The sequence below is a fragment of the Silene latifolia genome, chromosome 6 (assembly GCF_048544455.1).
Source record: "Silene latifolia isolate original U9 population chromosome 6, ASM4854445v1, whole genome shotgun sequence".
Taxonomy (NCBI): Eukaryota; Viridiplantae; Streptophyta; class Magnoliopsida; order Caryophyllales; family Caryophyllaceae; genus Silene; species Silene latifolia.
The window spans coordinates 114,920,760-114,992,848 of record NC_133531.1 but is presented as its reverse complement, the minus strand read 5'-3'; the positions used below and the strand labels follow the sequence as shown (position 1 = coordinate 114,992,848).

The following is a 72,089-nucleotide window of genomic DNA, read 5'->3' as shown; positions in this document are numbered from 1 at the left end:
TAGCTACACTTATAGCGACTAATATGTTGGTAGCTAAATTAGAGTCAGGCAACTTAGTAGCTAAATTAGAGTCAAACTACTTAGTAGCTAAATGCTTTCACGTTAGATATTTTTTTTTAGTAGCTAAATAAGTGTCACAAGGTACAGTAGTCAAATAAACGTGATCAAGAAATTAGATACTGCTTTACCTATTGCAAAATCATGTGCAACATTGACCAAACTATTCGGTTTCTACTATATAGACCAAGATAATATGCTAAATAAAAAGAAAATATTTCATAAATGTGTGGTTAATATAAAAATATTTCTGTATAATATCTAAACAACATAAGGAAATACATAATGTGAATGAAAACGTATTACAATGTCTGTAATTCTCTATAACGTATTACAATGTCTACTCTTATCTTCCATTCTCTATAATTCCGCATCATTCTTTAATTTAAAGTTCTGATCTATTCATTCCTCCTCCTCTTGTACTCTTCAATTCTTGTAGTGTTGCCTTGAGCTCTGGAGTCTTGTGCTCTTCTAAATGTATTAGAATGTCTATAAGAGGTACACCAAATTAGCCATACCATTCATTATATACACATACACATAGACCTGTCAAACGGGTCGGGCGGGTCGGGTCCCGGGTCGGGTCATACGGGTCGGGTCAGAATACGGGTCGGGTCAAATACGGGTCGGGTCAGATACGGGTCGGGTCATACGGGTCACGGGTCGGGTTAGGGTCAGAATACGGGTCCAGCAATAATTTTTAACGCCTTTTTTAAACGATTTTTTTAATTTAAAAAATATTTTTTTAAAAATTAAAATATGTTTAAAATTATTATTTTAGTCATATTCATCATATACAATAATTATATTGATATAATTATTAAAATAAAGTTTTTTTAATAATTATTTTATTATTAAATATTATAAAAGTTATATAAAATTGACTTTTTAGTTGAATTTTTAATTTTAAGTAATAAAAAAATAATTTTTTAACTATATTTTCAAATATAATATATAAATAATAATATTTTTAATAAAATTCATGATTTTCCCTTGACCCAACGGGTCGACCCGTTCGGGTCGGGTCTCGACCCTAAAATAACGGGTCATTTCGGGTTCGGGTCAAACGGGTCGCGGGTCAAAAAAACCGGGTTTGTAACCCTAAGAAAACGGGTCGGGTCGGGTTTTCGGGTCGGGTCGAGTTTTGACAGGTCTACATACACATGATCTTAAATCTACAAGGTTGTCTATTCTACAATGTGTTTTTATAGCTTAATACATAGCATTAGGAAAACAACTTATATACATCATCTAACAAATTCTCACATAGACATTTCAACAAACACCGTCCATACAAACTATATTTAAAATGTCGTTCAGCAATTAAATGGACTAAAAGCGTAAGAACTACTTATTTAAAATGTGAAGCAACTCACCCATCACCAATGTCGCACCCACTCCAATGTCCCCGGAGATTGAAATGGTGTAGACGACCCGAGTGTAAGCAAGTTCTATTATTTCACAGGCCCGTGCAACTCGAGCATATTCCACGATATGAGGCTGTAACAAGATCATTAAGACCATAAACATGACATTGTAAGCAAAGAGAAAAGTTTAAAAACACAAGAAGCAAGAAAACCTCCGACATATTTATGAAACATTCATAAATATTGCAACATTCATTTCAGAAAAAACATAAGCATAAAGACTTTATGAAACTCCAGCCAATAATCATCCAATGCTGTCGTAAAATCAGGCCGGTGACGATGGAGGATGAAGGCAATTTTGCAATTGAAGATAACTCGCAGGAATGTACTTGATTACATACGAGGATGAAGGCGGAGGCAAGTACAACTATGGCAGTTATAGGCAAGAAAGATTGAATGAAAGGAAGGAGCGTGATTCAGTCGAATTGAAGAAATGAATATGCGGCAGTTTGTTTATACGCAATTAGGGTGGGGGAACATGGGTTTAGTCTAGGTTATTTACCACTATTATATACTATTATTATATTATTAAGTATATTAAGTAAGTCTATATTCACAAATAAGATCCTACAACCTGTTGTACAGTAGCATTGTACAACAGGCTCATATATATATTAAATATTAAATTATTTAGGCCCAATAAAAGTAAAAATTCTATCAACTCCTTTTTCCCTAATTCTAATTTCTCTCCAGTCGACAAACCCTCCTCTTTCTTTTCTCTAAATTTCTCTGAAACGACAGTCGACAAACCTCTCTTTTCCGTAATTCTGATTCTAATATGATGAAAGGGAAGCAATTAGCATCATAACCAAAGAGGAAAAACGCATCTAACAATATTTTGGTGAACGAGAAGCAATTTACATTATCATCATCAAGAAGGAAAAATGGATCTAACAATACTTTGAGGTAAATTTCTACATCAATCATACGAACAATTATTAGAAGAATACAAGCTAAAAAATACGAGAACATAAGAATACGAGCTATTAAGATAAGAATACGAGCTAATGTAACAAGAATACGAGCTTAAAAGAATCAAGAACTTAAAAATACGAGCACATAAGGATATGAGCTATTAAGATAAGAATACGAGCTAATGTAAAAAGAATACGAGCTTAAAAGGATCAAGAGCTTTAAAATGAATATGAGCTATTTTAAGATAAGAATACGAGCTAATGTAAAAAGAATACGAGCTTAAAAGGATCAAGAGTTTTAAAAATACGAGCACATAAGAATACGAGCTATAAAGATAAGAATACGAGCTAATGTAAAAATAATACGAGTTTCAACTATTTTCATGCATTATAAATTTTGGATAAAAAAATTTCTTTCTCACGAGTCATGTCATATGATTTGTTCCGCATAGTCAGTTAATTATAATAATTTAAGGGAGAATATGATTCATTAACTGAATGATAGAAGAAGAGGGAGAGGAGTTAGCAGAAAAATATGGAAGCAGTCAGAGGAGAGAATGGGGGATTGGATTGAAATTTGGATTACGTTATTTTTTTATTTTTTTTTGTAAAAGTATTTGAAAAAAGACTAATATACCCTTGGATGTACAATGCTATTGTACATCCAGTTGTATAGTGATGTGAACATTATATGCGCACATTCAGTCCCCTAATTGAGTATTTTGCATACTATTATAACATTCTTTGGCCATTTTATCCGTCAAAACCTTCCTATTTGTTTTTCTATCGCATTCTATATGTTTTGTAGGAAAGGAGAGAATAAGGCGGAAATTCCCGTCTTTCGTGCATATTCGGAAGCTATTTGACGATATTTGATGGATTAGCATGAGGAGGAAGCAAGAACTAAAGACCAAGCCTACAAGAATAAAATGGAAGTGAAGGGAAGGGAAGAATAGAAGAGAAAACGAAAACTGAAGTCCAACCCGAGCGGATTCTCTGGAATCCGGCCGTCCACAATGCACGAAATCTGTGCGTCTTCACCCCAATCCGCCCATTTTCCTCTTCACCAATCCGCCCGAATTCTCCCAAAGACACTCGGATTCCAGCCCAGCACATTTTCGTCTTCTTCGAAGCTTCAAAGAAAGAAGCCCTTCCTTCAAAAGATACTGGCTCCTCCCTGCCCCATTTAAAAAGTGTAATTACTAGTTTATCCTTTAGTTAACCCTAATGCATCCACCTAATTTCTACTATAAATACCCCATTTGTAAATAATCAAGGGGGTCCTCTTTCTTATCAAGTTTTTAGAGTAGACAATCCTTCTTTAGATTAGATTAGGAGTAGATTCGAATAGATTACTCTTTAATCTTTCCACAAATCTCACATTAATCTCTCCTTAATTATTGTTCAAGTTTATTATTCAAGTTTATTATTGGGTAATTGAAGATTATTGGGTTATTATTGGGAGATTGACAACCTCCCATAAATCATCAAAGTTTCTTCTATTATTCTTTGCATTATTGTTTTGGAATCTCTATAGGTATAATCCTCTTAATCCTTGTTTTAATTATTGTTAATCTTTCTTACTTGTTCATCATGTTTTACCTTGTTAATATGATTGACAACCTTGTTAACATGCTAAACTTGATAATAAGTGAGTAGTCTCTTAGTTAGGATTAGTGGGTAATTAAGGGAAACCAACATGGGATTGATTCATGCTTAATTTAATATGTTCACATGATTAAATTGCTTGCTTGTTGTGAAGTCAACTTTATGCACATGTCATGTTTGATGAAATGCTAAGCCTATGAATCCTTGCATTTGCGACCATCTCTTATCTACTCAACTTGACTTGTAAGATATAAACCAACTCGAGTGTTGTTAGACCATGCATAGAAGTTGAATAGGAGGAAAGTAAGTCGACTTGTAGGTGTTGTACAATCTAATCGATTCGGCTCCGGGACCCAACTCTTCCTATGAACCGTAAGACATAAACCAACTCGGTTCCTCCACAACATTAATAGCTTGCTTATAATTGTAAACATGTTTGTATGATCAACACCATGAATCCCCTATAACCCCATGATATCCTAGCACTTTTAATCATTTGTTTACATCTTTCATTTTATTGTTTGTTTTACTATATTGCTTGCATTAGTCTAGACACAACTACAAACCCAAACAAATTGTGACACTAGCATAAATTGAGATAGATAGACTTAGAACCCAAAGCACACCGTCCCAAGGATCGACCTCGACTTACCGCTAACTAGTAGTTCGTTGAGTATTATAAATGTGTTTGATTGGATGAGTGACGATCGCGACCACATCAAAATGGCGCCGTTGCCGGGGACGGTGCTATGTGATTAAGTTCTTACTTGTTTGTCTATTTTAATTTGTGCTTTCACCTTGAGGAACTTGTTCCTCAAGGATTGTTCTTACCGTTTTTGTGTAGTTTCTATGCTTGTAGTTGTTTCCTTGTCTTAGCTATGCTGGCTCAAGACTTGACATATGGAGTATATGTTGGATATTTTGAGTATGACTATGGGTATGGGGAATTTGAGGAGCAAGTCAACACAAACCTACCTTATTATTCGTACAATGAAAATCCTAACTACTACCCCAAATTTTCCCACCAAAATCACCACATCCAATATCCACAACAACCACCCACCCAATACCCACTTCATGATGAGCTTCAATTACCACAATACAACCACTTTCACACTTACCCACAACAGGAAGATGAACCCATTCAAAATGTGATTCTCCAAATGATGGGAGACCAACAAAACTTCTTCAAACAAATGCTAGAAGAGAGCCAAAGAAGGGATAATGTTCTCCAAGGCATTGTTGCCCAAAGAGAGGAATTGGAGATTCAAATTGCCCAATTAAAAGAATCTCAAGCAATCACTCCCCACCATTCTTTGGACATTGAGCACGAATGCGAATTTGAAGTAGTAACCTTTGATATGGAGAATGAGAAATGGTAAGAGCCAATCTCCTTGGGCTCTTGTGACTATGAAAGTGTTGTGTTCGATGAGGAAGACATGAGGTTGAGCAAGCCAAATACTCTTAACCTTTGTGAGTATGAGGGTGTGTCCTTTGAAGTGAATATTGGGTTGTTGGAGAAAAAGTTGCATGAAGCCCCCATCTATGATTCATGTGAAGATAGCAACAATAATGATGAACCTAACGGATGGACTCATAATATCACCTTGCTTGAGGAGCCTATCCTTGAGACATTTGAGATACCCTATCATGAAGAAGAACATCCTTCCTTTATTCCTCATGAAGACCACTTGACACCTATCATGGAGCCAATGATCATTAAAGAGGATATGATAGACCTTCTTCAAAAGGCCAAAGTTTCATACAAGAGCTACTTGGTGAAAAAGCTCAAAGAGAAAATTGCTCGTGAGGCTACTTGTGAAGATTTGGCACCTACAGTCTCAACTCCTAAGGTATCCGATCATCAATGTTGTGAGAATTCTCCTTCTACCTTGGAAGGATTGAAAAATCAAAATGCTATCATCATCACCGAAATTGAAGAAGAAGTTGGTAAGTGGAAGTCTTCGGATGAAAATGGACCACACTTCATGCTTAGTATTGACAAGAATCATGGGCTTATTTATTTAAAGCATCGGAAAAGCTCTAATGCTAAGGACAAAGCAAGGAAAAAGACATTCTACAAGCTTCCTTGGACAAATTTCATATTCAAATTGAGCAACCCATACTTGTGCTTATTTGGAGCTTGTTCACAAGCTTTTGATCTTTTATTGAGAGCCTTGAGCTCTATGGATAAGAATTTCTACAATTTGAATTAGTTTGGTGGAGTCCTATCTCAAACCACCATTTGTAAGATATTTCTTGGACCCTTTATTTTGTATAATATTGTACTTTATTGCATTTACACTTAATTTCTTGCATGAGAGTGGAGAGAGAGAGAGAGTCATCTTACATGTTTAATGAGCCAATTTCAGAAAAAGATAAGGAAAAAGAGAAAATCGTTGAAAAGGGGTATGTTATTACACGAAAAAGAAAGAAAAAGAAGGAAAGGAGCTGAAGACGCCCGGATTTAGAGGAAGACGCCCGTTCAGGGCCCACGTCAGAAAAATGATTGGCGCTGTAGAGGAAGACGTGCGGATTCTAGCAAAACCGCCCGTCCTGGACAATACGTCCGTTTTCTTCACGGGACGCCCGTCCCGTATGTCACCCAGAAACAAAGTTTTGTGCTACGCCAGAAGACGTGCGAATTTAGCTCAAGACGCCCGTCCCGATCAAGTCGCACGTCCCAGACACAAGACGCCCGTTTTTTTCCCACCTCTCAGCCAAGAAAAATTGCTGTGTTAGAACCCGTGCGGATTCAAGCAAAGACGCCCGTCTTCTTCTCCCACAATCCGCCCGTCCCGACGGAAATCCGCTCGGATTGCCCTGTTCTTTCGGATAAAACGGGTTTGACCCATCCTTATCCGTTCGGATTCCCTCTTTCTTCTATATAATCACCCCCTTTCTTCCTCATTTCCTCACCTTATCAAACCCTAAAACACTCATCTGAATCCTCAAAATCACCCTTCCATCCTCAAAAACACTCCCATCATCCACATCAAAATGACACCATTGATGAACACCAAGGGAAAGGCTAAGAAATTGGTTGAATCAATCGGGAAGAAGCGCAAGGGATCAACCTCTTCAATGCCACGGGAGATAGTACTACCAAGGAGCTCCCAACCCTTAATGAGGGGAGGAATTGAACAACTCGACCACTTCCAAGAGGTGCTCTTTGAATCCGATGACCACCGCACAAACTTTGTCAAGCTACTAGGTAAGAACTACGAACCCACTCAATTCGTAGATACTAGGGTGTTGGAAATCCTTAAGATAAGGTACCCTACAGAGATGTTCTTTAATGGCCTTGGCATTGGGAAACTTTTCCATGCCCATGAGGAGACTTACCTTAGTCTCACACTTGAATTCTTGAGTAGCCTTCGCATTGTGACGAATACCCACACCGATGTGGGCATGGAGTTTAGGTTATGCAACCTAGACCATTGTCTTTCGCTTGAGGAATTTGCCTATGTTTTCGGTCTTGAAGTGCCCACCAACTATACCGAAAAACCCGATAATTTCGGTGTGGATCTTCTTTGGAAGGCTATCTCCGGGAGAAATTTTATCCACCCAAAGCATTGCCACACCTTCGCCATCCAACATCCGGTGATTCGATTCACCGAGCGCTTTGTGGCGGTACCATCAATGGGAGGTACGAACAAGATAGGTGTACTCTCATCGACTTAACCTTTCTTGAATCCTATTTGAATGTTCGAGCGGTGAGGCGTTATAACTTCAATACGCCACTTGAGATACTTACTAGATTCCATGATTTTGCTCAAGGGACCACCCAACTCAAGACCTTCGTGATGGGAGGTCTAATTACCATTTTGGCCCACCACCTTTGTCACGGGTTCAATGCCCGAGGAACCTATATTCCTCTTGAGGGGAGGACTTTGATTGATGAGCACACCATCTTCAACAGTCACCGATGGTGTAACTACACTCGGGAAGGGAGTGTAGAGTGGCACACCAAGGGATGCACTTCAATGATCCTTGAAGGATGGAAGATACCGGGCATTGACCCAAGATTGAGTCCTTACTCGCCTCCACCAAGCTACCTCCTTGATATCCAAATTCTTGACAATCCCCCTCCAAGGGAAGAGCCGCACCACCAAATACCTCGTGGAGCACCGGGAAGGCCTATTCGCCCACCCTCCTACGTGCCTATCCCACCATACCCTACTCCCTATACCCAATTTGAGCCGGAAATCCCCAACACCCCGGGTATTAATGATTTGATGGCACTCATGAATAGAGTGGACCTCGGGGTACATGAAGGGAGGGTCGACAACTACTTGGCCCTTTATCCCCAATATTATAACATGGCTCAACAAGGTATGTTGACCCTAATGGCCCTTTGCCTACATGGGCACAACCGGAGCTCTTGTTTCCTAACCAAAGGAGCCAAGCTTGGGGTCGCGGCGACGGAGGGCATTCTAGCAAAGGTGGAGGGTACTCGAGTCAAGGGCGAGAATTTGACCAAGGAGGGTATTGGGGTCAAGCAAGAGGGTATGATCAAGCCGGGAGCTCTCATCATTATGGCTATGATCAAGATGACGAGGACGAGTGAAAGAGGCCTACCTCACCACCTCCATTTGTATGATACCCATCTCTCCCTCTCTCTTTTGTATATACATTGCATTTAGTGTAGTTTTTACATGCATTTGTATTATATTCTATATTGCATTTGCATTAGTTAGTCCATATAATATAATTTGCATTGTAATATAATTCATATAGTATAGTTAAATATAGATTAGAATTCATGCATAGTTACTAATGGCCAAACCTATTCATTTCTACACTAGAAATAGTGTTTAAATCGGTTTGGGGAGGTTTGATCATAGGTGACTTAAGCATCTAGCATGCATCATATAATATAGTTTAGATTGCATTCATTTGTTATATATCTCATATAGAATTGCATTTAGTTAAAGCATGCATTCATTCATAACATTGCATTTGTTCTTTATTTCAAAAAAATCAAAAAAATCCAAAAACATGTTTTTCTTTTTATTCCTACTCCTACATGTACATTGAGGACAATGTCCAAAATAAAGTGGGGGATGGGAATTTATATTCCAAAAATGATAAAAATTGAAAAATTTTGAAAAAATCCCAAAAATATGTCTTTTAATTTCATAAAAACAAAACCCATAAAAATTTGAAAAATTTAAAAATCCAAAAACAAGTTCATTCCCTTTATAGTGTAGAATTGTATATATTGTGTTTGTTCATCCTTGCTCACATTGAACAACTATGTCACATCCGAGACATGAGGATAATGAAGACCGCATGGTATGATCTTTCCAATCCCCTTTTTCCTCTTTATGTTAATGACTATGTGGCTTTATTTTGATTGATGCGGTATAACAATGAGAACTTAGGACTTGCATTTATATTATATGGCATATTAGTTGGTAGAATCATATGCATTAGGATGTTTATATGCTAGTTTCATCATGGCATGTAGTTGCATGTTAGAAAAATTTTGCGAATCCGTCTACTTGGGAAGCTTGACAAGTGTATATAGGCCCTAGTAGATGCTTTTTCTTCTTAAGACTCTGCTTGTTAGAATACTTGTAAAATACCCTAGGATGTGTCATGCTAGTATCCTTTGACCCATGGATTAAGGCCTAGTCAAGAGTACCTTGTGGTCTGATAACTCCTTGGCTACCGTTTATTCCAAGGTGACCCTTGAAACCATGCATCCATCATCCATGTTCTACCACATCTTTTGTCATCAAAAAGGGAATGGGCACAAAAAGAAGTCAATTTGAGTTCAATGAAATGAAAAGTGAAAGAAAGATTGCAAAAATGCATCAAATGAAAAGAGGAGCAAAAATAGAACTCCTATGCTTCAAATATAAGCCACCCTCACTACATATGGGGTGACTTTGAAAATGTTCAAAAGAAATGCAAAGAAAAGTTGAAAGTTGTCAAGTATTGAATTGCCAAAAATCAAAAAAGAAATGGCAAAAGAAAGTGTTCTCAAATGTTATATGCCACATGAAATTGGGGGGAAAAACAAAAATGAAAGCAAACTCCCAAAGTGAAACTCAAATACTTTTGATCCCTTTATCCATCGTATCCATTTTTGTGCATGGTAGAGAGGGGACGACCCTTCCTCTTGTCTAGGCAAGAGGGGGAATTCCGCGATGCTCCAGTGTTTCTAACACCATAGGGAGTCTACTCTTGACAAAAGAATTTAACGATTGAGGACAAAGGTACTCTAGCTTGACACGATTTGGAGGTGATTTATTGGTATCCTTCTAGGCTTAGTAGTTTGAAGAAATTGTATCTATGAAGGAGTGTGTACCCTTGAATTGCTTCCCTTGTAGATAATTTTCGCCACTTAGATGAGAAAAGTGGCTATTTTTTTGTAGATGCATCCATTACTCGATTTTATATGCCTTAATGTTTGGATGTGTCGCCATTTTGGCAAGACCCACCTTGCCTTGCAAGAAGGCATCCTACCTCATGGTTGTCTTGTTGTGAGTTGAAGGGGCGGAGTGAGACCCGCTAATTGTCTCATATCGGCTATATCATTAGGTTAGTTTAAATAAAGGTCTAGTTTTAGTCACCTCTTTACTCGGGACGAGTAAAGGTTCGGTTTGGGGTTATTTGATGTGAACATTATATGCGCACATTCAGTACCCTAATTGAGTCTATTTTGCATACTATTATAACATTCTTTGGCCATTTTATCCGTCAAAACCTTCCTATTTGCTTTTCTATCGCATTCTATATGTTTTGTAGGAAAGGAGAGAATAAGGCGGAAATTCCCGTCTTTCGTGCATATTCGGAAGCTATTTGATGATATTTGATGGATTAGCATGAGGAGGAAGCAAGAACTAAAGACCAAGCCTACAAGAATAAAATGGAAGTGAAGGGAAGGGAAGAATAGAAGAGAAAACGAAAACTGAAGTCCAACCCGAGCGGATTCTCTGGAATCCGGCCGTCCACAATGCACGAAATCCGTGCGTCTTCACCCCAATCCGCCCGTTTTCCTCTTCACCAATCCGCTCGGATTCTCCCAAAGACGCTCGGATTCCAGCCCAGCACATTTTCGTCTTCTTCAAAGCTTCAAAGAAAGAAGCCCTTCCTTCAAAAGATACCGGCTCCTCCCTGCTCCATTTAAAAAGTGTAATTACTAGTTTATCCCCTAGTTAACCCTAATGCATCCACCTAATTTCTACTATAAATACCCCATTTGTAAATAATCAAGGGGGTCCTCTTTCTTATCAAGTTTTTAGAGTAGAAAATCCTTCTTTAGATTAGATTAGGAGTAGATTAGAATAGATTACTCTTTAATCTTTCCACAAATCTCACATTAATCTCTCCTTAATTATTGTTGAAGTTCATTATTCAAGTTTATTATTGGGTAATTGAAGATTATTGGGTTATTATTGGGAGATTGACAACCTCCCATAAATCATCAAAGTTTCTTCTATTATTCTTTGCATTATTGTTTTGGAATCTCCATAGGTATAATCCTCTTAATCCTTGTTTTAATTATTGTTAATCTTTCTTACTTATTCATCCTGTTTTACCTTGTTAATATGATTGACAACCTTCTTAACATGCTAAACTTGATAATAAGTGAGTAGTCTCTTAGCTAGGACTAGTGGGTAATTAAGGGAAACCAACATGGGATTGATTCATGCTTAATTTAATATGTTCACATGATTAAATTGCTTGCTTGTTGTGAAGTCAACTTTATGCACATGTCATGTTTGATGAAATGCTAAGCCTATGAATCCTTGCATTTGCGACCATCTCTTATCTACTCAACTTGACTTGTAAGATATAAATCAACTCGAGTGTTGTTAGACCATGCATAGAAGTTGAATAGGAGGAAAGTAAGTCGACTTGTAGGTGTTGTACAATCTAATCGATTCGGCTCCGGGACCCAACTCTTCCTATGAACCGTAAGACATAAACCAACTCGGTTCCTCCACAACATTAATAGCTTGCTTATAATTGTAAACATGTTTGTATGATCAACACCATGAATCCCCTATAACCTCATGATATCCTAGCACTTTTAATCATTTGTTTACATCTTTCATTTTATTGTTTGTTTTACTATATTGCTTGCATTAGTCTAGACACAACTACAAACCCAAACAAATTGTGACACTAGCATAAATTGAGATAGATAGACTTAGAACCCAAAGTACGCCGTCCCATGGATCGACCTCGACTTACCGCTAACTAGTAGTTCGTTGAGTATTATAAATGTGTTTGATTGGATGAGTGACGACCTCGACCACATCATATAGTCTTGGAACTGGTCTATATTAGTTGCGATATTATAAAACTAGCTACCGCATTATCAGAGGTAGCTAAAATAGCGACATATTTTGCTACAGAATTACTTTGGTAGTCGCTTTAGATACCGAAATGGACGCAAGTCTCTAGTTTAGTCGCAAAATCTTATAATTCGCTACGAGATTATAGGTAGTAGCTAAGTTAGAGACAACGTTAGCTACTTGTTTAATTTTGTATCCAAATTAGAGACCGTTTAAATCGTTAGTCCCTAAATTAGTGGCTAAATTATATAATTAGCTACTACCTAATCACTAATAGCTAAATTAGTAGCTAATTCACTCTTCTCTTGTAGTCATGAAAGAGTCATGTATTTAATGTTGTTTCTTCCATTTATCATGTATGATTGTGAATTTGTTGTGTTTGGAGTCTTTGGTGGTGGTACTTGATTGTTGAGGAGACGTAAGACGGTTGGAAAACCGTCTTGCGCACGGGTTGCCCCTTGGAGCTTCCCACTTCAAGGGGGATGTGCACATTAATGGCTTGAGTCACGGAGAGACTCGTGTGGTTGAGGCACGACGTCTGGAAGAGGATCCGGTTTGTTTCTGGACCCAGTACGTCTGGGCGTGTCCTGGTACCTATGTGTGAGGTGTGGTGTCTTGGGCGTGTCCCTGGCACCGGTGGTTGTTGGTACGCATGGGCGTGTCCCGGTACCGGTATGGTAATTGAATAGTCGAGTTTCATTCACATAATTATGTCGTGTCTACACTTATCGAGTCATGTTTTATGTTTGTGTATTGAAAATGACGTTTGTTGTGTCCGTGTAAATGTCACCTATTTTCGGGGTAGCCTGTGTCGATCCATATGATATTTCCGATTATATGGGGGGGCACTTGTTCACAGGTTAGCTTTGGTAACATGCGGGAGAAGGGGACGAGCCGTGATGACATTCGATTTAAGCATAGTTGATTAGATTAGTTTAGTAGTCACGAGTTGTATTATTCATTTCATTTATTCATTTATGTCTATGCAATCCACTAAATATTTATTTATGCTAATTGTTTCTCAATTACGACTCCGATTTCACTACCTCGGGAAACCGAGAAGGTAACATCTCCCAATTACCTTGGCCGGGTAAGAAGGAGGTATTACAAAGTGGTATCAGAGCTTCGATTTTGGAACCTAAACAAATGAACCAAATTGAACCTAGGTGTGTCTAATAAAATGAACCCGACACGAGTACAATAGGAGATCGGTTTTTGGTGAGTGGGTGCCCTCATATCAAAACTAGTACCTATTGTTTCGGTTGGTCACCACGTGGGTGGTCATGTGTATGGGCAACACTATTTGGAAAATATATGGTTGTATGGTTATGTGGTAGCGTTAAGTTTCTTGCGTGACGTAATGATTGCCAATGATGTGGGAATGTGTATGGAAGTTGAATGCTTAGATTAGTGTGAGTAGCGTGTTTGGGAAATGATTAATACGGATAATGGTTTCAATCTTTGTATCACATTGTGTGTTAATTGAATGCTTATTAGTATCATTAATTATGTATGATTAGTAATGGATGCTAGTGGAGTAGCCACTAGTGCTACGGTAGTGCACCATAAATGGTGAGTAGAATGACGTATGAAGTAACTCGGGACGAGTCACCAATAGACGGCGGACTCCCGAACCTTGTATTGTCTTGCAGGGAAATCCATCGATAAGATTCTATTGAAAATTTAAGCCCAACGGAATCACTAGATCTAGTGCGAGTACCAACTCGGCCGAGCAAGCAAGCACTCGACCGAGTGGACCCTCGACTCGATCGAGTAGACCTTGTTCCAGGAAGTAATACATTCTGGAAAAACCCGTTACTCGACCGAGTGGGTTATCCACTCGACCGAGTAGAGTTGTACTCGACCGAGTACACTCGGCACTCGTCCGTGTGAGTTACACGGGTTGGACTACTCGGCTAAGCGCTCTTATTTCCTCTAATTTTTCATTCTTATCTTCATCTCCTTCTTCACTAAAATTCCTCCAAAAACCTCCATTGTTGTTCTATTTTGCTTGGAATTCATCCTATTACTTCACTTTTCTCATCTAATCCAACTAATTGGTCAAGGTAAGTTTATTCATCTTCTTCCATCCTTTTCCCCAATTTGATTTTTCTTTAGATCTACTCTTAAATCCTTTGAGTTTTGCTAATTAGTTGTTCATTTTGCTTAATTCATGATACTAGTAAGCTTTTTACACCATTATTGTTGATAAAAGTCAGATTTTTGTGATGAAATTTTCTCATTCACATTATTGCAATAATCGAAAAATGTGAATGAGAAAGAAATCATAGTTTAGTTTATGAAAGTTGTGTTTTAAAGATACGTGATTTTGACTATTCTTTAACTTTTTTTTTTTGAAATAAAATAAAAATGAATTTAAGGGTAAGATGTGGATCTTGACCATATGATCCATATTCGGATCCGTTTCTATACATATGTATGTATCAATCCATATCCATATCCACTAGACCTTAAATATTGCAATCCAGACCCGATCCGTTGGATTTAGGTCCCAGCGTCTAGACAAGATCCCTGATCAATTGATATCCCTAGGGCTGGTCAAAGGTGCGGGTCAGCTGGGTCCGAACCGGGTTAGAGGGCGGGCCGGGCTTGGCTCGGGAGACTTGGAACCGGCCCGAGATTGAGGGCGATTCGGGATGCTCTGGGTGGGTAAAAGGTGGCATGTGAAGCGGGTTTTATGGCGGGTTTTAGGGCGGGCCTAAGGCGGGTCCAAGTTGGGGTAGGGGGTCGAGCTTGACATTAGGGACCCGAAACCGGCCCAGATTCTCCTAATCTTCAATAATTCTTTATCATTTTCTCCTCCATATTTTTCTTACGAAGTAATATTTTACTTTATTTATAACTTATAGTTTTATTACTTTCGTAATGTCTTAACTTTTCAACCCATTTTAGTATGCACCATCTCACATCTATTTATACTAAAAAATTACAACATATGGCGTACACATCACTCGAGTGCATCGTCACTGAAACAGCTAAAATGGTTATATAATAAAAAATAGGTTGTCTAATTTCTATATATTATGAGTTGTCCTCATTATAGAATTTGCCAAACGAAACCAAAACTATTTAAAATTCTAAACAAAGAAATTTAGAAAAAAAAGGATTCAAAGTTTATTTACGCGAAATATATAGGCCAATTTGACCCCATATAAAAATAGAGGAGTTTATCTTTAACTATACGTGATAAAAAGTGTCATGTCAAATTTGGTAATTGTTCATATAGGAATTGGCCATGTCTCTCAAGACACACCTTTATCGTCCCTAAAACCTTAATTTTGATTTTCGCCATTGTCATTTTCTCTCTCCGTTAAATATGTCTGTAAGTAATCTTCTCTCAATTTTTTTTGTAATTTGGTTAATTGTATTTACATTCAATGGCGATTATGTTTTTTTTTTAATTTTTTATTTAACGAAACGCGCACCTAGTCGTATTACGATTATGTGCTATAATGTGGATGATGTTGACAGTGATGTTGCAATTTTAACATAATGCGTGATTTTGATCCATAGGATACTCTTCATTTTCCGTCTCTATTACATAATAAATCTCCGGAGGTCGAACTTAGCCAAATATACTCTTTCTCCGTTTCTTTTCTCCATCACCTAACTTATTAAAGACCATTACGACATCTTTTCTAAATAATTTTAATTTGTGCTTGTCTTATTCTTTTCACTAAATATGTTTGTAACTTGACAGTAATTGGTTTTAGGTAAATGGATCAATTGATGATTTAACCGTTGTATTTCGTTCTATTGATTAATTGATATACTGTGATTTCCTGGTTTATTTGTTTGCGTAGCTTGTCTCGAATTGTTCATATCAAATGTTTGAAGTATAATTTTATTGTTGCGATATCCATTTGTTTATATGTTAGCCATCTTTAACAAAAAAAAAGATTATTCTCGCCTAAAATTTGATTGTATAGTATTGATATTCGTTTGAAAAATCAGTGCGCCTCGTGTCCAAAAAGCAAAGCGCGGCGTGCCTTTGCCTCACACCTTTGGCCTCGTCCCCTTGGGACCCTATCAAAATAAGATAGCTGCATAGGTGTGGTGCTTTCACAGATGTTTTTATTTGCTTGTATGATGTTTTTTTTTTTTTTTTTGCATTCTGATGGAGCATGAATTTTGATTTTCTTCATGTTTCGCATATTCTAGGTAAAAACAGTTAAAGTCAACAATGTTTCTCGTCACGCTTCTGAGCAAGATCTTAAGGAGTTATTTTCTTTTTCTGGTGACATTGTATACGCGGAGACAAAGAGGTTAGTTAATCTCTGCAAGCTGAATTTCGGTCATCAAAATTGAAGATCATATGTTTCATTTAACTCTGCAGTGAAGATGAGGAGACTCTAACTGCATATGTTACATTCAAGGATTCACAAGGAGCAGATACTGCTGTTTTGTTAACGGTAATCTTTGTTAATTGTATCGAGGAATAGGTGCTAGTATCTTACATGTTTGATGCAGTTGTAAACTTGTAATGACATGATATCTATATATTAGTAATATAATATATGTTCACAGTTTGTATATAAAGCTAACATTTAAACCCAACTGATATTTTCCTTCGTTCAAGATGTTTCTCTAGCGTGCTGGGATATACGGAGTAGGTTTTATTAGTATTGCAAATTCTTAAAACCTTTGATGCAACCTAAAGTACTCATATGGTATTTTGTGATGTGTGCGTGATTGAATATAATGTTTTACTATTGATTTATATAATTTTGTGCTCGACATTTCTGTTTATGCATTGCATCAGGTTATTAATTTTGTATTTACATCCCTACAATATATAAGTTATACTTGAAAACTTTTCTCGCCGATCCTTGTATTTTTTTTTTATCAAGTGTTACCTTATCATTCAGTGGTATTGATCAAAACACGAGTTTTATGGATATTTTAGTATCTCTTACCTTTAAATTTTTGTGATCTTCAAATTTCACATGCTTATTCGACCTCATTTAACATAAATGAAATATGAAATGACCATCTGTGTCATCTTCCTTTTTTTTGCCTATATTCCTTCCGTTTTTCTTTTTGTGTGGTATATGGTATCTGCTGACAGTTGTATATATGCATGTACCAGGGAGCGACGATAGCTGATAAGACAGTCACAATAAGTTTGGATCCCAACTATGAATTGCCACCTGCTGCTTTGGCTAGAATAGCAGTAAGAAAAATGATTTCATTTTGACATTATACTTTTCTATACTCTCATCACTAGGATATAGTAGGACACGTACGTGACAGTCTCATCATAAAGTTACACGAGATTTACAGAAATTATACGAATTTTATTCACCGAATTTAGTTTTTAGCGGGTTAATGGGTATACGGGTGAATAATTTATTCTAAATGGGTTTATATATTTACATGAGACAATCTCTTATAGACCAGTTAATTATATATGTGGATGAAATCTAAGTCCATGAAAGATGTGGAGTCATAAACAATGATAACCCCAAATAACATACAATCTCGAATAAAGAAGTTTATGCATAGCCACCCAAAATAGAATTAACTAAGGACTAATTTAGAGGCTTAACCAACAAGTACCAAATTTCCACAGGAAGGCGAAAATCCTGAGTCTTCACTACACAAAGCAGAGGATGTAGTTAGCACCGTTTTAGCCAAGGGCTTTATATTAGGGAAAGGCGCTGTTGGAAAGGCAAAGTCCTTCGATGAGAAGCACCAGTTGACTTCAACAGCCTCTCTTAAAATCGCGTCCCTCGATCGAAGACGGGTTTTTCTTGAAAAAGTCAACATGGGTACTTCAGGTCAACAATAAAGTCATGGAGTATGATCGAAATTCCGGTCTCGAAAAGACTAAAACGGCCTTCGCCATGGCCGAGGAAAAGGTTAATTATGCTAGTTCTACCGTAATGAAGAACCGGTATGTGCTCATTGGTGCAACATGGGTGACCGGAGCCTTCAACAAGGTGGCTAAAGTAGCCATTGATATCGGTCAAAAGACGAAAGAGAAAGTCGGGATGGTGGAAGATGAGCAGAAGAGAAAATTTGTGGAAGACTTTGCTCATGATCATTTATCTGATATCGACTCTCCGAAGGATTCAGTCCAAAACGAGCAGCATTCTGCAAAGCCTGATCCTGTAAAAGTCTAATCCCTTGATATTGTCTGGTATATATTGTATATATTTTTGGCATTATAATTTTTCTTTTCCTTTCTATGGGTCATGGCTATTGCTTCATCCCTTGGAACTTACACTGTAAACGAGGTTCTTAAAGTAAATATATTAATTTATTAATATTGTATACTGATGGTGATATTTAGTTATATTTTAGACAGGAGAATGAATATGCAGATAGACAGAAGATATAAAGTGATAAATAATGGTAGATGGAGAAAATGTATTAGATGGTTAAAGTGATAAATAAGGAGGGAGAACATGAAGGAAAACTGAAATGCAGGGATGATAGAGATAAATTAGATGTCGTTAAATATACTAATTACCCTATCAAATTAACAATTTAAATTCTAACTAGACTTTACTAACTTCTAATAACAAGGTAGTAAAATGGTAAGTTAGGGTTGAACTCAAAAGGAAGGACCTTTAGCCAAGACTCGATTTTTAAACTAATAACCAACTATTAATTAAACACTAAAGGCAAATTAAGACTCAATAAGCAAAACTAAATACAAACTATGAGCATTCACAATGAACAAACAAAGGTTGACATAGAAACGAGGTTTTCATGTAAGAAATTGGTAACAAACAACTAAAAATTTAAACTTTAACAAGAAGGCAAATCAACAAACAAATAGAGTGCAAGAATTCAATATGAGAGGGAGACTTGATATAATCTCTTCTTAGCAATCAACAAATAGTAAAGCTTGAGTCTTTTACTCTCTCAATGTTATATACCCACAACCACAATATCAAGATACTAGCACACACAAATTAAGCCATCGATATGCACCCTTCAAGTTTAATCAACAACTCATTAAACCATGAGGGACAACTAAATATGAGCATTAAGATTTTTACCAAGATATATTCAAGCTAGGACCACTTCTTACTAGATTAAACCATGTTAGTAAGAAAAGATACACATTTTCCTACCTATTATGTGAATCCTTTAAACAAATTCACCACACAACAAGCTTGCTTCAAACAAATTCAAGTTAAATTAAACCACTTCTCTAGAATTTGCAATAGTTGAACAAACAATAAGCATGGATGGCCAACCCAAACATAAATTCATTCAACATATGAAGATTAAGCACAAGAAAAGAGTATTACGTAACTTAAAAGAGATTAAAGAGTCTTAGAATAACAAAGTTGGAAGCTTTGAATAAAATTACACCAAGAAAAGAGATTTAGCCAAACCATAATTTTATTACAACTCTCTAATTGAAGAAAGATTGACATATTTTAAGGATGGATTACGTTTAATTATTACAAGATTAGTTCACAAGTCAAAGATGGTTCTAAATCTTAAACATGTTGGCTATTTATAGGGCTGCACTATTTCCTAGGTCAAACCGAAACTTGGGCTTTAAGTTGCGCAAAAGACGGGCCTTAATTAGGTGACCTATACAGAAACCGCAGGATGCGGCTGACACGTAGGATTCGGTAACCACCGCAAAATGCAGTTTTGGCCTGATCTTCGGCCTTAGAAGCTTGTCTTTGTCATACTCTCCCTCAACCTTGACTTTGTGGCTTGGGGCTCCAAGTGACCTAGCTATCACATTCCTTTGAGCTTGGGTCGCGAGTTAGGCAGCTTGACCCGACATTGGTGGTGTTGACTGGCCGAAGTTGACTTTGGTTGACTTGAGTTGACTTTGAGTTAACCTTAAATCTTTGCACAAAATTGGTTACAACCGACTAACACAAGCATAGCAAGGAAATGCAACAAACAAGGCTTAATTCATTAGAATTGCAACCTCCATTCATAACCCAAAAATCGATGAATTTCTTACTAGACCATTTACTTTGGCTACTTTATTTAACTAAGAACACCTAATTGACTCAACTCTATTTGACACTATCAAGGGAAGATAATGGAGAAATTTATTTATATTTGCAAACTCATGTAACCCGAACAATTAAGGATGAAAATTGTTTTTTTATAGGGTAACTATTAGTATATGGGAATGTCAAACAAAGATGGTTAACTAGTAGGCACTGTTTCGAAAAAAAATATAAGTAATACGTTTAGGTAATTCTTCACAAATGACGATAAATGTCACGTAAGGACTTAGACTTAGCAAATAGGTTGATTGTACGTTCCGTCTGGTTTGTTGAGGTCAATCATTTCAATTCAAGTATGTCATATATTTAAGTCAAATTGAGCCCGGCCATGTCATTTCGGATTTCGGCCCTGCTTGGGGTGTGGGTTGATATTGGTCATTTAGCCATTTACGATCGGGTATTTTGTGCCTTGGCCATTTCCGGCATGAGTCGCTTAGAATCACGGTATTTTCGAGTCAGACATGAAGATTGATTTTACAAGTATTTTTTTAAAAGTGTTTTGTATAATTAATTATACACCCTCTTTTCTCGTCCTATTCCATTTTGGGATGCCTCAATTAATTGTTGTCCTTTCATTTTAAGAATGAACTTGATGAGGAATTTTATCATTGATACAGAATTTGGTCCACTTGTCATTTAGTAATTGACCCATTGCTCTTTTCTTAGTCTTGTGGCAAAATCAAACTAAAGGACAACAATTGACTGAGACGAAGGAATATATATTATAAGGAAGTACGGACTCTTTTACCAATGATCTTTTCAATTAATATAGATAATAGTAAATGTAATTTCAAAGTAGATATATTCTTGTCATTTCATATAAAATCACTTTCGTAGCATGCAAGTGGTATTGTCGGGTCATTTTTGGGTCTAACAAAGCTCCGGTCAAGTGGATCGAGCGGGGTTAATTCAGATTTCGCGACATATTTAAGTTTTTTAATTTGATCTCGGGTAAAGTATTCGGGATCTGGTCATCCGACTGGGATAGTATTGCGAGGTCTAGCTAGGCTAGGCATGGTGACAAAAAACTCAAATCTTTTGAGACAAAGAAGCACAATATTGTGTGTAGTCGCATCACTGTACCACACCTGCAAGGAATCTACGTAGGTTATTGTAGTTCTTTAGACTACAGTATGGATATGATGTAAAGAGTTTGAAGGACAAGAATCTTCAGAGAATCATAATCATTTACCAACAGAAGACGCTAACTCTTGTTGCACAGAAGTGTCAAGGCTATGCATATCTTCTATAAAATGCCGTAATCTCACTCATTCTCCAAGCAGAAAAGTTGAATCACACACTAAATGTATGTTTAGCCAATTATTCCTTCTCTTTACTGCAAGTTAATCTTGTTTCTAAGTCTAGTTTTGCTTATCCAATTCCAGTGAATGATCAATGGAAACTCAAGTGAAAAAGAATTTAGATGATTGGCAATTGCCAAAGATCCCAGTTCACAAGTTGTACAAGAAAAAACCCTTTTGGAAATTTCCTAGCTACACCATTAAAGACTTTGAACAAACCTTTGTATGTGATTCCGCGGAAAAATGTATATCTTGTGACTTACTATCTGTCTGCAGGCCAGAAGGCTTCGTCAAGAAGAAACACAGTTTTGTTCACTTGGGTTTAGTCCAAGCAGGGGTGTCTAACACCCCGTGCAACCACGGGCGAAGGAACTGGGCCTCCGGTTTTAAACACCGAATTTAGAAGCCTTATTAATTAAATTCAATACAAAAATCGAAGTGTAGTACCGTTGTACATTCATATTTGGGGCCTCATTTTTTCTCAGTGCACCGGGCCTCCATTTGTTTTAAGACGCCCCTGAATCCAAGTAGCCATTAAGCCACTTGTACGAGACGGCGTAAATGCTCCTGTAATTGTATGCCTAAGAGACTCTAGGCACCTTGACTTCAAAACCTCTTTGCTTGCACTTGTAACATCAAATTTGTCTCGAGGCCCATTGTTTTTTAATTGTTTCCCTAGTTTCACGGTCTCTAGGAAGGACGCGTTTTTTAATCTCTTTTCCTATTCCGACCCCCTTCAATTGTTCATGAAGACTACTGGAATTCCTTTGGTGCTTACAGTTAGAATCGTTTGCAAGGCAATGGTGGATTTAAGGGCAGAGTACTTGGAGGAGCCTGTGTTAGGGAAGACCATTTACTTTCATGCAAATTCAGGTACGCCGTTAACCATTCAATGGGATGAAGTGGTTCAGGATAATGAATCAACGCAGTGTCCACAAGACCGATTGATGCTAACTGTTAGGGCCAAAATTACCGTATTTTGCCTAGGCTACGTGGCACGAGATAAGTGGTTAATTAATGAGCAATGGACCCATTACATACATGGGGAGTCGGGCCCATGGACCGAGCCAGGGAGGCAGGTCTGGAAGCAGGATAATCCGGGGAAGGACAGTAGGTGAAGAAGAGTTCGACTTGGACTAAGATATTAATAAGATCGCGGGTAAGATAAGGAAATCCTAATTATTGTCATATTCTGAATAAGGAAAGTCCAAACTCTACCTTGAGGAACAAGGCAATTAAGTGGGAAACCTAATAAACCCACTAGGGTTTATTCACTATAAATACAAGGAAGACAAACAAGAGAAGGGATCCATATATTGACACACACAAGAACATACAAAACGGCGTACAACAAAGGGATAGCTAACAACCAAGCAGCAGCATCTAACCTACGTACAAACCCCAAACCCCAAAACTATCCCATGAATACCATGAACACAATCTAATGATTATCTCCATCTTTAGATAATGATTACTCTAATCATTATCACCATCTTACCACAAGAAAATTACTACAACCAAAATCCCACGTATTAATCCGTCGAATGGCCACTGACATCCGATTAATATTTCGTCTGTCTCGCTTACGCACAAGACGGGTTAATTGTCATCAGATCCGAACCGTTTTATATTGTACTTGTGCTCCGATTATCATATAGTGGAATATTGGCGGGATTCCGACTCCCCCCGCCGTTGTTTCCCACATCGAGTTTTCCGCGTCACCAAAATCTCTTGTGTCATTATTTCCTTATTTTGTCTTTTACTTTGCTTACATCGTCACTCCGCCTTAATTACATACATATTTCGTCATAAATCACATATAATTTAACCCCCCGATACGAGGCTAAAAAGGGCGGTCACTTTAACCCTAAATTGGTAGAAATTTACCAAAACACTAACCAGTGTTCCAACAGCTCAGGGAGCAAGTTATAACTAATGAATACTCTGTAGTTGTCAGCGCAATTGCAGCTTCATGTCGTAACCGAAATGATGTGATTTATCTGTTGATCTTAACTAGGGTCGTCTTCACTAATGTAAAATACTTAGCTTTAACTTCTATGATCATGTATTATTAATTGCGGTAGTAATTTCAAGATTTCAAATGTCAAACTCAGTAGTATGCTATGATGTGTGGTGGCAGAAATACTATTGTATTTGAATGAATGAGGCATTGTAGAATTAGTGAATTGGGTGTTGTTAAAATGGTGACATCGATCAGGTAGACGAGTTACAGAATACTTTTTTTTTTTTTTTTGAAGGGAAAGACCGTGATCTTTTATTAAGTTATATCAAGATCCGCCAAACTAAGGACGGAAGTCGGGAAATCGTTTACAAAGAAGTGTTCCTCACCCTCACCCGTACATAGTCTAGCACACAAATGAGCAACCGTATTACCTCCCCGCTTAACATGATAAAAGCCCCTACAATCAAGAGAAAAAGCTAAATCAAACACATCCCTAATACATAGACCAAACGGACTTCGCATTGCCACGTTCTTTTTAACGGCCCGCACCACCTTAAGAGCATCCGTCTCAAGACTGAAGTTGGTAAAGCCTAACCTCCTCGCCACCTCAAGCCCGTATAGCATGGCTTTTGCCTCAACCATTTCCGCTGACCATCTCGCCCTTGTCCTTTGGCACGCCACCACCATCACAGCCCCCGACGAGTCTCTTCCTACCACCCCCATGCCCACTCTCGAGTCTTCTAATTATAGAATACTTAATATTTCCATCTTTCGGTAAATTGGTATCTATTTCCATTTTGATGTGTAACATTCATTTGTTATCTATTTCTATTTTGTGCAAGTATTTAACAAGTGGCTAGTGTATGCAAGTGGTAATTGTTTCTTTATTTTATTAGTTTGTTTTACATAAATTGGTCTTTGTGTAAAAAGGAATAGATAACAATTGACTGAGATAACAATTCCGAAGTATTATTCTTACCATTCCACCTATTTCCACGTAGACCAGACAAATGGGTCAATTGGGTGGGGTTCAGGTGGGGTAAATTGGGTTCAGATTTGCAAGAATTCGTGTCGAGTTTGGTCGGGTCAGTTTTGCCCAGTTGTTTTTAGGGTCTTTTGCTAAAATGACCATTTTCAATAAACTATTTTCCAAACTAACCATTTTCGAATTTTAATTTCCATTTTAGCCATTGTTAAGGATTTTACAATGTAATTAATTTGACAATGACTAGTTTGGTAAATAATTTAGATAAAATGATTAATTCGGTAAGAGATCTATACAATTTCAAAAATTAATTTCTCAAAATGACAATTAGTAAGTACTCCGCATATATTTTCCAACATCACATGAATATTGACAGTCTCGCCATACTTTTTCTTTCCCATCTTTGTTTGTACTTATCTTATTTTTATAAATGTCACACTTATGTTATAACACTTATTTATATATAAGTAATACTCCGTATATGATTACATTTAAAAAAATAATGTGACGTGAATCGACTTCTCCCTATATTTAATAAATCAGCTCTAGTCATTTTCGAATTCTTACGAAGAGAAAAATCATCATTTAAATTATGAACAAATTGAAAAAGTTACAATTAAATACTAAAAACTTCAAATCAAATCAAATAATAATTTAAACGAAAAAATACGACTCTAATCTCCTCATAAAATAACATATTTGTGGAGTATTTTTTTTACATTTACAAAGACAAATATGCTTAATGAAAAACTATAAAATTTAGAATAATAAGTAATGTATATAGATTAAAAAAACACATCTTTCAATATTCACGGGTTGATGAAAAATATATACATATTAGGTAGTATCCCGCGTTTCGTGCGGTCTGTTTGAAATCTTTATTATCATAATTGAAGAAAAACTAATACTCCCTCTTATTCTAAATAAACCTCCCTATTTATGGGGACACTAAAATTAAGGAGTTGGATTAAAATAAGGAGAAGTATTGTAGTGAGGTTAGGTAATTGTAGAGATGAAAAGTATTGTGGCGTATTATTGTGGGTGGTGATTAAAATAAGTATTGTTATGAGGTAAGTTGATTAAAATAAGTATTGTTATGGGATGAGGTGTGGTATTGTTGTGGGGTAAAGTGATTAAAATAAGTATAAAACTTTACTAAATAAGGAAATTAAGAAGGTATTGTGAATAAATGAAAAAGGAAAGAGGGAAGGTTAGGTAGAATAGGAGGAAGTAGAATTCACGTTTTGAGTCAGATTTGAAAGACTCGGGTTGAATATTGTCATGTTAATTCAGGTTTTGAGTCAGATTTAGGTCCTAAATTCGGGCACGGGTCGAATTATTCAGGTCGAGTCATTCGGGTCGGGTTAAGTTTACCAGGTCTAATTCCAAATCATAGCACAGTTTGGAATTTGGATATACCTCTGATAACATTTAGCCTATTAGATTGATCAGTTTATTACAATATTTTTCCTATTAGATTGATCAGTTGAACATCAATGGCTACTAATGCCGCATATAAAGACGATCTAAAGACGATTATGGTTATGAGCCTATGACTAATGGCGGCGTCAAACGAAGAAACAACTTCAAAGAATAATTGATGTCCAACATAAGCATCAGCTAGCGTTAAGATCAGGTTACAAATTAGATCTATCTGTCTAATTAAACAGGTAGGTCATGTCGGTTTGAATTTGGCCCATTTGGGTTAGGTTATATACTTATATGATCCATACAGATCGAGTTAATATGGGTTTCGATTAGGTTAACGTAAGAATATCAAAAATAATTTAAGACACTGAGGATCTACTATTATTTGGTGTTTTTTTTATCGTAAATGCATGGTGTCTGGAAAAAAAAACAATATGTAATATTTCTTATATATATGAGAATTTTTGCCTTGATCCATACACCTGATTCCTAAACTATTAAGGGGACACATATTTCGGAATTCCTAAACAATCCCATAATACTGAATTCCTGTGTTAATTAGGAAAGAACTCTCCCTATACGTATATATATACGGAGTATATAGATATAAATAGACAATGCTTTGATAAAAAGAGTACGAAGTTGATTGCAAATTTGCAACTATAATACTAAGTGTAGCAAAATAGTAGTCCCTAGTTGATAAGAAAGAATAATGAGCGAGAAGGATTACTCTCCTGTTACGTGGTTCTTTGTCGGAGTTTTAATCTATATAGCTGTCTCCTCAGTTCGTAACTATTTCCGTCGAGTAAACGTTGTTATTGATCAAGTCAGGGATAATCGTCAAGAGAATCAACGACCGAGACATGAAGAGAATCGTGTTAATAGTAGTGTCGTCTTGACAAGGCCTCTAGACGCGGTGGTAGAGGTTGTGGTCGTGAACGAGAAGACGAGGAATCAAGTTGCTCAAACTTGTTTAGAATGTATAGTTTGTTTGGATGGTTTTAATAATGAGGGAGCTGAAGATAGAAATAATATGATTTTAGTTTTGGAATGTGGACATAAATTTCATAAAGCGTGTATCGTAACGTGGTTTACAAAAAGTAACGACCAAAGATGCCCTATTTGTAGAGGTCGTATGCCATTATATCAAAACGCCTCACAACAATTACGATTGTAGTAATTACAAGTACATACCCTAATTCATGTATATGAGGATGTTGCATTATTGTTCCGTGTATATTATGTTTGCGTTTTCTGTCAATTTAATTTACCAATTATATATAGCTGCATCAGGCATACGAATGAGGGTAGGTACGACTATAACGCCGCCGCAGTTCTGGAAGAAGATGATGACTATCACCCGTACCTTACACTAAGAGTGCCAATGTGAAGAATCACATATTATCCCACATATGAGTGTTCCACATTGAAGGAGAAAGAGATATTGTACCACTTTATAACCAAGGGGGCTACTCCTCCTATTGCCAATTGATTTTAGGATGAAACCTCCCTTGTGTTGTTAAGTGGCCCATCTCCCTTCATTCAGATAAGGCCCATGCCTATTTGCCTGATTTAACACAATGTTAACCGTCTCAAGGGGATAACATAGTTGGCAATAGATACGGATTGGAGGCCTTGTAATTATTTGCCTAGGTGATGCTTGGCATGGACGCATGGGGTTATCGTATTCGCTTAGTTACCCACTGAATTGCGAATGCATTTGCACGAAATTACAGAACAACCTAATTCGACACTTATCCCAATTAAATGAATTGGATATTAAGCAGGTCTTCAAATTAAATTGGGGAAGATAATGAGGGAGAAAGATATAGAAGGAGTATGCTTCATACTAGAAGAAGGAAAGAAGGGTATAATCGTTCTAAAATCAATTTTTAACACAAATTTTTTTAATTTTGGCGGAAAAGTTGCCTGAAACCGATTTTAGGTGTAAATTATAACATGAGCTATTAATTTGGGTGTAATTTAAAAAAAAAAAAAAAAAAAAAACTGACATGAGAGTAAGTGTAAAAAAGTGGATTAAGCGCGTGTGTAATTGATAATTTACTCTTTTATCAATGATCTTTACAATTAATATAGATAATAGTAAATGTGACTTCAAAGTAGATATATTCTTGTCATCTCACATCGAATAACTTTCGTAGCATGCTGCAAGTCGTATTGTCGGGTCATGATAAAACTTAGAAGAAATGAATATGTGAAATATAGGCTTTGTTAGGAAATTGTACACGAACTGAAAAGACAATAATGAAAACCGCACCGAATCGATATGCTTTCCTAATGGAACAATTCGACCCTTACTTTAGTGCCTGGGTTATATCGAACTTTCTATTGAGATAAGACGGTTGCCCTCTGTATTCGGCACAGAATACAGAGATATAATTAAGAAGTATTTTTGAGTAGTTTGTTAGATTGTTCAATGATGCAGAAGATGAGATTGTCTGTGTATCAAATATCTTCAATCCCATTCTATTTATATAGATATGAAAAGGTGTAGGGGGATGTATTTGTGAAGAGTAGTAACTTTTCACAAATTCCGACATATTAAATGTCTATTTTGGGAATTAAAACCCATCAAAGTTTCCCGGGCATTGCCCCGAAGCCCCCCTGTCATAGTTGTTCAAATGAAAACTATTCCGTAAATTCATAAATAATTATGCAAGTGTACACTCCGTACTACCCGAACTTACATTATATTATAACGAACTTACCCATCTACGAACCAAACCCGAGTACGCTAAAATGAACCGGTAATTACACTTAAATTACCAACATTCCTCCCCCATTTAAGCGTAATTCAAGATTTTAAATAAGTTAACAAACATACCAATTTATGCATAAATGAAAATGTCACGAAGATTGAATTTCCACTTAGTGAAATTACACATTCCAAATATTCGAGTATCGGGGTGTGAGTTAGCATTGAACCCTTTCTACTCATTTTGAATACATGAAGATAACTCACACATAAATTAATTTACTTCTAAAATTACGAAACCGACACTTATTTTCAAGCCTAGTGTCCTATATCTATTCATGAACATATCAGGAGTCAAACCCATACTCCTTTGAAGTGGCTGTACTTCATGTTCATATAGGTTGATTCTTTTCATCGTGTCCTTGCAAACACACTTTTTCAAAAGATCAACCATACAACATGCAAGTCTAAGCACACACCTCGGGATATAAATTATTGTGTGCTTCAATCTCTTAACAATAGACCTTCCACATTGAATTCAGCCTCTAACATTGTATTAGAAGGGAATTGGGTATCCTATCGCCAAAGATCTTATACGGGTTTTAGTCTCATCCCGTCAACCGACTTTATAACCGGTCAAGTCCTTAGTTGACCCTTTATGCAAAGTGATCAACTAAAACTGAGATCTCACAAAAGACAACCAATATCAATTCTCACTTATGATAGTCTATAAACCGTGTTATAACAAACACCCCGGTGCGCACCGTTATTCACTATCAAAATTATATGAATGAAATTGGTCAAATACTTTAAGGAAAATCGTAGATTATTTTCTTCAGCTACTTAGCCGTTTAACCGGCTATGCTAACACTACGCATACCAATTCCAATGTCAAACTCATAATGCAAATTCGATCTTGGAAATCCATATACTCATGGTACTTTTCCAAGTAAAATACACTACCACTAGTAGAAAATCACCTTCTACATTTTGTACTTCAATTTGCAAAATACTATCCCTCTAAGACCGAAGAAAAATGACATAGGACAAACCATAATTCATGGTTTACTTTATACATTGTCACATTTGCTTAATCCCTTGCCAAAGATGAGTACTGGCTATACTAGTTTACTTACTCAACTTGTCAAACCGCAATAATTAAGCCCTTGTGAAAACCCGAGTAATAGCTCCACTTTCATTATTTGAATAAAAGCGTCATACTCGACCATTGAGAGTATTAACCGTAGAATAACAATCATACTCTCACACTTATCCTAATACCGAATATCATATTACCTCCCCCATGTCTTTCATAGAAGAACACAATGACAAAACCACCTTTTACAAGGTAAATAATCTTTGTTTTGTGTCAAAGACCAACTTGTCAATAATCCTAGAATACATGACAACTCCATAACCGGATTGTCAATAATTGTACATTCAATGCTATTGATTTACGTCTTACATGATAAACCACCATGACTCCATAATCTCATCATGGTTATCACAAACCATCATTCCCGAGATTATATGGTAAATAAACCAATTAAATAATCAAACTTTAAAATTCCTTACACAAGATATTAACATGTTAAACAATCATTACAAGACAGTTAGCACACTAACATTATTAAATAACCGATCCATTGATCAAAACATCATATTTCATAAATATTACTTTACATATTAAATTTGCATATATAAATAATCAATGTGAGATTTTAACACAACCTCAATATTTATGTCCTACATGGGTGAGTTTCATCTCCTCCTTGAAAATTAGGCTACCTAAGGTACCATTTACGGACCCTTAATACCGCCCTATATCAATACACTATGTTATCAAGCCACATATGTATATCCATATGCTACCGCTTAATATCCACATTTTCATGTATTACATTCAAGAGACAAAATATAGTCATTCTCACTCAATAGCTCATTTTCACATATTATATAACACCATATAATAAAAACTTATGAAAACAGTACTATCATAATTACTAGAAAACAAGCATAGTGAAAACACTACAAAAAAACCATATGAATAAATTATCAATCATCAAATGCAAAATGTTACTCAACTAAACCATAGTCAACACACATAATAAATCATGATCAAATTAACATGATTATTAAAATATTTGATGATCAAATATTATAAATAAAACTTTAATCACTATAATATTCATGTGAACATAACGTTATTGCACATTAACCGTAACAAGAACCATGATCATTTTTAACCAATAGATAAAACATACATGCATGCCTTCATACCTATTCCACATGATATACATCCTACATGATCAAAAATCAACTTTTTATAAAAGTTTGAAACTAATATCCATCTCATTGAACATTCCCGAAATAAATTACATGGACAATAACAATGAGATGAAAATCGACATAATATATGTCCCTTTGCATGGGTGATTCTTCAATTTCTCCTTTTACTAACCTAGGGTGTCTTAAGTCATGATGAATCGGCATTTGACACCATCCAAGATCAATACACTTGCTAATGAGCCATACAAGCAACCATATATTATACCGCTCTATTTCGCATTACCGTGTATCATATCAAGGAGGATTCAATAGAGATATTCATACCCACTTTATACATTCAATAGCACACCTCTATTGTTGATTACATAGTACACACACAATTCATATAATCGATACTGCTCAACTATTATAACATCATATGAATTGCAAAACAAACAAAAAGATTACCTCTTAATCATGTCGTATATATTAAATAGACATAAAAAGACAAGCACTTAATATTACACCATATTAAGATTTAAACCACTCATTAAACATGCTCAATGTCTAAAATAAATGTCTAATGAACCAAGATATAAGTTATTCATACAAGACAACACTACCATGTTTAAAATGAGTGCATAGTCATGTTATAAATTACAAATAACGACTATCGTAATTATACCATAATCGGTATTATTATCATCCATATATCAACAATGACCAAATAACGAGATATGAATCATGGATATTAAAACCAAATATCCACAAACCTAATAGTATAACCATTATTGTCGTTAACAATGTCATCAAAACCACATGGCCATATGCATATATCCATGACCGACAAAGAAAAAACATCTTCATCTTCATTTAACCCATTATCATGAAACAATAATACTTGTCTCTTTACGACGAACACAAAGTATCATTCACCAAGGTCAAAATTATTCCATTTATCATGATGACGATTTATTTTCCAAGAAATAATACTAGTATCATGGCAATTGAAATATCCTCAAAAGAATCATGTAGATATACCAAAAATTCCATGATAATAAACGCTATCAACAAGTCCTGCTATCTTTATCCATTGTCATTAAACAAAAAACAGAACAAACACCAAGAATGCATTAACTATCTGTTGATATATTAGCATCATTTTGCTTATGGTAAAAGTTGGTTAAAGACAAACAACATCGCATAAGAGACCCATAATCATGATCAATCTTGAACACGAGTCAAGTCACTCGTTTTAGAGATATTGTACCATTACAACTTCCATAAGAATAATATAAAATTATTCATTATCCAATAGACGACAAACTTACATGTATTATATATCATAAAAACAAGCATCATAAATACGGTTTCTTAAATAAATGACACAAATTGTCAGCAAAAGAAACAATCAGTAATGCATTGATTATTATCCAGAAGCATACACTAAATAACAATGTCGTGCAAAATGTTGATGTAAAAAAAATTATGCCATTTTATGCTCCTAGTAATCGACATATACCACACGCTAATTAAATAGCAGGGGTGGACAATGTTAATACTAGTGATTAACATCTTTTTAGACCCAATTATAAGAGAAATTTGAAGACATATCTTATGGGCTGTGACGTTTCAGATCCGAGAATATAAGATATCCTTATCATCATGAAATCGAGACCGAACTTTTCACAAACTTGCAATTCTGCATGTATAAATGCAATGGCCAATGTTCCAGCATTAAATTACCAACTATCATGGCCCAATGATCATCCCATTGCCGCACAGAAAACATCATATACGCACTTGCATTCAATAATTAGTAGACAAAGCTATGATGTTTACGTAATATCATCAAGTAAATAATTGGAAACAATTCCGACAGCAATAACCATTTCTCTTGATATCACGTGTACCAGTACGATCATAATCACAGAACGAACAAATACTCTTAAGAATCTTTCATTGTCATTCCTTGACATTCGTCATCTTGACAGATTTCGAAATTTGTTCTATTAGATTGTTAGGAAATTGTACACGAACTGAAAAGACAATAATGAAAACCGCACCGAATCGCTATGCTTTCCTAATAGAACAATTCGACCCTTACTTTAGTGCCTGGGTTATATCGAACTTTCTATTGAGATAAGACGGTAGATATAATTAAGAAGTATTTTTGAGTAGTTTGTTAGATTGTTCAATGATGCAGAAGATGAGATTGTATGTGTATCAAATATCTTCTCAACCCCATTCTATTTATATAGATATGAAAAAGTGTAGGGGGATGTATTTGTGAAGAGTAGTACTTTTCACAAATTCCGACATATTAAATGTCTATTGTGGGAATTAAAACCCATCAAAGTTTTCCGGGCATTGCCCCGAAGCCCCCCTGTCATAGTTGTTCAAATGAAAACTATTCTGTAAATTCATAAATAATTATGCAAGTGTACACTCCGTACTACCCGAACTTACATTATATTATAACGAACTTACCCATCTACGAACCAAACCCGAGTACGCTAAAATGAACCGGTAATTACACTTAAATTACCAACAGGCTTGAATAGCCAAAATGAATTGATAATCAGAAGAGACGTACAAAGCTCATATAAATACAACAGACTAATAGCTAGATCAAAACTGAATCCTACATACAAGGAAATTAGGATAAGTAAAAGATACATATCACAAACAATAAGGTAACTAATATATCCTCCGAATATCCCGAGCATATCTGCCACATAACTCATAATATACGATGATATATTTCCATAGGTCATTTCTGGGTCCAACAAATTAAAGCTCCGGTCAAGCTTGGATCGAGCGGGGTTAATTCAGATTTCGAGACATATTTAGATTTTCCAATTTGATCTCGGGTAAGGTATTCGGATCTGGTCATCCCACTCGGATTGTAGTGTGAGGTCTAGGTAGGCATGGTGACAAAAAACTCAAATATTTTGAGACAAAGAAGCACAATATTGTGTGTAGTCGCATCACCGCATCACACCGCAAGGAATCTATGTAGGCAATTGTAGTTGTTTTAGATGCGTGCGATAAGGATATGATGTAAAGAGTTTCAAGGACAATAATAATTGAAAGCATCTTCAGAGCAAGAATCTTCATAGAATCATAATCATTTTACCAACTGAATAAGCTAACTTGCTGGTACAGAAGCGTGAAGGCCATGTATATCTACTATAAAAGCCCTTAATTAATCTCATCCAATCTCCCAGCAAGCAAATAAAAGAGCTGAATATATCCAACACTTCTCTTTTGATATCTTGTTTCTATGGCAACTAAAGTGAGAAAGAATTCAAATAAGTGGCAATGTCCAAAGATCCCGGTTCACAAGTTGTACAGGAAAAAACCATTTTGGAATTTTCCTATGAATCCTAGCTATACCATTAAAGACTTTGAAAAAACCATTGTGTTCAACTCCGGGGAAAAATGTATATCCCGCAATTTACTATCTAACTACATGCCAACGGACTTCATCAACATAAAGAAACACAGTTTTGTTCACTTGGGTTTAGTCCAAGTAGCCATTAAGCCACTTGTACGAGACGGTGTAGATGCTCCTCTAATTGTATGCCTAAGAGACTCTAGGCACCTTGACTTCAAGACCTCTTTGCTTGCACTTGTAGAATCAAATCTGTCTCAAGGCGCAATGTTTTTTAACTGTTTCCCTAGTTTCACAATCCCTCGGGCTGAGGTGTTTAATCACTTATCCGACCCACTTCACTTGTTAATTAAGACCACCGGGATTCCTTTGGTGCTTACGTTTAGAATCGTTTGCAAGGCAATGGTGGATTTAAGGGCAGAGTACTTGGAGGAGCCTGTGTTGGGGAAGACGGTTTATTTTCATGCAAACTAGTTTTATGCCCGTGCAAATTGCACGGGGTTGTCGTTTCGGGTTGAGAAGTAGGGTTGTTCATAGGAGATGCTCTTTCATGGTAGTATTAATTTCGGAATTCTAGAATCGCAGAAAAAAAAGATCTCAAAATTATAAGAGTTAACAAAAGTAGACAAATTGCAAAGAAATAAGTACAACAAAAAGTTGTTATGGGGTACAATCATAAGTTAATTGAACTATAGTTTCTCAAAAACTTCTTTATACACTACGTTGTTTGTTCTATTGGACACGCGTTTATCATTATCGCAAATCAGAACCTTCAATCCCTTTTTGCTCGTCACTCTTGAAATAGCGACATACAGCTGACCGTGCGTAAACACCGACCTTGGAAGATAAAGCCCAACATGTGCTAGTGACTGTCCTTGGCTCTTATTTATCGTCATTGCAAAACACACCGCAACAGGGAATTGTCTTCTGTCAAACTGTACCGGGAACTTACTGGAATCAGATGGAGTAAGTGTAATACGGGCAATATGCACTTTATCGCCCTTATGACTACCCGATAAAACTGTTGCTCTAATCACACGTGATCCCAAATCTGTCACTATCAGTCGAGTGCCATTGCACAATCCGCGAGATTGGTCAATGTTTCGAAGAAGCATAACTATAGCACCAACTTTCAGCTTTAATTCGTGATTTGGAAGCCCCGAGCACTTAATAGAGTTAAGAAATTCTGTGGTGTACAAATCACGGACCCCAATATTACTCTCATCTTTACTAACCTAAATCGAGTCAAGTAAATTTTCTCTGTTGCATCTATTCGAGATAATACGTAGTCATTAACCAAATCAACGATCTCATGTGTAGGTGCAAGGATGGCCCTCTCCTGCAGATACTCGGGATTCGATAGTTGATTCTCGAGGGATGGGTAAATGGCATCTACAATCGAAGCGATAGGATCTCCAGTGTGCTGAATCAAAATGTCATTCGGCAACTCTAATTCAACTTCCCCATCATTCGGATCTCCAGCTTCCCCGTCTCCAACTTTTAGTATCCATTCTGAAAACTCTTTTATCTGAGCAAGTTCGGAACACGAATCTCCGCCTCGAAGGCGCATGTTTTTTGTCAATTTCAGCACCTTGTATGAATAAAAAAATATGTAATTTATGAGGTTATATGGAGTAAATAAATTTTTAACCGTTACATATAGAATAGTTAATTCAAAACGTGCATTTTTTTTTCGTACCTTGCAAGCAGACCACAAATTTGAAGAACATAGTGACGCATTCACGATTTCCGATCTGCTGCCTTTAGGGATAACAGGAAGTATTTGTCGAAAATCACCTCCAAATACGACAACCTTACCACCAAATGGTTGATTGATATCTCCGTCGTTCGAAAAACGCATGACATCTCTTAAACTCCTGTCAACAGCCTCGAAAGCATATCTGTGCGTCATTGGTGCTTCGTCCCATATAATAAGCTTTGTCCTAATTAAGAGTTCGGCTAAATCACTTCCTGGTTTAATCCTTGAACACGTAGAATTTTCAACTACATTGAGTGGGATACTAAGTCTCGAATGAGCAGTTATTCCACCGGGAAGTAAGGTAGCTGCAATGCCGCTGGATGCTACAGGAAGCACAATCTGTCCTCTACTTCTCAATGCCGCACATAAGGTTCGCCAAATAAAAGTTTTACCCGTCCCTCCATATCCATATACAAAAAAAACACCTCCGCGATTATTACGGATCGCGTCCATTATCTCATTGTAGATGACCATTTGCTCGTTAGTCATGGAAGATAAAAGGTGCACATGTTCTTCCCCTAAAGAAACTCTGTCATAAGATAGCTCGTCGGATACTAACGTGTTCACGGGATGAGGTGTGGATGATTCGGGAAAAGGCATGTCTTCAAACCTACGTAAGCTCTTTCGCCGTTGCGTTGAAGACATGCTTCAATATCTAGCAATGCATAATTCTTAAGTTCATCCTCCGTTAATCGCAACGTTGTGAATTTAATAGGCGCACACCATTTTAAAAGTATATTAAACAATTATTACACGGTAGTGCTTAAATAAAAGGGGAGTTAGTATAATATTATATGAATTTTGTAATCACAAAATGCTCATTTAACAACTAACCTTGGTTTTGAAGCGCATTACGTTGTTGATATAGGATGTCATCTGAAAGATGCTTCCAAGTTTTCTCCCACACTTTACTTGGCATCGCTATAGCAAAGAGACAACAATAAAGTGACAAAGAGGTTTCTTAAATAAGACCCGGAACCCCAATGGCTTGCTTCCTCTATAGCATCAATGTACTCCTTATCATCTCCAAGCAAGCCACGCGCATAACATGCAGCTCTGAAAGTAGGATGCAAAGTATCATCAAACCACCTTAAATCCTCATAAGATTTAGGACCCTTGACGAAATTTAATAGAGTTCTCATATAATATAGTTCACCACAATTAGGGGAAACATTATGCATTCTTCCAAGAGCAAAACCACTTTTTCTAGGATGCCAAGCACGTTCTTCTTGTTTCCACACGAATTTCGTCGGGAACTGGCTATATAATAGTTGTTGTGCCTCCTCGCTAGATTTATTACAATCCATCCAAGCCAAGAACTTTGTCATACCGATTGTGGGATTATCGATGACTGAATCAATAGGGTCTTCGTCGTTAAAAACGACGCTTTGCTCATCAGGAAGGTGAAAGCGCAATCTTTCAACAGGAGGACTCCTATAATGTATTTCAAAGCCAAAGATTCTCCACACGGCTTCGCATGCTGAGATATAACGACAATCATGGAACCTCTGTATCTCATCTATTTGGTCGGGATTCTCCTCGTTTCGACGACGATAAGAAGATTGCATTGTGGCTCGATCAGGGCCCTTATTTATGTACTTGAACAAATACTTGATTGATCGAGCTTGATTGCACCATTCGACATTTATGTGGGCACGATATTTTAACAATAATTGCGCATTATATGGAACTACCCACTCATTGCCCAGTTTCCGTCCACTCTTCACCACGGTAAATCCCTTCTCCCTCCTCTTATATACAGGATACCCGTCGTCGTCAACCATTGTGCTTTCGATGCACCTCTTCGGAAAGTTTCTGGAGCACTTAGATGCAACCATACACGGGCAAGTAGGGAAGTCTTTGCCACATGGACCGTGTATCATATGATCCTTCACAAGAGCATATAACAAAGGGTTTTCATCAGGATCGGGTATCTCGGCACTAATAATTTTATCTACATTTGCGGCCTCCGGGAATTTGTCGTCACGATGAAGAAATATCAGAATATGAGCATGTGGCAATCCACGTTTTTGAAATTCAATAGTGTACGTGCCTGAAAGATTAGCCAAAACAATTATAAGTTTTTTTCATACAACATTAGGAAGAAACATGAATGGTAGTGCTCGAAAGATTTATGTGTAACCTCACCTCCAATGACACGTCCGAATATCTGACGGTCTTTCAAGTCTTTCATTAATTCCGCCAGTTTCATCTTGAAAACACGACTAAGAATATCAGGTCGATCCTCCGGCCTCAAACCTCTTTTAGAGACAAATCTCATTATTTCTGGCCATTTTGGATTACATGTAAATGTAATGAACAAATCTGGATACCCATACCACTTGCAAATGGTCATAGTATCTTGGAAATTACCTATAGTGTACCCATCTGATTGCAAAACCGATGAAGACATGAAAATACGGCTCCCGGCAGAGGATGGTTCGGTTTCCCCACGGTCGACCGCATTCGCAAGATTTTTATACGTTTCCACACGAAGCAACCCCTGATTATGACGAAGAAATGACAACCTCTGCGACTCAACCATCATATAACCATCGACAATAAATTGTTGAAGTAATTTAGCAGCTAACAAAAGAATTGGAGATTGAAGGAACGAAGATCTATCCTGGAGATGAAATGCAAGCCACTCTCTCATTGTTACTTGATTTCGTGGGTTCTTTTTCTTACTTCTGTTGAGAGAAGCTTCGCTATGTAGGATGCCCGGCCTCCAACCGTCTTCGCCATGCGGAAACAACAAAGGATACTGTAGTGCTAAATATAAAGGGTGCAACTCGGATATACGCTGAAGTTCACCACTTTCCTTCTCAATAATAATATCCCTCTTTTCCACGGCGTTTCCAATGTCTCCTTCAATAAGAACGGCAACCTCAGAAGCTGTAGGACGGTTATATGTTCTGCCATCAGTTTCTCGTCTTGAAATAAGCCGAATAGAGACATCTCTTTCTATATCATCTGATAATCTATCTCTCGCCATTCTGAATCGCATAGCTAATATATTTTCCTCATCGATCATTCTTTGCAACAAACAAATTAGGTCATCGTTAAACCGTTCCGGATTATTCGGGCTGCAAAATATAAAAGAATAATTACTCCGCAGGAAGGTTATCATGAGGCGCAGTCGTATATTGTATTAAATTCGCAAGAACATATAATTTGTAGTTATACCTGTGAGCATTCTTACGGTTTTGAACTTCTTCTTCTGTGTCATATATGTACAGCTGGCAAAACTTTGGAGTATTTCGATCCGACGGCAACAAACTCCCGATGCGGTGTACATTTTGGCCTCCCATCCGAAAAGTATATGGTCCTCGACCTTGATTTACAGAATTATCGATCTTTCCTCCCATTGACGTGAACGAAAACATCATATTGTAAGCTCGAATGTTATCAATAAAGTGGTTGCTTAGTGGGTGTCGCCGACTTAAAAGATCCAACAACAATTGAGGCGGTTGTTTAAGAAGAGGAAGAGTAATTTTGCCATCAGGACAACACAATGAGAATGTAGGATGTAATGTATTCCTATCCTTACGTACGCGTTCTAAGTACCACAACATTGCACCGCATTTGTTACATGAAACGTCGGGGTCTCCAATATCCCAATATCCTTCGAGCTCTAAATCTAAAAAAAAAAAAAAATTGAAAAAAAATAGGACGACATTTATGATGTATAAACGGTTAGTGTAACAATAATAATAGATAATATGTAATTTAAAGAACTTAAACCTTCTTCATTAGCTCCCCTATTTGATGGATCATCATATTCTTCGCTTAAATTTCTAACCAAATCACTCACCAATCTAGCCACAGGATCGAGAGCTTGTTGACCTGAACAGCTTGGTCGGGAACTGGTACCTAAAAAATCAACAACAACATTGACAAACACTCTGACAATACCACATACCTATTTAAGAACTAAAACATCCCTTCAATCAAATAACATAAATAATATAAGAAGTTAAACCTTCTTGTGGATTAACCCAACTCGATGAACTTTCGTTGGTTGGACTTAAGTCTCTGATCAACTCATTGACTAATCTTGTTACGGGATCAGGTTCTTTTTGAATCGTACAACTTGGTCGAGAACAGAGGCGAAGGACAGCACTGGCCCTCTGGGCCATGGCCCGGGCAGAAATTTTGGAGAAAAAATACTACTAAAAAAATATTTAAAAAAGAAAGAATCCTTGATCTTCTCTCTTTTGATCTTCTACGTATATCTTGCACAGTTGCCCTGTATAACTAAGAAAAAGAAAATTAAATTTGTAAAGAAAGTAATTTCCATATAATTACCATAATTACATTTCATAGTTAAAAATTTTAAAAAATATAATAGGGTAAAGATATTATAATCTAATTGTAACTGGAAAACAAAGTTAAAAAAGCCAAAGTCATCATCAAAAAATCCCAAGGTCGTGAGTGTGAAGTCTCCGTTGCCGATTTTTGTCGATAGAAAATTGCAACCCGGAGTTGATTACAAGTAATTTCTCATCTAATTGATTGTTTTCTTTCGTTAATCGAAAATACTTTAGTTGATAATTGTAAATTCATTCTTTATAAGCTATTAGCCGTTTATCAGTACAAATTCTTGCTGTTGTTTTATGGAAAAGGGTAGGTACTTATTGGGTAGGTTTTTGGTTAATATGGTGTTCGTTTAATTGCTAAATTTTGGACGGTCTCCGTCGCCGAAAATATCCCGTTTGCTTAATTGCTTGTAGGAAATGGGAAGATGGGTGCCTTGTTGTTTGCTGGGTTGGGGAGTGGTTTATTGGCTAGGTGCTTGACAGTTTGTCTAGAATCTTATAGAAGATTAATTTTTAATGTTGTTTATAATTATTTAAAATATAGTATATGTTTATATTTGTATTGTGAATGGAGAATAATGTATTAATGTTATATTATATAATAAAAGTTATATATGAAGTTAATTTTATAGTAGACGCACGAAAATTTCGGCCCTGGGCAAAATTTGGTCCGAGCTTCGTCCCTGGTCGAGAACTACTGCTACTACCTACAAAACATGACATCAAACATTACATTAACATAAACGTACCTAATTGTTGAAAAATATTCCAAAATCGTTAAGAATAACGTAAATAACTTGCGGCTGTACAACTTGACGGTCTAATCGGGGTGTCGAATGAACCGTTCCTAAATTTCTTATTGCCATGTAATTCTTTTCTGTTAACTCTTGCCATCTTTGAACGTAATGACGCAGGTAAGTTGTTATCATTTTCCGTAGATGGTGTAGAGGGGATAACTGGCCGGGTTGTCAATGTAGTTCGACATGCCCTTTTGTTACTGTGGTTTGAGTCGCTACCTTCTCCTGAGACACGGGTGACTTAAAAGAAGACGGGATTATATAACATGTGACTAAATTATAATGTAGAAAAAATTATTTTTTAAAATTTTAAATAAATATGTAAAATTCCTTACAAAATTACCATTTATTATTGAAAAGTAGTAAATTATATTGAACTAAATGTAAAAAAATACAAATGAAAATTAAAGCATATTATTTGAAATTGTGCCACTAAATGACAATAGTAATCTACTATTAAGGTAAAAGAAATTACCATTAGTGATATCGGACAACGGAACACGATTACTGTATCTTGAATCTTGCGGTGTTGAATTAGATACAGGTTCGGACCGAATGTTATTAGCTACATGTAAGGATGCAAATGAATCAGAAAAACAATGAACCCAAATAAATGACCCACAACAAAACTAATATGCGGCCCAACGTTACAGCCAACATTTGACCCAAATAGACGGACTCAATTAAGAACAAAAATTCCAGCCCAAACCCAATGAAGTAAACCTATCTATCCATCCTATAAATACACTAAGAAATCGAAACCCTAAAATTATTACCAGTTCACTCACTCACTCACTCAAACTCTTACCGCCGCTCTCCCTCTCTCATTATACTCCTCTCTCAAACCCTAAATTTATTACACTCACCATACTCCACTCCCAGCCTCCCTTCTTCATCTCATTCACTCACTTTCTCCCTCCCTGTTTCACCGCCGCTGCTCTCAGCCTCAACCTCTCACTATACTCCGCTCTAAGCCTCTCACCATACTCCTCTGCTATTCCGTCCTCCTCTAACATTCCGGTCATTTACCTTGCCGGATCATTGTTCAATATAACAAAGTCGCCGGATCTTATACTAACAAAGTCGCCGGATCATTTTATTGAGGTTAGCATCAAATGTTTAATAGATCTTATACTAACAATATTCAATATAACAAAGTCGCCGGATCTGAGGCGATTTGTTTCAAAATTTGCGTTTTTAAATGCTCAAACTTTCTTATTTGTTAATAATGGTGTTAATCCATATATTAAATAGAAAAAATAATCATTTTTTTGGAGAAATGCCTATGTATTCATCTCTAAAATTGTGATTTTCATTAATCTTTTTGGTTATAAATCAAGTATTTCGATCATTTTATTGAGTTTTCATGTTCATTTTATATTATAGTATTAGATCTAATGAGTATTAAATCTGAGGCGATTTATTTTTCAATTTTTTCATTTGTAAGTGCTCAAAGTTACTGATTTGTTGATAAAGGTGTTAATCCGTTTGATTTCATAGAAAAAGTGCTCCTTTTTTGGGTTATTGTATATGTATTCATCACGAAACAAATGGCTTTTCTTATTTTTTGGGTATTTATTCAAGTATTTCTCCCATGTATTCTGAGAAAGTTATTGTTACATTGGTTTTCATGTTCATGTCCTCTTAATCTGTTAGATCTATTGAATATAAACCCTTAATTTGTTATTATAGGTTTCGAAGGTTCATTTATACACATTGGAATCTGGTATCGTCGGGACCGTGGTCGTCCGTCTCCGGTAGCTGCTTTCCTCTCCTTCTTAGTCGAATTCTTTATGTAAATAGATGATTAATTATTCTGGTAAATTGTTTTAACATTTTTATTTTTGATTTTTGATGATTTTTTTGTTTTAATTATTTTAATATAAATGAAAAATGTTTTTTTTGTAACAGGCCGAGACAAAGTAACGCTCTGTTCGAATTCAAGTATCATATACTACATCCCATAATGAAGGTGATTATCTTTTTTTAACAATCATTTTTGTCAACACTTGTGACGGTGGGATTTTATAATATGTTAAAAGTATGTATTTAATTGGTTTGCTAAATATAAATTGGTTAACCTTTGCTTCTATTGTGACCTGATTACATAGAGTAAGAATCAATTTTTTTGAGTATGGTTTTCTAAAAATCAATTTTGCTTCTTCTGTGATGACTTTAAATTAACATAGATGGTCAACATTCTATGTAATCAATTTTTGTCTTTCTGCATTTAAAAATTGTTAAATATGTTGATGTATGTTAAAGGCTGATAACCCAAGTTCATTACTTCGAGAAAGAATTCAAAGTTGCTTAATTGTTAATAAGGATCTAAATTCCATTAGATTTGAGCAGTTTTTTTTTTCTGAGCCGAAAATTTTAAATCTTTTTGTAATCGTAATTTGCTGAAACCATAATCAGATAATTAGTGATTGCATTATTCATCTTTGTTTTCCCTAATTTATAAGGACACTGTCCATGTTACTGCTTTAAAATTTATTTCGATACATAATTTTTTTAATATTGGTTTAATATTTTTTTTATGTATTTTATAGGTATATTATTTGGCTTTAAAAAAATTTGGATCCTGATCATACCAGAACTCCTACTAATCTCAGGTACTGTCTTATCAATTTTTCTGATTAAATCCCCAAATTTTTATGTTTGTTATTTTTTACATGGTTTGAGGTTTAAGTACCATAATCATATAATGAAAAGTTTCTAACAATAAACAATCTTGTGCAGTGATCTTTCGACAGCAAGTGTATTCATCCGACCCGAATACAACCAAATAAAGATAAGTATTAAGTTCACCTCGGTTGATTCTCCTGCTTTTTCTGGTTACGTTTTTCTGAGAAGTCGAACTTTGATTGTTTTCCATGATATTCAATCCTCTATTTACTTCAATTCCTTTGTAGTTTCAACCTTGAACAATGGACTGCAATTTAACCTTAATGCAGTAAGGTCATTATAAATAAATTTGATAACAATTCTGGATTGTAATTGGTATGAGGTTAATGGTGTGCTTTGGTGCTTGTTAGGTTTTTGGTTTGTGGTAAATGATGAATGATGGTGTATAATGATATTTCTGTTCTGTTGTTGCTGCAACGTTTTATATTTGTGTTGTGTAACTGGTGTTGGTTTCTCAATATTTATATTTTTTAATTATTATGATAGTAGTGGTCAGTTTTAATGATAAATAATGGTAGTAGTGGTCAGTTTTTATGTTAAATAATGGTCAACTGGTGTAAGTGACAGCTAATTACAATTTGCTGCTTTTAATTCGTGTTCTCCTTTCCAAATCTGAACTGGTCTTTAAAAATTGAAACCCGTGTAAGTGACAGCTAAGTCAAACAATAATTAAGTTTGTGGTAAATTCAGACGTTTTATGTGATTTTGCACGTGGTATAAAAGTGAAAAAAATAGTTCAGATTTTAATTCACATTATTTCAGATTTAGAATTTAAATTCAATATGAAATCGCTATACTATTAATCCACATTTTAGTTCAGAATTTGACAACTGGTGCACTACTGCTTCTAGTTCCGGTTTATTTATTATTTAAGCCAAGTCTGATCTGCTCATTTAATGTGGTTTTAAACCCGTGTAACTGACAGCACATTCTGGGCATAAATCAATAAGTGATAAACTAAAATTCAGGTCACTTGTGAATCTGTCATTTTGTCGGTCGTTTTTTCGTTGTTTAGCTACTATGCAACTGACTGCAAATACGGGTCATCAATCGATCATAAATGGTTTTATGTCATTTTTTATGCCTTTGCAATTTTGTTAGTCGTTAAATATTTTTACCCTTGTAAGTGACAGCTAATTTAGGTAATAAATCAATCTATCTTATTTCAGATTTAGAATTTAAGTTACGTATGAAATCGCTATCCTATAAATCAACTTTTTAGTTTAGATATTGACAATTGGTACACGATAAATCCGAATTTTTTGAACCTTTAACTAAAATTTATTGCTAATAATTTGGGTTCTCCTCGCCAAGTCTGGTCTGGTCATTTTTCTGTCGTTTTTACGTTGGTACTGGAAATTCAGGTCATAAATTGATTATAAATGATTTTATTTCGTTTTTTCATTGATTGCACGCTTTGTAAGTTTCGTTGTTTAGCTTTTTATATTGATCTTGTAATCCTAACTGTCCTTTGTTTTTTTCTTACAGGTTATTCGTAATTGTTAAACCAAATCAAGTGAATATCTTGGATTGAAATTTGTTAAGATAAGTACAACTTCTTTATATCTGAATATTTCTAGAATTCACCGTAAACAACACTTCTAAAAACAAACATACAAACAACATCATAATAACGTAGTAGAGATTGTTCAAAACGTAGTCTAGTACATGTAAAACTTAAATACGGAAAACAAATACGAAAACTTCTAAAAAGTCTTTAAACGTAGTCTATTACATTTAAGATAAAGAGCATAGTTCGAAATGAGGACTTTCTATCGACGTAAAGAGATTATTTCTCGATCTTAATATTCTTGATTGGAATATTTGATTTGCTTGATGACCCCTTATCTGCTGACATTTCTCTTACTTCAGTTATTTCAAAGCCGTCATATTCCAAGGAAGCTCGCTTTTGAGGCAACTTGCTTATCGGTGTGTTTTCTTTCTCTTCTTCGTTATGCGTCCTCATGTTTTCCTGAGTGCACAATAATAATATCATCATTATAATTGGTGAAAGCATATCGGTGTAATCTATCGAGTGTGTAGAATATATAATAAATAATGATGAGTGGTTTACTTACTAATAACATGAGCTCCGTGTTGCTGATCTCACTTCCTGAAATAGTTATTGCTGAATTTTTTTGGCTATTATCCGCTGCCTTCACGATCAGAATTTTAGGCGTTAGTTTTATTATTTTAAAGTGGCATAAAATTTTGTGTTAACGTTGCTGCTAATAAAAAAATTTACCTGAGCGCATTCTGCAAGTTCTTTCCATTTTTGTATCACGTCTTTGTCTCCACACAATTGGGTTGCTTTGTAGCAAATTGATTTTTGTCGAATATTATACTCTTGGTCCACAAAGATTTTGGCAATGAACTCACGATCCATTATTTCTCTAAATTCAAGTGGCACTGCATCTTTGTCTCCTTCCTGTTTGTACACTTGTGAGTTAGTCAATTTCTTGCGATAAAAAATAAAAACGGATTTTATATTGATAATAATGTACCCTTTCTTGTGCCTCTAATATTGTTGATGCTTGCTTGCCAACAATTTTATATTGATAATAATGTACCCTTGCTCATATAAATACAACAGACTAATAGCTAGATCAAAACTGAATCCTACATACAAGGAAATTAGGATAAGTAAAAGATACATATCACAAACAATAAGGTAACTAATATATCCTCCGAATATCCCGAGCATATCTGCCACATAACTCATAATATACGATGATATATTTCCATAGGTCATTTCTGGGTCCAACAAATTAAAGCTCCGGTCAAGCTTGGATCGAGCGGGGTTAATTCAGATTTCGAGACATATTTAGATTTTCCAATTTGATCTCGGGTAAGGTATTCGGATCTGGTCATCCCACTCGGATTGTAGTGTGAGGTCTAGGTAGGCATGGTGACAAAAAACTCAAATATTTTGAGACAAAGAAGCACAATATTGTGTGTAGTCGCATCACTGCATCACACCTGCAAGGAATCTATGTAGGCAATTGTAGTTGTTTTAGACTGCGTGCAGTAAGGATATGATGTAAAGAGTTTCAAGGACAATAATAATTGAAAGCATCTTCAGAGCAAGAATCTTCATAGAATCATAATCATTTTACCAACTGAATAAGCTAACTTGCTGGTACAGAAGCGTGAAGGCCATGTATATCTACTATAAAAGCCCTTAATTAATCTCATCCAATCTCCCAGCAAGCAAATAAAAGAGCTGAATATATCCAACACTTCTCTTTTGATATCTTGTTTCTATGGCAACTAAAGTGAGAAAGAATTCAAATAAGTGGCAATGTCCAAAGATCCCGGTTCACAAGTTGTACAGGAAAAAACCATTTTGGAATTTTCCTATGAATCCTAGCTATACCATTAAAGACTTTGAAAAAACCATTGTGTTCAACTCCGGGGAAAAATGTATATCCCGCAATTTACTATCTAACTACATGCCAACGGACTTCATCAACATAAAGAAACACAGTTTTGTTCACTTGGGTTTAGTCCAAGTAGCCATTAAGCCACTTGTACGAGACGGTGTAGATGCTCCTCTAATTGTATGCCTAAGAGACTCTAGGCACCTTGACTTCAAGACCTCTTTGCTTGCACTTGTAGAATCAAATCTGTCTCAAGGCGCAATGTTTTTTAACTGTTTCCCTAGTTTCACAATCCCTCGGGCTGAGGTGTTTAATCACTTATCCGACCCACTTCACTTGTTAATTAAGACCACCGGGATTCCTTTGGTGCTTACGTTTAGAATCGTTTGCAAGGCAATGGTGGATTTAAGGGCAGAGTACTTGGAGGAGCCTGTGTTGGGGAAGACGGTTTATTTTCATGCAAATTCAGGTACTCCGGTAACTACTCAATGGGATGAAGTGGTTCAGGATAACGAATCAACGCAGCGTCCCCAAGACCAGTTGATGCTCACCAGGGTTACATCATCTCAGGGAGCAACGAGCAAGTAATAATTAATGACTAGTTGTTAGCCGTATTGGCGGTATTGCTGCTTCATGGTGTGATTTATCTTTTGATCTTAGTAGGGGTCTTTACTGTAACTTCTATGATCATGTATTAAATTCCGGTAGTATTTTCAAATATTAATCTCAGTAGTATGCTATGATGTGTGGTCGCATAGACACTGTTGTTTACCTTGTGTTATGTATTTGAATGAATGAATGAGCAGGCATTGTCGAGATGGCCTGGGTATTGTAACAATGGAAATATCGATCAGGCAAACGAGTTACTGAATAATAATACGTATTGTAACCCAGTAATTATTCCTACCATTCCAAGTCATAACAAACTTTGGTTATACTCCTGATATCCATTAACACATACTAAATCTTTTACCAATTGCATTCTTTTTGGACATCTGCAAGATATGAGGCTTCCCCCTTTTCATTTCTTGTTTCATCTAAGGTCATCGGTTTATTTCATGAATCTTGATCGAAACCCATATTCTTACCTTAACTTGATTCCTAAACTATTTAGGGGACATGTATGGATTCTTATGTTAATTAAGGAAAGAACTTGCTCTAATCCTTATCTTATACTCCGTACGTCCCTAATCCCTGTTCCCTATATATATACTCCCTCCGGCTTGCTGTTTTCTTCCCATGTCATTATAATACTCCTCACATATATTAGAGAAACGGGAAGAAAAATAAAAGCCGGAGGGAGTATATAGATATAGATAGACATTGCTTTAATAAAAAGAGTACGAAGTTGATTGCAACTATAATGCAAAGTGTAGCAAAATAGTAGTCCCTACTTTTGATAAGAAAGAATAATGAGCGAGAAGGATTACTCTCCTGCTACGTGGTTCATTGTCGGACTTTTAATCTATATAGCTGTCTCCCTAATTCGTAACTGTTTCCGTCGAGTAAACGTTACTGTTGAACAAGTCAGGGATAATCGGCACGAGAATCGACGACCGAGACATGAAGAGAATCGTGTTAACAGTAGTGTAGTCGTGACAAGGCTTCCAGGCGCGATGGTAGAGGTTGTGGTCGTGAACGAAGAGACGAGGAAACAAGTTGCTCAAACTTGTTTAGAATGTATAGTTTGTTTGGATGGTTTTAACGAGGAAGCTGAAGATACCAATCGTTGGTTGGCGCAGTGGTAGCATGGGGCTGCGCTTGGTAGGGAGGTCTGCGGATCGATCCCCCACAACTGCGATTGGGAGGGGTTTAAATACCGTAATCCTTGGACACGCCCCGAAATCCGGATTAGTCGGCCCAATGTGGTTCGGATTACCGGATGGTTTAGACCAAAAAAATAATAAAAAATGAGGAAGCTGAAGATAGAAATAATATGATTTTAGTTTTGGAATGTGGACATAAATTTCATAAAGCGTGTATCGTAACGTGGTTTACAAAAAGTAACGACCAAAGATGCCCTATTTGTAGAGGTCGTATGCCATTATATCAAAACGCCTCACAACAATTATGATTGTACGAGTAGTAATTACAAGTACCCTAATTCATGTATAGAGGATGATGTTGCGCTGCATTGTTCCGTGTATATCAAATTATGGTATTTGCCTATAACTTTATGGAATTATGCTCTATTTTAAGGGATTTGCTTATGCCTATTATAAATTCGAATATGTCGTAATATGAATCTAGTATTGGAGAATAATTGTCATCAATTATTCTGTTAATATTTAGTCAAGATTTTATTCTACTTACCTTATTCTTAGGCTAACTTTAGGCAACTAATTCCTCTTAGTTAGGATCTTATGGTTGTGTATTTCCTATATAAACATTGTATTATACCTATTGTAATTAACACAATTTCAATATACTTTTACCAAACTTACATGGTATCAGGAGAAAGGTCTCCGATCCAACCCTAATTTCTTCCCAATTCCAATCGCCTCAATGTCAGGCTCCACGATTCCCAATGAAGCCGAGCCAAGCAAACCGCTTGTGCTCCTCAATGTGCACTCCGTCGCCAAATTTGATGGTTCCAATTATCGTCAATGGAGTCTCCAACTTGAGACTCTCCTTCAAGGATATGGACTATCATCCTTCATTGATGGCAGTGCACCCCCTCCCAAAATTCTCACTGAGAAAGACAAACCCTCGGTTCCTAACCCGGCTTACATCTAGTCATGGTAAAACTCGTATAAGCTATGATCTTCAGGTTTACATTTGTTTACCTTTGGTTTTGTCACAAAGACGAAGGAAAGAGGAGGGGACAATACCCAATTACCAATCCTAAAATTGAAAGTCAAATAATTAACTAAGATAATGCCTATTTTTTCTGCATACAATTGGGTAATCAAGAAACATTTTCGGCTGATTTTTAGTGAGGAATTTATGTTTGTACTATTGTTTTCTGAACCTGATTGTTAGGAATCAGGTATTGAGAGACGATAGTCAAACATTCATGTTAAATACTTAAAACGTACGAATTTTGCCTAAACTTTCTCAAACCTCATAAATTACAAAAAACTTTACACTTTAGTTCCTAAAAGTGTGCCACTATAAATTACCTTGATATTACTAAGCCATTAAGCACAAGAGTAAAATCACACAAATCTTTTAAACTGGTTGAATGTGCCTGCTCTTATACTTTAGTACCTATAAGTGTTTAATTCTTCCGATTTCTTCTGCAAGGTACGCTTCTGCGTTTTCGTTTCTTGTTTTATCTAATGTCATCACCTTTTTCGATTTCTTCTGCAACGTTTTCTGTTTCATCGAACCTCATCGCAGTTATTCAATAATGTTGTGTCCGGTTGATGATATGATTCTCACTATAATATATCTTTCTAAAGTGAAAGACGGGTCAAATATGCTTAAAGTAATGATATATTTTTGGGCCCTACCATACATTTGTTGCTTGTCTTATGCTTAAAGTGGGTGTATATTTGGCCCGTCTATAACTATAGACGGATATCTCTCGTCTATAGACTATAATGAGAATTTGTGCAAAGTTATACATATTGCTGACCATCAGCAATTCAGCACGGGCTGACCCAGCCTGGCCCGTCTTAGCTTGTTATTTTATGCAACCTGGCTCGACCTGACCCGGCCCGAGTACAGGTCTAGCTATACATATCTCCTATAAAATGCCGTAATCTCACTCGTCCTCCAAGCAGAAAAGTTGAATCAATTATTCCCTTCTCTTTACTGCAAGTTAATCTTGTTTCTAAGTCTATTTTTGCTATCAAATTCCAGTGAATGATCAATGGAAACTCAAGTGAAAAAGAATTTAGATGATTGGCAATTGCCAAAGATCCCAGTTCACAAGTTGTACAAGAAAAAACCCTTTTGGAAATTTCCTAGCTACACCATTAAAGACTTTGAACAAACCTTTGTATGTGATTCCGCGGAAAAATGTATATCTTGTGACTTACTATCTGTCTGCAGGCCAGAAGGCTTCGTCAAGAAGAAACACAGTTTTGTTCACTTGGGTTTAGTCCAAGTAGCCATAAAGCCACTTGTACGAGACGGTGTAAATGCTCCTGTAATTATATGCCTAAGAGACTCTAGGCACCTTGACTTCAAAACCTCTTTGCTTGCACTTGTAACATCAAATTTGTCTCAAGGCCCATTGTTTTTTAATTGTTTCCCTAGTTTCGCGGTCCCTAACACCGATCTATTTAATCGCTTATCTGAACCTCTTCACTTGTTAATTAAGACCACCGGAATTCCTTTGGCGCTTACGGTTAGAATTGTTTGCAAGGCAATGGTGGATTTAAGGGCAGAGTACTTGGAGGAGCCGATGTTGGGTAAGACGGTTTACTTTCATGCAAATTCGGGTACTCCGGTGACCACTCAATGGGATGAAGTGGTTCAGGATAAAGAATCAACGCAGTCTCCACATGACCGGTTGATGCTCACCAGTGTTCCAACAGCTCAGGGAGCAAGTGATAACTAATGACTACTCTGTAGTGTTGTCAGCGCTATTGCAGCTTCATGTCGTAACCGAAATGATGTGATTTATCTGTTGATCTTAACTAGGGTCTTCACTAATGTAAAATACTCTGCTTTAATTTCAATGATCATGTATTAGTTGCGGTAGTAATTTCAATTGTCAAACTCAGTAGTATGCTAATTGCTATGATGTGTGGAGGCAGAAATACTATTTTATTTGAATGAATGAATGAATGAGGCATTGTAGAATTAGTGAATTGGGTGTTGTTAAAATGGTGACATTGATCAGGCACTACGTATTATTCCTACCATTCCAAGTAGACCTCACAAATGGGTCAATTGAGTGGGTTCAGGTGGGGTAATTTGCAACAATTCAGGTCGAGTCGGGTCATTTTTATCTAGTTGTTTTTAAGTTATATGGAGATAATGGCCTGTTTGCGATAATAAACATTCGGCTCAGGTTGAATATGGTCATGTTGAACATCAATGGCTACTAATGCCGCATATAAAGACGATTATGGTTATGACTAATGGCGGCGTCAAACGAAGAAACAACTTCAAAGAATAATTGATGTCCAACATAAGCATCAGCTAGCGTTAAGATCAGGTTACAAATTAGATCTGTCTAATTAAACAGGTAGGTCATGTCGGTTTGAATTTGGCCCATTTGGGTTGGGTTATATACTTATATGATCCATACAGATCGAGTTAATATGGGTTTCGATTAGGTTAAGGTAAGAATATCAAAAATAATTTAAGACACTGAGGATCTACTATTATTTGGAATTTTTTTATCTAAACTATTAAGGGGACACATATTTCGGAATTCCTAAACAATCTCATAATACTGGATTCCTATGTTAATTAGGAAAGAACTGTCCCTATACGTATATACTAGGTAGTATCCCGCGCTTCGTGCGGCCTGTTTTAAAATTTTATTATTATAATTGAAAAAAATAATATAATTCGTATATAACCTTTAATATTTTTACCTATAAATAAAAATAAATTAATTTTTTTCTCAAATTTTATTTTTTTAGGTTTAAGTTCAGTGTTTTAAAATAAAATACATATAATTTTAATTAAAAATAATACTGAGTTATAGTTAATTACGCATGATCAACATTTTACAAAAAAAAAAAAAATTGTAACTGATCAAATTATCACATTAATTAAAATAAAATTTATTCGAATACTGCAACAATCAACATTAAGGTATCAAATTATATCATTTCACGATACGTTATGTTCCAAATCAGTTAAAAGATTTACTCAAAATGATGTGAATATAATTTTATGCAATTTTTAATTTTGTATGTATAACGTTTGATATTTATGTATCAAACATATATGGCCCAAACTAAACTTATTCAAATGTTTTGGTTGTGTCTTACATGTGCTATGTGTCAAACATATCTATCAGAAATTTACACCTTTTGTTTTTTTAACAACTATATATAACGATGTTTAAGAGTTTATCGTAAATAAAATAGGTTGAATTTTCTCAAATATTATTTTTATAAGATAACGTATAAAATATTTAAATAAAAGTAATATCTAGTTAGTCATAACTAATGTTTTGTTCTTGATGTATACATATTTAACTAAAGATATTAAAGAAAAATGTAATGTGTATTTTACTTTTTCATTTTGTCTATATAATAGGATTTTTCTACATGATACCCTTGTACTTATTCGAATTCTATGTGATACCCCTCGCTTTTCAAAAATACCTGTGGTACCCCTAAACATGATAAAAACATCTTAAAATACCCAAAATGCTCTAATCTGCCTCTTTAGAATGTTTAATTTATACATTTTTTATTGATTTTTGTAGCAATAATTTGGCATGCTGTCATTAACATAAACATCGTCTACTCAATTATAAACATATTTTCTTTACAAAATATAACATATTAAAACGTGATTTTTAGAAGATTGAGTATTTTTAAAACATTTTACTACATTTAGGGATACCACTTATATTTTCAAAAATATAGGGGTATCACGAGAATGCGAAGAAACACACGGGGTATCACGTAGAAAAGCCATATATAATATTATATTACTTAATAATCATTACTTTTCTTTTAATTATTCAAACTCATTCGTGATCACTGTGTACATACATACTCGTTATCAGAGTATTTAAACCTCTCAAAATCTCATATGTATTCGTTTTGTCGCAATATAATTTTTTCGTTCCCACACTATAAAAACTTATATCTTAGTAGTTTTTTTTTAAGTTTTGTTTTTAATATATACAATGACTCTTTAAAATATATTTTTCTTAATAAAATTAATGGTCTAAGTTTTATAACTTTCTCAAAATGTTTTTTTACGTAAATGTAAAACATTGTAAGATGCTCACTTTAATCATCTCAACATATCAAGTTATGTTAATAAATATAATGAAAAGTATACTCGATTGAAAGCATTTTTCGCAATGAACGTTTTTATTTACAATTTACAATTTTTATCAAAATATTTTTTTTAATAAATTTAGAATCAAATCAACATAATTATTTAATATAATTTTATAATAAAATTTATTAAATTATAATTAATATTTACTGAGATTTATGCTGCATTTATTATGTTTATATTTAATGTTCAGCAGTAATTAATACTCGTATTTAATGCTGGGTTGACACGTGTCGCATCCACAGCGTTTCAACCCAGTTTTATATATATATATAAGATATTATATTACTTAATAATCATTACTTTTCTTTTAATTATTCAAACTCATTCGTGATCACTGTGTACATACATACTCGTTATCATAGTATTTAAACCTCTCAAAATCTCATATGTATTCATTTTGTCGCAATATAATTTTTTCGTTCCCACACTATAAAAACTTATATCTTAGTAGGTTTTTTTTTTAAGTTTTGTTTTTAATATATACAATGACTCTTTAAAATATATTTTTCTTAATAAAATTAATGGTCTAAGTTTTATAACTTTCTCAAAATGTTTTTTTACGTAAATGTAAAACATTGTAAGATGCTCACTTTAATCATCTCAACATATCAAATTATGTTAATAAATATAATGAAAAGTATACTCGATTGAAAGCATTTTTCGCAATGAACGTTTTTATTTACAATTTACAATTTTTATCAAAATATTTTTTTTAATAAATTTAGAATCAAATCAACATAATTATTTAATATAATTTTATAATAAAATTTATTAAATTATAATTAATATTTACTGAGATTTATGCTGCATTTATTATGTTTATATTTAATGTTCAGCAGTAATTAATACTCGTATTTAATGCTGGGTTGACACGTGTCGCATCCACAGCGTTTCAACCCAGTTTTATATATATATATATATATATATATATATAGAAATGGGATCAAGTGAGTCCCTTAGTATAGGTGAGTCCCATGAGTCCTAATCTAAACCATTAGATTAGAACAAAATTAAGGGCTGAGATTGAATCTGAAAATAAAAGCCCTATATAAAACAACCAAACCCTAATTCTCTTCATTTCTCTTCCTACTGCTTCTCTCTCTTCCTCCCTTTCCCTCTCTTCCTCCCTTTCTCTCTCCGTCCCGCCTCCCAAACCAAACGCCGCCCTCTGCTCCTCCTGTCGCCGCCGCCCTCTGCTCCTCCTCGTCTCCTTCTGCCGCCCTCGCCCCACGCCACCACCACATCCCTGCTTCTCCTTTCTTCTTTGCCTCCTTTCGTCGCCGACTGCAGCCCCCTCACCGCCAACTGCCCATTCTCCTCTCTTTTGTTTTTAACAAATCTGAGAAAGTAGTGGTTGTCGCCGCCAACGTCATTTCTTCCCCTTCTCTTACGCTACCACGCCCTATCTCCTTTCTCTGATTTTTTTTAACAAATCTGAGAAAGTGGCGGTTGTTGGTTGTTCTTGTGGGATTTTTTTTTTTTTGGTTCCATTTCAGATCTGGCCGCGGGGGATGGTGTTGGAGTGGATTTTTTTTTGTTTTTTTTTTGTCGTCGTGGTTGATGGGGGTTGTGGTGACTCAGGGTGAAGTCGTTTTTGGTCGTCGTGGTTTTTTTTTTTTTTTTTTTAATTTTATGGTTGGTGGTGGCGGCCACAAAGGTGGTGGTGGTGGTGGTGGTGGTTGTTGCTGTGGTGGTTGTCATCGACCTCTTCCTCTCCTCAGCCGCCCCTCCTTCCCCTTTCTCTTTTTTTTTTCTTTTTTTTTCCAGATCTGGTTGGTCCGTGGTGGTTATTGGTGCGATGGCGGTGGATAGATTAAAGTTACACATCGTTTATTAAACTGACATTGTTAAAGACTTACAGTTTCGCCTTCAAGTGACGGTGTTAATGACTTACAGTTTTCCCTAAAAATTATACGGACTAAAGTTAAAGTTTCACGGATATTGATTAAAGTTTCACTTTACATGACTAAAGTTTCACATGGACTAAAATTACATTCCTTCGGGAAATAAAAAAGTTTCAAAAATTATTATTAAAGTTACAATCGTAAAACATTAAAGTTACATTCATGAAATTATATTATTTACATAAAATTTATAAATCAGTAAAATTAATTAAATTCAAATTGTTAAATTAAAAATTGTTTTAAAAAAATTAAAGTTTTAATTTTTCGCATTAACGTTTGACTCGTAAAACATTAAAGTTACAATGCTATATGGACAAAAAAAATTAAAGTTTCAATTTTTAGCATTAAAGTTTCACTCGTAAAACATTAAAGTTATATTTGAAAATCAGTAAAATTAAATAAATTCAAATTTTTATATTAAAAATTGTTTAAAAAAATTAAAGTTTCAATTTTTAGGATTAAAGTTTCACTCGTAAAACATTAAAGTTATATTTAAAAATCAGTAAAATTAAATAAATTCAAATTTTTATATTAAAAATTGTTTAAAAAAATTAAAGTTTCAATTTTTAGCATTAAAGTTTCACTCGTAAAATATTAAAGTTATACTCAAAACTCGATATTATAAATTTAAAAAAAAATTTTATAACATAAATTTAAATTTTTATTTATAAAATAACCTTAAACTTTAAAGTTATAATTATAAAGAATTAAAGTTACACTCATAAATTAAAGTTTCATTTATAAAACATTAAAGTTTTCATCTTAAAATTTTAAAATCTCAACCATCCATCTTAGTTGATCAATGGCTAGGATTAGGACTTAGTGGACTCACCATTTTAGGTGGACTCATTTGAACTCCTCTCTCTCTCTCTCTCTCTATATATATATATATATATATATATATATATATATATATATATATATATATATATATATATATATATATATATATATATATATATATATATAGATATAGATAGACATTGCTTCAATAAAAAGAGTACGAAGTTGATTGCACAAATAATACTAAGTGTAGCAAAATAGTGTTCCCAAGTGTATAAGAATTAAGAAAGAATAATGAGCGAGAATGATTACTCTCCTGCTACGTGGTTCATTGTCGGACTTTTAATCTATATAGCTGTCTGCCTAGTTCGTAACTGTTTCCGTCGAGTCAACGTTACTGTTAAACAAGTCAGGGATAATCGTCAAGAGAATCGACGACCGAGACATGAAGAGAATCGTGTTAACTACTGAAGATAGAAATAAGGCCTCCAGGCTCGGTGTTAGAGGTTGTGGTCGTGAATGTTGGTGAAGCAAGATAAAAACAGAGAAAATAGATGAATGATTAATACTTATTATTGATTGAATACTTGTATATTTACAACAATCAGATGACACTTATTTATACTACACATAATACATCCAAAGAATACAATTATGAAGTGTCACAACTTTTCACATAATAGACACACTGCTTCACTATATACTTTGAATCATATTTCAACACTTCCCCTTGATTCAAAGTTACATACTCCTAATTTCATTCGGAAGAAATCATGCTTAGCTTGAGAAAGAGCTTTTGTGAATATATCCGCCACTTGCTAATTCGTACCACAGAATTTTAGCGTTACCTTTCCATCCGATACGAGTTGACGAATAAAATGATGATGCACATCAATATGATTGGTTCTTGCATGAAAAACGGGATTTTTACTCATTGCAATAGCGGCCCTATTATCACAATAAATTTCCGTTGCTTCAGTTTGCACATAACCAAGATCAGTGAGTAACTTTCTAAGCCATAGAGCTTGGCGGGCAGCCGATGTTGTTGCTGCATATTCGGCTTCCGAAGAAGATAAGGCTACAGTTTCTTGCTTCTTGGAACTCCAAGTTACTGCCCCTGAACCAAGACTAAAAATATTTCCCGACGTACTTTTCCGATCATCTATGCTTCCTGCCCAATCACTGTCAGTGAAGCCAATTAATTTCAGTCTTGATTTTCTAGAATACCAAATTCCAAATTCAACGGTTCCGGCAACATATCGAAGAATCCGCTTCGCCGCGCCAAAATGTTGTTTGGTAGGATTGTGCAAATATCGTGATACCAAACTGACCGGAAAGGAAATATCGGGTCGAGTGTGTGTTAAATAATTCAAACCTCCTACTAAACTTCTATAATTCTTTGGATTTGCTCTTTCCGTTCCATCTTCATGCTGTAACTTCTCATTAATATTCATAGGAGTGGCTGCAAACTCACATTCTATCATATTAAACCTCTTTAATAAGTCAGAGGCATATTTCTTTTGGCTCACAAATATTCCATCCATATCTTGTTTCACTTCAAGACCCAAAAAGTACTGTAATAATCCTAAATCTGACATCTCAAAGGTCTTCATCATACTTGACTTAAAATCAGCCACCAAAGACTTGGAAGAACCCATATAAATTATATCATCCACGTAAAGACAAACTAATAGAAAGTCTCTGTTACCTTCACACTTGGAGTACATAGTGGGTTCGTTCTCACTTCTTGAAAATCCGTTTTCACGGAAAAATAGATCAATTCTACTATACCATGCACGGGACGCTTGTTTTAACCCGTACAATGCTTTTCTCAATCTGTAAACTTTGTTGTCGGAATCTTGCACAACAAAACCTTGTGGTTGTGTCACATATACCTCTTCTTCTAAGTTTCCGTTCAAGAATGCAGATTTCACATCAAGTTGATACACCGGTAATCCTTGTTGAGCAGCAAAAGCCAACATAATTCTTACGGTTTCAAATCTTGCAACCGGAGAAAATGTTTCTTCAAAGTCGATACCTTGTTGTTGAGAATATCCTTTTGCCACAAGTCGAGCCTTATGCTTTTGAATACTTCCATCGGCGTTATATTTCGTCCGAAACACCCATTTTAGCCCTATAACATTTTTGTTTTCCAGGGCATTAACCAATTCCCATGTCTTATTCTTCTCAATAGCATCAATTTCTGCTTTCATAGCAATCTGCCATTCGGGTTTCTCATTCGCCTCTTCAAAGAAAGTGGGGTCAGTAACAACCATAGCATAGTTGCATGACTTATAAATGTCTGCAAGTGATTTGTATTTTCTTACTGGGGAGTCATTGTCTGTAACACCCCCATACTCCAAGTGCCTTACCAGGACCACTCAGTTATAAGGATGCTACCATCTCGGTTACCCGAGGCAATGATAATCAAATAAACAATAATGAAACAACATTTAAATAGAAATACTTTAGCGAAAGGTTACAATCTCAAAACCAAAACCAGAATACGAATACATGTTTCAAACCAACTGTCTAATAGTTAACTGAAATGTTTATCAAACTACTAAGCTACAGCGGAAGACTTCTATCATCAGACCGTGGCACATCCCAGCTATCCCAGTACTCAACTCATACCTGCTCAATATCTGCTCACCATCCCCGAATGCATCACCGCAGGTTTTAAAACAATAACCGAGGTCAGTACTAATCACACAATTTATATCACCAACAATACAGTAATCAAGACAGCTCAAACAGTCACACACAATCACCCACTTCAATCAATCTCCGTCACCGACTGTCCACTGGACCAGCCCTGCCAGTGGGGGACCGCAGCCGTACCCACCAAATCCCCGCTCATCATACCGAGCGATAACCCTGTCCCATTAATGTGCACATTCCTTTCCGTGGCGGGTTCCGCGAAGGGCGAAACTAGGGCGTGAAGCCACTCCCGCAAGTGACTCCACTCAGCCGAGAACGCATCTCGAGAACCAGAGACAAACAATCACAATCAACAACCGTCACAACACAATTACGATATTATTCAACGACCACAACACATCAACAACCAATTATGGGACTAATACTGAGTAGGGAAACCCTACCTGGAAAGCACAACACAATCAGACGATCTCACAGCTGATATCAAAATGCTTCCTCTACGAATCCTCCTCCTAACATACAAACATATAATCACTACCAATCATACAAAGCAACAAAACCCCCAATTCCCAATATTAGGGTTTAACTAACTTTAATGAAATACTATAAAAACGGTATACGGGTCTTACCCTCGACGCAAGGATCGCAACGGTACAAAGAAAGGTAAAATCCGACCTTCCAAGCTCCGGGATTTGCCAACAATGCGATTAAAGCGAATGACGTAGTTTGATTTCTCTTTTCACAGTAATTAGGTTTTAAAAAGTGTTTAAGAACAATGACGGAAGTTATTATATACTTAATCGCATTATTAACAAAACCCGAGAAATCATCCCCCGTAAACCGGCTACTCGATCGAGTAGCTAAGGTACTCGATCGAGTGCCCCCTTACTCGATCGAGTATCGACGTTACTCGATCGAGTACCCAACAGGTCAGAAACTATTTTAATCTGCAACTCGCCTTTACTCGACAGAGTAAGGCCTACTCGATAGAGTACCCAGAGACTCATAAATACGTAGTATTACAGTCTTCCCTCCTTAAAAAGAACTTCGTCCCCGAAGTTCAAACCACAACAAAACAAAGACTCACACTACAACACTTCCGACTCAACAACCAAAACAAATTCAACATAAAACATGTTACTAACCCAAACTCAACCCGACTCAACGACAACAACTATACCGGCACAACATAAAAAGGGTATAAAAACTCTTAAAAACTCTTTGCGATCATCTCCTACCCCCCTAAAAGAAACAAGGTTACGTCCCCGTAACCATACATACCTGATCAAAAAGAAAAGGGTAGCGCTCTCTCATGGCATCCTCTGCCTCCCATGTAGCTTCCTCAGTCTCGTGGTTAGACCAAAGGATCTTAAGCAAAACTGTCTCACCACTCCTAGTCTTCCTAACCTTCCGGTCAAGAATCTTCTTAGGTACCTCAAGATATGATAAAGACTCATCTAGCTCTAAGCTCTCTGCCTCTAACACATGTGATGGGTCACTCACATACTTCCGCAGCTGCGATACATGAAACACATTATGCACTCTCTCTAACGCTTGCATTTGGTAAAGCCGGACGATATGCAACCTCTCCAACTCGCTCTAAGATCTCATAAGGCCCGATGAACTTCTGACTCAGCTTGCCTTTCTTCCCAAATCTCATAACCCCACGCATAGGAGACACTTTCAGAAGAACCTTATCCCCAACCTGAAACTCTATATCCCGGCGATGTAGATCTGCATAACTCTTTTGCCTATCCGATTTGCTCTCATCCGTTTCCCGATCATCTTAATCTGTTCAACCATCTCATGTACCATCTCTGGTCCTAGAACCACTGCCTCAGCACTGTCGTCCCAACAGATCGGACTCCTGCATCTCCTCCCATATAAAGCCTCAAACGGTGCCATGCCAATACTAGTGTGATAGCTCTTGTTGTAAGAAAACTCTATCAAATCCAATCTCTGTTCCCAGCTACCACCAAAGTCCATCACACAAGCTCGTAACATATATTTAAGATTTATGATTGTTCTCTCAGTCTGACTGTCTGTCGCAGGATGAAAAGCTGTACTCATCTTCAAAGTTGTTCCCAAAGATTCCTGCAACTCTTTCCAAAACCTTGAGATAAATCTCGCATCTCTGTAAGACACTATGTCCTTAGGGACTCCATGTAACTTTAGCACATTCTTTCGATAAGCCATAGCTAATTGTGCTTTAGTCCATGTATCTTTCATTGGCACAAAGTGAGCTGACTTGGTCAGTCGATCCACTATCACCCATATCATGTTGTTACCCTGTTGACTCTTTGGCAAACCCACGATAAAATCCATAGAAATGGATTCCCACTTCCACTCAGGTACCTCTAAAGACCGAATCTTACCTTGTGGTCGTCATTTGTTCTCCTTTAACTCTCGGCATGTCAAACAACGGGCCACAAACTCGGTTTGTTTCTTTCTTCATCAGACCACCAAAACGTGTTCTTCAAATCCTTGTATAGCTTGTCACCACCTGGATGTACTGAATACGATGTACAATGTGCCTCTGTCATGATTGTCTTTTTCAGCTCCTCATCATTAGGGACACACCACCTCCCATCAAACCTCAAGCTACCATACGTATGAATAGAGAATCGAGACACTTTGTCCCTTTCTCTACTCCGACTTTCCACTCAACCATCTTAGGATCTAAAGCCTGTTTTACCTCGAATATCATCATAAAGATCAGCTGTCTTGTCAAATCTCCCACAACATCCCCTCTCGCATCATATGTATCCCAAACTTCCCCACCTCATCTCTCAGCCTCATCAAAGATAGATTTGCACACAGGAGTGTACACTCTTCCTACTCAAAGCATCTACAACAACATTGGCTTTCCCTTCATGGTAGATAATATCCATGTCATAATCGCCAATCAGCTCCATCCACCTCCTCTGTCTCATGTTCAACTCCTTTTGAGTGAAGATGTACTTGAGACTCTTGTGATCCGAAAATACCTTAAAGGTCGCCCCATAAAGGTAATGTCTCCAAATCTTGAGAGCAAACACCACTGCACCCAACTCTAGATCATATGTAGGGTAGTTCTCCTCATACGGCTTCAATTGCCTAGAAGCATAGGCAATCACCTTACCGTTCTGCATCAACACACATCCCAACCCATTCTTTGAGGCATCTGTATAAACCTCAAAGTTCTCGATCCCTTCAGGCAATGCTAAGATAGGAGCCGTGGTCAAACGCTCCTTTAAGGTTTGGAACGCCTTCTCACAACTCTCATCCCAACGAAACCTGTTCTCTTTCCTCATCAACGCTATCATAGGTCTAGCTATCTTGGAGAAATCTTTCACGAACCGTCTGTAGTATCCGGCTAAACCCAAGAAACTCCTGATCTCAGCAACATTCTTTGGTGCTTCCCACTTTGTCACTGCCTCAATCTTCGCCGGATCCACAGCTACTCCCTCCTTAGAGATCACATGCCCTTAAAAGCAACTTTCTCTAACCAGAACTCACACTTGGACAAACTTAGCATACAACTCATGCTCCCTCAAAGTCTCTGCAACACAATCCTCGGATGCTCCTCATGCTCCTCCTTAGTCTTAGAGTAGACTAAGATGTCATCGATAAACACCATCACAAACTTGTCCAAAACGTCCTCAAGATTCTGTTCATCAAATCCATAAACACAGTAGGTGCATTAGATAACCCAAACGGCATCACCACATACTCATAATGGCCATACCTTGACGTGAAAGCTGTCTTTGGTATGTCCACCTCTCTAATCTTCACCTGATGGTATCCCGACCTCAAATCAATCTTAGAAAAGATTGATGCACCACTCAACTGATCGAACAGGTCATCTATCCTTGGCAAAGGATACTTGTTCTTCACCGTCACTCGGTTCAGCTCCCTGTAGTCTATGCACAACCTCAAACTCCCATCTTTCTTTTTCACAAAAAGAACTGGTGCTCCCCACGGCGATACACTAGGTCTAATGTATCCCTTCTCTATCGATCATCTAATGTTTCGAGCTCCTCCATCTCTTTAGGACCCATCCGGTACGGTGCCTTAGAGATTGGCCCCGTCCCCGGTTTCAACTCAACGGTGAAATTTATCTCCCTCTTCGGTGGTAACCCCGGAATCTCCTCTGGAAAAACATCTGCAAACTCTCCCACCAATGGTATCTGATCAACTGTCGGACTCTCTATCCGGTCATCTCTCACATGGCACAAGATCAGAGGACATCCCTTCCTCAGATAAGACTTCAAGGTGACAGCTCACTACTACAGATACAGGCTATAACAACGGTCAAAAACCGTTGTTATATAAAAAAGCGGACGTTGTTAAAGCGTCCGTTGTAGAAGGTTTTAACAACGGTTAGTTTTCTTAAGGAAACCGTTGTTAAAACTATTAACAACGGTTTTATGTATAAAAACCCGTTGTGGAAAGTGTGACTCAATTTTGGGGGGAAAGTTATAACAACGGGTTTTAATATACAAAACCGTTGTTATAACTAAAGACAACGGGTTGTTTTAAAATAACCGTTGTTGTTTGTTCTTAAAAAATAAAAAAATAATAAATTAAATATTACTAGATGCATGCATAATTACGGACTGTTAGAATTCCGATGCATGCATTATTACCGACATCACTGTACATATGAACGGATAATATGGAATGAGAAGGGTTAGTAATAAGATTTGAAGCAGCATTATTGAGAGATATGATGATGATTATGGCACAACTTCCTAACATATATATTAATTAAAAAGCAACTCAACCCACACATTGCTTAGTATAAATACATTGCATATCTCAACTAACATTTCCATTATCTCAATATATTCATCTCCAAACCCTAACCGCTAAAACAAACTCTACTTAATCTTTCAAAACAAACTCCAAAAACTCCAACAAAATGAATGATTTCATCCTTAAGACTCTTACCATGATCGAGAACAACAACAACTTCATCCGCCGGTTCCTCCATATTGAGGAAAGTTTCAGGAGCTACCTTGCGGATGCTCGATCCGCACTGAAGCACGCCAAAGAAGATGGCTTGACGGAGCAAAAATAGCGATTGCGGCTATATGACGATATAGCAATCTGCTGAACGGAACCTCCAAATAGCCAAGGAGGAGAGGACGGATACGATAGAGCAGAATAAGATCCTCTATGAAAATATAAGAATTGCATTTTTACATATGTAATTTTTTTTTAATTTATGTATTTATAAATTAATATATATATATTAATTATGTTTATCTTACTTCTTCATCTTGCTTCTTCATTGTTTTACTAACTAATTATGCGAACAATACTTAAACAAATAACATAATGGTCGATACAAACACATACATGCAAAAGAAATAAATAGAAAAAGAAAATAATGACGATGAAACTAACAGTGACGGCGAGATTTACCTGATAAATACAGAACGTAATAGACGATGAAATCACAGTGACGGCGAGAAGATAAAGCGACGATGAGAAAGAGAGAAAGAGAGAAAGAGAGAAAGAGAGTGTGTATGTGTTTTGTGTTTGTTTGTCTGCTGTGTTTGTGTATTAATAAGGGTTGTGTTTTGTGGCTGCAGCAGACTTCTGTTTGTGTGGTTTATAGTATGGAAGGTATTGACAACGGTTATTAAACAACAACCGTTGTGAAATATGTTTTAACAACGGTTGTAAAAAACACCCGTTGTTAAATAAGTTTTAACAACGGGTTTCAAAAATAACCGTTGTTATTACTTTTCACTAACTTTGCGCCAATTTTGCGCCAAATTATTAACAACGGTTGTGCATGTGTGACCCGTTGTTAAAACTAATAACAACGGTTTTTATAACCATACCCGTTGTAATTTATTTTAGTAAAATTCGCGCCATACATTCTACAACGTCTATTGTGATTTTCGTGAATAATCGTTGTTAAAGGGGCGTTGTAGTTGCCTGGATTTGTAGTAGTGGCTGCAATCAACTTAACTTTGGGTTTGACTAGAAACCCACGATAAGACACACTAACACCCTTAGGCCCTCTCAAAGAAACTTTCTTTTGATGACAGTCTATCTTAGCTTTATACTTTCCCAACCAATCCATCCCGACTATCATCTCAAAACCATCAAAAGGAAACTCTAGCAAGTCTACAGGTAGATCAACTTGCCCAACTATCATAGACACATCTCTAAACAACCTCCCACACGATACAGACTCACCCGAAGGTATAAAAACTTTCTCGCTTACAGACTCATATACTCTCAAACCCAACCGTTTAACATCACTCGAAGATACAAACGACTGAGACGCCCCCGAATCAAACAAAACAAAGGTATGAATACCATCAACAAGAAAAGTACCAGTGATAACATGTGCATCCTCCTCAGCTGCTTTCTTGTCCATCATGAACAGCTTTCCACTGGTCTTCTGTCCACCTCCCTGGACAGTACTGGTTGATGTGGTCGGCTTAGCACCCGACCTCTGATTGTTGTTGTTGTTCGTAGCTGGTTTCTGATAAGAATTACCGCCATTGCGGTTACCTCCACCCTGATAGCCCTGACTTCCCCGGTTAAACCATGACCCACCTGGTCTGTTGCTCGCATAACTCTGTGCAGGTCCCTGAGAATAGCTCCCCCGAGCCGATGCCTGAAAAGCTCCAGGTATACTCGTGCACTCATGTCTCTTGTGGCCTACACCGCCACAGCCATAGCATGTCATCTCCCAACTACCACTACCACTCACACGGCCACGCCCAAAGGAAGCCCCAGCACTGAACCCTGACCCAGAAGAAAACTCTTTAGCTTGATTGTGGTTGCCTTTCTTGTGACTAGATTGGCCGCCACCCTCACTCTCAGCCTTTCTTTTCTCAACACCCACTCTCTCCTGAGCCATCTCCACTAACCTCTCAGCTTTCCCAGCCCTCTCATAAGCTTCCTTAACATCGGTAAGGACTCCTACAGGTAGCTTATCCATGATCTTAGGGGTCAACCCCCTCTCAAACCTCAGCGCCAGGTTCTCCTCACTCAAACCCATATCCTCAAAGATACCTAGACTTCTCATTGAATCGCTTGTAGTACTCAAAGAATCGACATATCAGATATCATCTTGAACCCATCAAACTCCTCTCTCAGCTTACTCCTCACATGTTCCGGTACAAACTCTTTCCTCATAGCCCTCCGAAACTCTTCCCAAGGTATAGCAGGTAAGCCCTGGTTCGCATACAACTCCCTAGCACTCACCTTCACCTTATCCCACCACTCACCAGCTGCTTCCCTCAGGTAGAACGCAGCTTGCTCTACTCTCATCTCATCAGGACAGTGAACCAGGTCTAGTATGTTCTCCATCTCACGATGCCAGTTGTCAAGAAGGTTTGGTTCCCCGGTCCCCTTGTACTCTTTTGGGTTGAACCTCGCTATGTAAAGGCTGATCTTAGAGTGATCAACCTCCTTATCCTTATTCACTTTCTTTAAGGCCTCGGTAAGAGCATCTTGATGCTCCAACATCTTAACGATATCATCCATATTCATGGTCTCAGCTCTCGCATAGTAAGCGTTTTTCTTGGGCGGCATCTTGAAACTATATAAGAAAGGGTAGACATAAACATACGCACTAAAACCCCAAAACACGAAAACAGACTGCCCAGAACACACTCGATCGAGTGCCCAAACCTACTCGATCGAGTAAGAGGCTACTCAATCGAGTGCCCACTATACTCGATCGAGTGCCCCGACTCCAGACCCCAAACAGACCTTCTGATCTCTAACATACTCGACCGAGTAGCCAGGATACACGATCGAGTGACCCCCTACTCGATCGATCGGGCACTCGATCGAGTGCCCAAAAACACGATTCTGGTTGCAAAATCGTTAAATACCCACTCGATCGAGTCAGACCCACTCGATCGAGTCATGCTAACTCGAATATGCTACCCGCATGTTATATCATATCCCAACATACAAAACAACTTTATAAACACAACATTATATCATAGTTAAGCATACTATGCTACTCAACTCTTCATATGATTAACGAAACAACTATATCATGTTACCAAACGCCACATAGTAAACATCCAACGTGCTTCTTATTCCAACAATAGTTCTATATGTCTCATAAATCTTTCATTCATATTCTCAACCTTCTACTCCAAACATCCAACAATTACAACATACTTCATCACATCCACACACAAGCGAACAAACAACACATACGACTTGACATATATTCCCCCCCATGTGACCGGTTCAAAATTGTAGGGCGATTTCGTGACTTTAGGACGTCTCCCAAGCCTTTGCATTAGCTCCTACAACCTTTACCCCGGGTTCATTTTAATTGACTCCCTATATTCATTAGGTTCATTGGGTACAGGTTTCAGGATCGTCGCTCTGATACCATTTTGTAACACCCCCATACACCAAGTGCCTTACCAGGACCACTCAGTTATAAGGATGCTACCATCTCGGTTACCCGAGGCAATGATAATCAAATAAACAATAATGAAACAACATTTAAATAGAAATACTTTAGCGAAAGGTTACAATCTCAAAACCAAAACCAGAATACGAATACATGTTTCAAACCAACTGTCTAATAGTTAACTGAAATGTTTATCAAACTACTAAGCTACGGCGGAAGACTTCTATCATCATCGACCGTGGCACATCCCAGCTATCCCAGTACTCAACTCATACCTGCTCAATATCTGCTCACCATCCTCGAATGGATCACCGCAGGTTCTAAAACAATAAACCGGGGTCAGTACTAATCACACAATTTATATCACCAACAATACAGTAATCAAGACAGCTCAAACAGTCACACACAATCACCCACTCCAATCAATCTCCGTCACCGATCGTCCATGGACCAGCCCCGCCGATGGGGGACCGCAGCCGTACCCACCAAATCCCCGCTCATCATACCGAGCGATAACCCTGTCCCATTAATGTGCACATCCCTTTCCGTGGCGGGTTCAACGAAGGGCGAAACTAGGGCGTGAAGCCACTCCCGCAAGTGACTCCACTCAGCCGAGAACGCATCTCGAGAACCAGAGACAAACAATCACAATCAACAACCGTCACAACACAATTACGATATTATTCAACGACCACAACACATCAACAACCAATTATGGGACTAATACTGAGTAGGGAAACCCTACCTGGAAAGCACAACACAATCAGACGATCTCACAGCTGATATCAAAATGCTTCCTCTACGAATCCTCCTCCTAACATACAAACATATAATCACTACCAATCATACAAAGCAACAAAACCCCCAATTCCCAATATTAGGGTTTAACTAACTTTAATGAAATACTATAAAAACGGTATACGGGTCTTACCCTCGACGCAAGGATCGCAACAGTATAAAGAAAGGTAAAATCCGACCTTCCAAGCTCCGGGATTTGCCAACAATGCGATTAAAGCGAATGGCGTAGTTTGATTTCTCTTTTCACAGTAATTAGGTTTTAAAAAGTGTTTAAGAACAATGACGGAAGTTATTATATACTTAATCGCATTATTAAAAAAACCCGAGAAATCATCCCTCGTAAACCGGCTACTCGATCGAGTAGCTAAGGTACTCGATCGAGTGCCCCCTTACTCGATCGAGTATCGACGTTACTCGATCGAGTACCCAACAGGTCAGAAACTATTTTAATCTGCAACTCGCCCTTACTCGACAGAGTAAGGCCTACTCGATAGAGTACCCAGAGACTCATAAATACGTAGTATTACATTGTCGTCATCATCGGAGTCATTTTGTGACCTTTCATTGCTTCGTGGTGTTGAAGGTGGAATGTTTGGTGATAAGGGTGGTTCATCTTTCTCATCATCTTCATCCACTGAAATATGAGGGGAAATGCCATTTTTGTCGACATTCCATTTTGACCGAGCTTCCTCATTGAATACCACATTTCGGCTTATTATAATGTTTCCGCTTTCAGGATTATATAGACGATATGCTTTGGAATGAGTGCAATAACCAATAAATATGCATTTTTTTTATTTATCATCTAATTTAGATCGGTTATTAACCCACGCATAACAAACACAACCGAAAATTTTTAAATGACTTACTCCTGGCTTCTTGTTTCTCCATGCTTTAAAGGGTGTTTGGTTTAAGACTGCTCTTGTTGGAGATATATTTAGGAGATATACGGCTGTCGCTATTGCTTCTCCCCAAAAGTTATTTGGAAGCCCTTTTGCATTTAACATACTCCTGGCCATTTCTACGACCGTTCTATTTTTTCGCTCCGCAACCCCATTTTGCTCGGGTGTATACGGTGCTGTAAGATCTCTCCGAATGCCATACATCTCACAAAATGTATTAAATTCATCAGACACAAATTCACCCCCTCTATCAGTTCGGAGAGCGATAATCCGTTTCCCACTTTGATTTTCTACTAGCGCCTTAAATTTCTTAAAATTCTCAAATGCTTCAGATTTGGATTTTAAGAAATAAACCCAACTCATGCGCGTATAATCATCCGTGAGCAACATAAAATATTTACTTCCACCCAATGACTCGGTTTTCATAGGTCCACATAAATCGGCATGAACAAGTTCAAGAGGCTCACAAGCTCTCCATGACTTCTTTGTAGGAAAAGAAGCTCTGCTTTGCTTTCCATACACACAACCTGCACAAAAATTAAGGTCACCAATTTTTGGTAACCCGATAACCATTGCTTTCTGACTCAAAAGCCTCAAACTCCGCTCATTCAAATGACCGTATCTCATATGCCATAAGTGAGATTCATTTTTCTCTTTAGCAATTAGCGCTTTACTCGCAACACTTGACATATTCAGCGGAAACATTTTATTTGAAGTCATACACATGATAGGCTTATCGCGTACCTATGCAAAGATAAATACCCTAAACAACAAGTTAATGTAGCAATAGGGGTCGAACACAAGGAAACGGGAATTACGTCGTGAATTGCTATGGGTAGATTTTTATCAAGGTCGATTACGATTTGGGTTGGTTTGATTGTTTGGTGATTAATAACAATTGCAACGTAAATAATATAATAAAAAGGGAGTCTAAGGGTTCGGGTCACACATGCAAGGGTAAATATACGATCATGATAAATGCGGTACTAATAACATTGTCAATCGCTTAGGCTTAAAGACACCCACCTTACGATATTAGTGTCAACCTTAGACCGGGTCCTAGAGAAACTCTCGTCCATGACTAGGTCGTCCTACTATACATGCTTAGTCTAATTCAATTCCGTGCCTCTCGACTTATAGAACGAATAAACAAACTTAATCAAATGAATAGGGCCCTAAACAAAGATTAAACATTGTGGCACAAGCATGTGATAGAAGCAATATGAACAATATTATTATTAATCTATTTTATCATGTTATATATTTGATTTTACATGGCTCCCCTAGCCCTTAGACTACGAAATTTAGCTACTCATATTTGTAGAGGAAATGCAAATGATATTTAGATTATAAGGCATATTGTAGTAATTATAACTAAAGTGGAAATTGTATACTAAAGATGAAATGTAAAGGACTAATACTAAACTCATAAGCAAAATACAAAGTGTAAATGAGAGAAAGATTACCAAAGTAGGAGCTTGATAGACTAACTCGGAAACCAAATGCTTGAATATATAAATAACCAAATGTTTAACAACTACAAGCTTAACGATATTGAAAACTAATGGGAAAACAAATGAGAGAAATATAATGCTTAAGGCTATGAAGAACTAAAATGAGACGTGAAAATTGGATGCCCAAAGCCTTGGAATACCTCTCCTATTTATAGGAGAGGAGAGCATAACGTAAACCATCAAGATGACTGTGGCCCCGATCGGGGTTGCATGGCCCCGATCGGGGTCGTGTGTTTCCAGCTCCTTTGCCTTAATTCTCCTCTTAATTGCTTGGAGAATCCTATGTTGGTGATTAATTGTGCGATTAATCACCCGGTTAAGACCTTAATTCTTGGCATCCTAGGTAGCTTGGAATCATATCTTTTCCACTTGACTTGGACTTTGAAGTTGGGCTTGACTTTGATTGTTGGCAACATTTGCAATTCTCACTTCAATCCAACAAATCTTCATGCAAACACCCAATCCAATGCTCCATGCTTAGTCCAACACTTGGTCTTGTTTAGCTTAATGAACTTAGTGTATAGAATGATAGGAAAAAGCCTCTAAATGCTTAGATTCCTACAAAAACATGTTAAGACAAGCAAATACACTAGAACAACAAATATTAGCTCATGACACTATGATAAGTGCTAATTAACAAATAAAATGGAGCTAATATAGGGGATGAAAGTATATAAAATATGCACTTATCAAACTCCCCCAAGCTAAACCCTTGCTTGTCCTCAAGCAAGAAACCAAATCCCATCAATTGCAATATCCCAATGAGCTAAGCATAACGATTTAAAAACCCGAAACAACATGGGCAAGGAATAAAGCAGAGCATGGTTGAGATTTACATGACGGCGTAGCATAGAAAACTTTG

At 36.6% G+C, this 72,089-nt stretch overlaps 3 protein-coding genes and 1 pseudogene across 3 annotated transcripts; 1 reads left to right on the top strand and 3 right to left on the bottom strand.

Annotated features, from left to right (window-relative positions):
- The first annotated feature begins 15,390 nt into the window (after positions 1 to 15,390).
- Positions 15,391 to 18,616, top strand: LOC141658921 (binding partner of ACD11 1-like; annotated as a pseudogene).
- A 16,470-nt stretch (positions 18,617 to 35,086) lies between these two features.
- LOC141588520 (uncharacterized) lies at positions 35,087 to 36,756 on the bottom strand. The gene is given in 2 exon segments (XM_074409959.1): positions 35,087 to 35,646; positions 35,649 to 36,756. Coding segments are annotated over 2 exon segments (1,668 nt in total).
- A 308-nt stretch (positions 36,757 to 37,064) lies between these two features.
- On the bottom strand, positions 37,065 to 42,297 carry LOC141588519 (uncharacterized). Its single transcript, XM_074409958.1, has 6 exons — positions 42,231 to 42,297; positions 41,748 to 41,837; positions 39,901 to 40,029; positions 39,343 to 39,796; positions 38,305 to 39,242; positions 37,065 to 38,209 (listed from the first exon to the last, which is right to left on the bottom strand). Exons 1-6 carry the CDS (start codon positions 42,295 to 42,297, stop codon positions 37,065 to 37,067), a joined length of 2,823 nt encoding a protein of 940 aa, XP_074266059.1.
- A 3,262-nt stretch (positions 42,298 to 45,559) lies between these two features.
- Positions 45,560 to 46,467, bottom strand: LOC141658920 (uncharacterized). Its single transcript, XM_074465653.1, has 3 exons — positions 46,206 to 46,467; positions 46,039 to 46,116; positions 45,560 to 45,932 (listed from the first exon to the last, which is right to left on the bottom strand). Exons 1-3 carry the CDS (start codon positions 46,344 to 46,346, stop codon positions 45,750 to 45,752), a joined length of 402 nt encoding a protein of 133 aa, XP_074321754.1. The 5' UTR covers positions 46,347 to 46,467; the 3' UTR covers positions 45,560 to 45,749.
- Between the last annotated feature and the right edge of the window lie 25,622 nt (positions 46,468 to 72,089).

Coding starts and splice junctions, on each gene's coding strand:
- LOC141588519 (XM_074409958.1), bottom strand. CDS start 42,297: ATGACCGGAATGTTAGAGGAGGACGGAATAGCAGAGGAGTATGGTGAG. Junction 39,797..39,900: donor TAGGGGAGCTAATGAAGAAG/GTTTAAGTTCTT, acceptor TTTTTTTTTTAG/ATTTAGAGCTCGAAGGATAT. Junction 39,243..39,342: donor AACCGTAAGAATGCTCACAG/GTATAACTACAA, acceptor TATATTTTGCAG/CCCGAATAATCCGGAACGGT.
- LOC141658920 (XM_074465653.1), bottom strand. CDS start 46,346: ATGGATCGTGAGTTCATTGCCAAAATCTTTGTGGACCAAGAGTATAAT. Junction 46,117..46,205: donor AACTTGCAGAATGCGCTCAG/GTAAATTTTTTT, acceptor CTGATCGTGAAG/GCAGCGGATAATAGCCAAAA. Junction 45,933..46,038: donor ACACGGAGCTCATGTTATTA/GTAAGTAAACCA, acceptor TTGTGCACTCAG/GAAAACATGAGGACGCATAA.